General features: G+C 34.8%; 2 protein-coding genes across 5 annotated transcripts; both read right to left on the bottom strand.

Annotated features, from left to right (window-relative positions):
* Nucleotides 1–1,275: 1,275 nt before the first annotated feature.
* On the bottom strand, nt 1,276–33,451 carry LOC309608770 (killer cell lectin-like receptor subfamily B member 1B allele A). Of its 4 annotated transcripts, none has more exons than XM_082349248.1 (7): nt 29,428–33,451; nt 16,021–16,165; nt 12,908–12,994; nt 11,101–11,199; nt 8,657–8,826; nt 2,221–2,333; nt 1,276–1,629 (listed from the first exon to the last, which is right to left on the bottom strand). In XM_082349248.1, the coding sequence occupies exons 1-7, from the start codon at nt 29,554–29,556 to the stop codon at nt 1,512–1,514; spliced, it is 861 nt and encodes a 286-aa protein (XP_082205374.1). In that variant the 5' UTR covers nt 29,557–33,451; the 3' UTR covers nt 1,276–1,511. The 4 variants fall into 4 exon arrangements, with proteins under 4 accessions (XP_082205374.1, XP_082205375.1, XP_082205377.1 ...); XM_082349249.1 differs by lacking the exon at nt 29,428–33,451 and adding an exon at nt 24,844–24,897; XM_082349251.1 differs by lacking the exon at nt 29,428–33,451 and adding an exon at nt 16,299–21,479.
* Nucleotides 33,452–37,230: 3,779 nt separating this feature from the next.
* On the bottom strand, nt 37,231–45,474 carry LOC309608784 (early activation antigen CD69-like). Its single transcript, XM_082349278.1, has 5 exons — nt 45,394–45,474; nt 41,542–41,664; nt 40,248–40,447; nt 39,785–39,888; nt 37,231–38,758 (listed from the first exon to the last, which is right to left on the bottom strand). Exons 1-5 carry the CDS (start codon nt 45,455–45,457, stop codon nt 38,647–38,649), a joined length of 603 nt encoding a protein of 200 aa, XP_082205404.1. The 5' UTR covers nt 45,458–45,474; the 3' UTR covers nt 37,231–38,646.
* Between the last annotated feature and the right edge of the window lie 26,615 nt (nt 45,475–72,089).

Below are 72,089 nucleotides of genomic sequence, written 5' to 3' on the forward strand. Positions count from 1 at the left end.
ATCTGAGTCTTTTTCTTTTGCACCCCATCTCCCTAGCCACGTATCAGCATTTTACTTCTGTGATCTCTTAGAGAAAACTTAATATAATAAATATTTTTTGAGTAGTTGTTATGTAGTAGGTAATTTAAAAGGCACTAGAAATATAAAAACAGATATGGGGTCTTTATGTGATTTACAGTCAAGTGAGGGCAGAGGACATTAATCAAATATTCACTCAAAAGACTGGTATAGGTAAGACCTAAAATGTGGTAAGTGCTGGGGAGGGGAATATAATGTCAGAATATTTGACCTTATCATGGAGCTCAAGGAAAAGCTCTTAAAAACTGAGCAGAGATATAGAGAATATTTGGGAGGTAACCTGATGGAGAAGAGAAGAAGGAGAATTTCAGGTCTAGAGAACAACTTCTGTGAAGGCAATGTGGTGAAATACAGCACGAGTTCCAAAAATTAGTTTAATGGAGTTGTGGTCCTGAGAGTTTGGGTGTTTGGTGTAGGAAGAGACAGAATAAGTAAGGGAAGGTTAAACCTGATAGGGATTTCTAGGCCATGTTATGGAATTTGGTATTATTATAAGGAAGATATTGAGGTATTTTTTAAAGGGAAGATTGCATTGTCAGTATATATTTTTTAAAATATCACAGAATTCAAGGCAGGGAATGATTGAAATGGAAGAAAAGTAAAACAGGAAGATGTTGTTATTGCAGTTATTTAATATTTTAGTACCTTTGTATTAAGATCATGAAAGGGGTGATGGAGAGAGGAGGACAAGTTTGAGAGAGATTTAATAAAAAAATAAATAAAACTTGGTGATATGAGATGGAAAGGGGATAGCAGCCTAGAGGTGTATGTGTGAGAGAGGGTAATAACAAGACCACAGCTGGTTTATAGACGGCATAATTGTCTTGTATGGCATACCCTTTATTGAGATATGGAGTGCTGGAAGATGGTTCCTTTTATGATGAAATTTAATGAATTATTTTTATATGTTGAATTCGGAGTACCTTTGGGATTGTAGATTTGCTGTGTTAAACAGGCAGGACGATATACAGGTCTAGTGATCAGGGAATGATCTGGGCTAGAGATATAACTTTGATAGGCATTGCATTGTATGTGGTAGTTGAAATCATGAGAATGTAGGTGATTAGCTAAGGATATCATAGAGGGAAGATGCAGAAAAGATAAAGACTGAAGTTCCAAAAATACTGGCAAAACAAGACGGATGATTGAATAACTACATTGATCATTCTCATGCAAAAATCTATTCATCATATCTACTCATTTTCTAAAACATTTTATTTTCTCTATTGCCCTTTCCACACTTCTGAGCAATAGTACTATACCCACATGAATCATAAATGGACACACACACACACACACACACACACACACACACACACACACACAACCCTCTAGGACACAGGCAACCCTCTGAACTTTCTTATGATCTGAGCTCAAGCTTCATGTGGTGTCTCTCAGTCAGACAAATAGAGACCAATTTTCTGCCGAGTGGATTACAGTTGACAAATCCACTGATGAAGTCTCTCACAACTTTCTTCAGCTATCTCAGTATAAGACACCAGGACACATTTCATACTCCTGGTCCGTGGCTTATTTTCTTTCTTTGAAAACCTATAGAAAGAAAGCAAATGGTTACCTTTACGTCATCCATGAATATATGCATATGTCAAGAGACTTAAAAGGAAATATTTTTTAATTTTTTGATGAAAATATAATCATTCAAACAATTTAAATACACAACAGTATGATGGGTAAAACAATTCTTCCCACTTTTAGCTTTATTTCTCCAAACCTCTCTCCAGAGAAGTTAATAGTTCATTAGAGATAGCTAAAATATTACCTCTGACTTTTTTATCATTTAAAAATTGATCACTGTAAGAAATAAGCAGAAAGTTATGTTTTGTAAACTAAACATGTGCACTCATAAGAGAGTTTATACTTGCTAATTTACCTTTTAGATAAAAAGACAAAATCAGGCAGTGGGGCAAATCCTGTTTCTCACATAAATCTTCTGAGTGGCTGGAGGGAGATTTCTTTTCGTTCTCAACTTTCTGTGTGAACCATTTTATAGAAATATTTATCAGACTGTAAGAGTCAGGAAATTTATACCTGTTCTATCAGTTCAGGGCCAACAATGTCAAACGTCTCTATCTTGTCACATACAATATGGGATTAAAACCACAAAAAATGCAACAAACTTACAGCTGGGGGTCAAAAGTGCTATCATCCACCCAGGTCCATAATTCCTCTCCAGGAGGGATCCTCAAACCAACCCAAAAGGAGGCTGAAGCATGTAGGTTCTGCCATAGGAAAGTCTAAAGAGAATAGGAAATGTTACATGAAACAAAGTGATTCTGACAGATGCAAGAAAAATATCGCATGTGCACCTTCTATGTGCTTGGCACTGCACTGGAAGCTGGGAATGAACAGGTTAGACATGCTTCATGCTTTCAAATAGAGCACAGTGGAGGGAAAAACTACTGCAACTCGATGGGATGACCGTTAAACAACAATTACGTACAATGTTAGTAGATACCAAAGCTGTGGAGTCCAGCTCCCTGATTTGAGTCTTAGCACTACTATTTACTACTACATATCTTTGCACAGTTATTCAATCTTTTTACTTCTGTATTTTTCCAATCACTAAAATTCAGATTGTAATCGTACTATATCAAAGAGCTATTATGGTTTTGTTAATAAATAATAATATTATTAAACTCTGCCTGGCACATAATAAATGCTCCTTGCATAAATGTTAATGATTACTACTAAATACAAGTATGAAATAATATCTAGAAGCAAGAGAATACACAGGGAAAGTTACAGAAAGAAAGCAATCTCTGAGTTGATGGGACACATACTGTTCATAGGTTTTTTTGTTTGTTTTTGTTTTTTTTTAAGATTTTTTTGGTGTGGACCATTTTAAAATCTTTATTGAATTTGTTACAGTATTGCTTCTGTTTCATGCTTTGGTTTTTTGGCCACAGGGGATGTAGGATCTTAGCTCCCGACCAGGGATCGAACTCACACCCCCTGCATTGGAAGGCGAAGTCTTAACCACTGGACTGCCAGGGAAGGCCCTGTTCATAGGTTTTTAATGTCTCTTTTTGTACAGTGACATAACCCCTGAGCCAAAGTATATGGCCAGCCACAATAAAGGTGATATTTCCCAGCCTCCCTTTTGGCTAAGTGTGACAATGTGACCTAATTTCTGACTAATGGGATAGAATGAACAAATACTGAAATTCTAATTAAGCATTTAAAGAGTAAGTTCATATCCTTCTATTCATCATTTTCTTCTCCCCTGATGGTTAGACTGTGAACTGTGATTGGTTCTAGTGGTGAACCAATCAGAAACAAGTAGACACAGCACCCTACTGATGGGAGCAGAAATCTCACAGCAGTTTAGACCACAATGTGAGTGACATAACTTATTACATATATTCTAAGATAGATCTTTCCCCTATTTTAACACTTTGACTTTGGAAACATTGAACAATCTATGGCTTATGGTAGTTGAATTGGCAGCTTAGTTTTTGCTTTTTAATTGCACTATTTCTTTTAAGGGTACTAATGATACATCTTATAATTGAAAGTGTCTTAGATACTGTGAATAAAGTAAACATCCATTTGTTTCAGCTACAGCAATTCTGGAACTCTGTCACATGCAGCTTAACTCATATGCTAAATGACAAAGCTGTTTGTTGGAAAATAGTCATTAGGCATATAAAAGAGAGAATGATGTTTCTCCACTGAATTATCTTTGCACTATGGTCAAAAGAAATCAGTTGACTATATTTGTGTGGGTCTATTTCTGGCCTCTCTATTCAGTTTTGTTGATCTATAAATCTCTTCTTTGCCAATACTATACTATTTATTAATTTAGCTTTATAGTAAGGCTTGAAATTGAGTAGTGTAAGTCTTCCATTCTCCTGCTTTCTTTGGGTTAGTTTGCTCTTTTCGTAGGGTTTTTTTTTTTTTTTTAAGTAGAAGCTTAGAGTAATGATTCTACATTATCTTCTTTTCAAATATAAGCATTTGATGCTATAAATTTCCCTCTAAACTGCTTAAATTGAAACCCATGAATTTTGACATTATATTGTTATTTTCATTCAACTCAAAATATGTTTTAAAAAAATTTGCCCTGATGCTTCCTCTTTGAACCATACATTATTTAGAAGTGTGATGTTTAACTTTCAAATATGTGGGATATTTCGAAACATCTTTGTGTTTCTAATTTGCAGTTTAATTTTGTTATGGTCTGAGACATAGTCTGTGTGATATCTGTATTTAAAAATTTTTAGATCCCAAAATATGATGTCTTAATGAAAGTTCCTTGGAAAAAAATGTGTATTCTGCTGTTGTTGGATAGCATTCTGTAAAATCAGTTAGGTGTAATTGGTTGATAGTGTTGTTCAGATTTATTTATTTGTTTAATTATTTATTTATTTATTATCTACTTGTTTTGTCAGTTACTCAGAGAAGAGTGTTGACATCTCCAACTATAATTGGGGATTTATCCATTTCCCCTTTCAGTTCTATCAGTGTTTGCCTTGTTGCATTCACCTGTATAATGGATCACTATAATGGGCTTTAAGGGCTAGAGGGTAGAATATTATGGGCTAAATTGTGTCTCTTCAAAATTCATTCATTGAAGCTCTAACCCCCAATACTTCATGTGACTGCATTGGGAGACACAGCCTTTAGAGAGGTGATGAACCTAAAATGTGGCTGTTAAGGCAGATGTTAATCCAATCTGACTGGCATCCTTATAAGAAGAAGAAATTTGGACACACAGAGAGACACAGATGCATGCATACAGAGGAAAAACCATGTGAGCACATAGCAAGAAGGTGGCCATCTACAAGCCAAGGAGAGAGACCTCGTAAGGAACCAAACGTGCCAACACCTTGATCTTGGATTTCTAGCCTTCAGAACTGTGAGAAATAAATTTCTGCTGCTTAAGCCATAAAGTCTGTGGTACTTTGTTTTGTTAACTCTAACAAACTCATACAATCCCTTTATTATTATGCAATACTCCTTTTTGTTCTTGGGAGTGTCTTGTTTTTTCTTATATTTTTATATACCTCATATAGATTGTTGAAAATTGGACATCTGGTCTAGAACAGTAGAGACTGAGTTACATAGTTTTGTGCTTGGAAATGAACACACAGTTCCTCCTCCTAGGTCTTTAATGTGGAGTTTCAGTCAATCATTAAGTGACGGGCTAGATTTCGTATTTGTTGTTGCTATGGTTACCCTCACTGTCCCACAGGTTTCAAAAATCCTGTAATGATATCTGGTGTTTCGCTGGTTCCCAGCCCCCGACTTCCACCCACAGAGCAACGCCTCCTTAACCTTGACCATTTAATTTTTCCCTGTGCGGGTCTATTCTAATTTTTCTACTGTGTCTCAGAAAGGATCTCTGCACATTCTTATTTCTCTCTTGTCCTTTTCCCAGCAGTGTTCTTCTTGACTTCTCATTTGAAAGTTGTTGGCTTGGTAGTAAAATGTGGTGAAGGGAGTGGTCTTTCTTGTTCCGATGATGCTTCGGGTTTAGGTAGGCACTGAATCTCTGTGTCTTCAATGTGTGGCTTTTCCAGTTCTGCTGTCCCTACCCTGGCTGTAGCTGTTGACCCAGTGTGTATTCTTGCCCCTCCCACAGGAGTATTTTTTCCCCTAACCCTCTTTGTCACCTACAATGACATTTCATCAGTTCCCTAAGGACAGCAGTGTTTGTCGCCCTTCTCTCCCCACACACACATTAAATTAAGCTTCTGTTCATAGTGCAGATAGCAGACAGGGAGAAGGGTCTTGGTGGAATTTCTTGCTACTTCGGTATTAACTGCTGTTTTCTTTTACCAGATCTGCACCACAATGAACACTTTCTTATGGTTCTTTCCAATCTTCCTTTGAGAGCCGTTGGGGTCTGTAGAGAAATAGCCTTCAAGAGACTGTAGAATTCCTCGATTTCTGCAGACCTTAGGAGCTTCACACTGTCCTGCCACCCTATACTCCTCCTTAACTCATTTTTTTCAATTATTTTGGCTGAACTCTTCTTTCCCATGTCTGGTGTCTGATTTTTCAATCGCAAGTAAGAGAGGATGTGTTTCCTCTCTCCCACAGGTGCCTGCTGCACCCTAGATTTCGGCTCTGCAACGTCAACTCTCCAATGGATTTGAAAAAAAGCTGGCAATTTAAAGTCAACTTAGCTTTTATTCATTGTAAAAGAGGTAGCAAAATTACTTCCAGATCTTTGCACATGGAGTGAAAGCCATAAATCTCCCTTGCTTTTTTTTTTTTTTTTTAAATGAAAGCTTCTTTATTTATTTTTGGCTGTGTTGGGTCTTCGTTTCTGTGCGAGGGCTTTCTCTAGTTGTGGCAAGCGGGGGCCACTCTTCATCGCGGTGCGCGGGCCTCTCACTATCGTGGCCTCTCTTGTTGCGGAGGACAAGCTCCAGACGCGCAGGCTCAGTAATTGTGGCTCACGGGCCTAGTTGCTCCGCGGCATGTGGGATCTTCCCAGACCAGGGCTCGATCCCGTGTCCCCTGCATTGGCAGGCAAATTCTTAACCACTGCGTCACCAGGGAAGCCCTCCCTTGCTTTTTAAAATACTTTTTCTCACCTCCTCTTGTTCTAACTCTCTCCCGTCCTCCTCCTCTCCTTTCTTTTTTTTTTTGCCATGTGAAGATGCATGTGTATTCTAGATGGACTAATAATTTTTTTGATCACCTTATCTTTAACTTATTTGGGAGCTGGAGAAGTATTTTCTAGAAAATTATTTTCTGTTTCATAGAGTAATTATTCTTCTGTAATAGATATTTTACCTGACTTTGGAGAAATTTCAAATGGAGATACTTATGCAGTAATCCTATGCTGATTCCTTTTGTGTTTGTATTTATCTTTGAAAGGGAACAATTGTGTTTGGCCCATTCATTTGCTTAAGAACGTGAAGAGGTGTAACCTAAATTGGAGGAGGAAAATTCCCATTAAACTATGTTGTCTCAGTCCCACTTTTTTCCAAAATCTGGTTTCTTGATTGCCCAGGAGACATGTTTTTCCTGCATTTCAGCATTTTTGCCTTTGATGGTGAGCAGGAAATAGATAAGGTTTTTATGAAATCTTTCACCTACTCTTTCTCCATGCAGTGATTTATTGCCTATTCCTTTCAGGGCATTCTTCTTTTTTTTTTTTTTTTTAACATCTTTACTGGAGCATAATTGCTTTACAATGGTGTGTTAGTTTCTGCTTTATAACAAAGTGAATCAGTTATACATTTACATATGTTCCCATATCTCTTCCCTCTTGCGCTCCCTCCCTCCCACCTTCCCTCAGGGCATTCTTATCAGATGTTTTCCAGTTGATACCTGCTTCCCCTTTTTTAAAATTGACCTCTAAGAGAAGAAAAAAGTCTCTTCTTAGTTCTTAATCTATTTTTGGATTTGGTTCATAACTGAACCAATTTGGACTGCATGTGACAAAGAGTTTTACAGTTTGATATTTGGGGTTACACTGGTTACACGGAAGATAGTTTACTTCTCTTTTTGTTTTTCTTGTTGTTGTGGATTTCTGTGAAACTCAGGATTTTTTTCTTTCCCCCTCAAAAGTTTCAACAGCTGCCCTGTTGTAAATAACTCCAGATGGCTGTTGTTCAACCAGGATTGTAAAGCACTGCTAGTCATTGAGTTTTCTGAAACTGAGCCTTTGACATAGCTTGTGATTCCAACATACTAATTCTTATGCTGAACCTTTATTTGATGTTTGCCAGTCGTGGTGGCGCAGTGGTTGAGAGTCCGCCTGCCGGTGCGGGAGACATGGGTTCGAGTCCTGGTCCGGGAGGATCCCACATGCCATGGGGCGGCTGGGCCCGTGTGCCACAGTTACTGGGCCTGCGCTCTAGAGCCCACGAGCCACAGCTGCTGAGCCCTCGTGCCGCACCCACTGAAGCTCATGTGTGTAGAGCCCGTGCTCCGCAGCAAGAGAAGCCACCGCAATGAGAGGCCTGTGCGTCGCAAGGAAGAGCAGCCCCTGCTCGCCGCAACTAGAGAAGGCCTGCGTGCAGCAGCGAAGACCCGACGCAGCCAAAAAATAAAAAATAAATAAATAAATTTATAAAAATGAAATCAATACTGGCCTTATTTAGAAGGTTTAGTGTCCAACCTACTTGTAGCAAAATTTCAATCTAAATTAAGCCAGAGCTAGAAAAATACTATTTTTCTTCAACAAAGAGCAAAACCTAATGAGAAGGATTATGCTGTATTTCCTTTCCCCCAACATCATCTTCAATTTCAGCTGCCATGCAATCTGATTACAACCCTTGTGAGCAATGGATTAAACATGGGAGATGAGATAGATATTTTATGTCATACATTTAAAATGAAATCTGGTAAACAGTGGGGATCCCTTGTAGAGAAGAACTTAGGTATATAATACCAAATGAATTCCTCTTATACCTAGCCAAAACAAAAAAAGAAGCCTAAGATAATAATATAGTTCAATGATTCATTCAACCAATAATTGTGTAGTTAATAGCAATGAGGTTTAAAAAATTAATTTCACAGAAATTTTCAAATTTGTAACACAAAGAAGGTATTGCAGTTGCGAAGGATGCTATAATCTCCAAATTTTATATCTCACCATATCAATGATGTCTCGGATCACCATGAGATGTGAATTTTTCATGACACAGTCATTTTTACTTTCATTCCAAGATTTCTCACTTTCAGCAACCCAGTAACATTTCCCCCCATGTAGCTTCCAGTCTTCAGAGGGGCATGATTTACTAGCAGTAGAAGAGTTGAAAGAAACTGGAAGGAAAAAGGATAAGTAATTAAAAGGAACTTGTGACTGTATCCCTAATACTGTGTGCATACTAATTAAAGCTTCTCAAAATGTGTTAAATTATGGCCTAAGCTTTCTTTGACAAAAGTAAGTGCTTTTCTCCAGGTGGATTTGGAAAAAATAAAGATTAACAGAATTGCAACATGTGTATATTGTTTCTTTCTCTCTTTCTTGTTTCTTTTTTCTTTCTCCATTTACTACTGGGCATATACCCTGTAGTGGGATTGCTGGGTCATATGGTAATTCTATTTTTAGTTTTTTAAGGAACCTCCATACTGTTCTCCATAGTGGCTGTATCAATTTACTTTCCCACCAGCAGTGCAAGAGGGTTCCCTTTTCTCCACACCCTCTCCAGCATTTGTTGTTTGTAGATTTTCTGATGATGCCCATTCTAACTGGTGTGAGGTGATACCTCGTTGTAGTTTTGATTTGCATTTCTCTAATAATTAGTGATGTTGAGCAGCTTTTCATGTGCTTCTTGGCCATCTGTATGTCTTCTTTGGAGAAATGTCTATTTAGGTCTTCTGCCCATTTTTTGATTGGGTTGTTTGTTTTTTTAATATTGAGCTGCATGAGCTGTTTATATATTTTGGAGATTAATCCTTTGTCTGTTGATTCATTTGCAAATATTTTCTCCCATTCTGAGGGTCTTTTCGTCTTGTTTGTAGTTTGCTTTGCAAAAGCTTTTAAGTTTCATTAGGTCCCATTTGTTTATTTTTATTTTTATTTCCATTACTCTAAGAGGTGGATCAAAAAAGATCTTGCTGTGATTTATGTCAAAGAGTGTCCTTCCTATGTTTTCCTCTAAGAGTTTTATAGTGTCTGGTCTTACATTTAGGTCTCTAATCCATTCTGAGTTTATTTCTGTGTATGGTGTTAAGGAGTGTTCTAATTTCATTCTTTTACATGTAGCTGTCCAGTTTTCCCAGCACCACTTATTGAAGAGACTGCCTTTTCTCCATTGTATATCCTTGCCTCCTTTGTCATAGATTAGTTGACCATAGGTCAATACAAGCCTACCTCAAGAAACAAGAAAAATCTCAAATAAACAATCTAACCTTACACCTAAAGGAACTAGAGAAAGAAGAACAAACAAAACCCAAAGTTAGTAGAAGGAAAGAAATCATAAAGATCAGAGTGGAAATAAATGAAATAGAAACAAAGAAAACAATAGTGAAGATCAGTAAAACTAAAAGCTGGTTCTTTGAGAAGATAAACAAAATTGATAAACCATTAGCCAGACTCATCAAGAAAAAGAGGGAGAGGACTCAAATCAATAAAATATTATTTTATTAAGATGAAACAAATTTAGAGTTGGTATCCTTTCCTGATGGATTGAAACTAGGATTCTAGGACCTGTTATAGATAGGATTATCTGTAACAATATAAGGATTAGAAAACAAGTTAGACAGAATTTAAAGCTAGAGGTTTATTAAATACCACCATTACCACCTGTATCAAGGGTATAGGAGTACAGTAATATGCTTTTGTTCTGGGGATAATGTCCCACAGAATTTGCCCTCATAGTCTCACTAGTTAAAAAAAATTAAAGTTTTTAGAATGTGGTCAAGGGGGGTTGGGGACATGAAAATCTATTTTAAAGTTTTAATGAATTCCTAGAATTTGAATGTACACTATAACATGGACTGGTAAGTCTTTCTAATAGAATTATATATGGATGTTCAAAAAAAGAAAGGTATATCGTTTTTCAATATAGAATTAAATTAATGGATTAAAAATAATAAAGAAAACAGCTGGAAAGAAAAAGAAAACAGAAAGGACAAATGACTGAGTGTCTTCTTGACTTTAAAAAGTAGGTAAATACATTCAGATGAGAAAGCAAGATAAAGATTACCATTTACATTTTTTTACATGTAATAACATTAAGAATTGACAAAAAGCTACCTGACATGATCATGAATTTTAAGAATGAAAATATTTTGATCACATTCTGCACCCGCACATGTCCCAAAAGAAGTTAAAAACAGAAAATGCAATTATTCCAATATAATACCTCTATATTCATTTACATCTCATTATATAAGCTTATTTTTCTCATTTGTCTTGGATCTTTAAATATTTTTGTCAAGGACTGTAATAGGTCCCTGAAAAACAATGATCTAAACCATCCCTCGCTAGGGGTAGAGGAATCTCCTCTTTATTCAGATATACCCAAGTAAACTCCACACTACTGTCCATACTTGTTTACCCAGGAATTAGGCAATATAAAATAACATTACCTATTGAAGTGCTTGTTTCAGATTTATTTTGCCCAGTACAGTATTTCTCTTTTGATGCATTATTTACTTTAGTATGTCTTGCAGATTTGAACTGGATAACTAATAAAAGAAGAAACATATTTTCTGTATTAAATACAAAGCAGAAAATCATTGGGCTCTAGAGACTCTGAAGTTCATTAATGTGGAAACTCCATAGTAATTTAAATGATTAAAAATTTAGAGGGAAAAACAACATTACTTTTTCCAAGATTTGGATGTTCCTTTGCAAGCATTCTTGTTAATCTTATTAATGTTAACTTTAGGGGAATTGGAAAAATATGATCTGGGACCAGAAAGATACTCACTTGTTTTTTTTCTGGAGTTTTCATATTTATTTTAATAAACACAAAATAACCAGCTCTGGATATAAGCCTCATTTGGATAGTTTGTGCTTTGTGAGTTCTTATTAACTGTATCATGTATCATTTGATTCATGGAAAGGGTTTTATGTGTTTTGATTTCAGTTCATGATTCTGTTCCTTTTGAGATTGTGCATGTAAATCCTACACATAGAAGGGTAGGGTGAGCCCAGAGTATTTTTCTACCATGAAGAAGACTGCTCTCTTTCTGATGGCCACTTAACTGAAATTACTTTTGGTAATTTATAATCTCACAATAGTGTGTATTAGGCAATTAAATCTTTAAAATCTATTGTAGTAACAAACAAATCTGTTTTACTAACAAAAAACTGTTTTGATAACAAACAAATCTATTATCTTATAACAAAAAGAAACATAGCAGAGATAGTTTCTTGTTTTTTGTTTATTGTTTTGGCCCCACTGCCTGGCATGGGGGGATCTTAGTTCCCTGACCAGGGATCAAACCCATGCCCTCTGCAGTGGAAGTGTGGAGTCTTAACCACTGGACCACCAGGGAAGTCCTAGCAGAGATGTTTAATGTTAAGTATTTTTGCTTCCTCCCCTCAATGTTAAAGCCCCAATTCAGCTATTGACTAGTTACATTAAACTAGTCAAACCACTTATCACTCTGGGCTTTGGATTGTTCACCTCAAATGGAGGTTTGACCTTGCTGATTTCTAGAGCCCCATTCAGTTCTAGAATTCTATGACTCTGCCTAATGACCTCGAATTACTAATGACATTCATAATTACCAATATCATTCACAAGGGCAACATAGGTAGACATGGCCTTTGTCTGTTCTAGAGTTTGGTTTAATCTGGAAATCTGAATTCCTTAGAATATATATATCATCTGGGAATTTTTCTCCAAGCATTTATTCAATAAAATATTAAAATAATTGTCACATGAAATTGGGCTATGTTTAGCTATATCCACAGTATATGAGTATAATTTTAAAATCCTTGATTGAATTGATTGATTTTAGACAAATTTCCCATCCATGAATACAAGATTGATGATGATGTCCAGTAGTAACTAATATGAATAAGCTTAAACAGAAATATGCTTTGTTATTTAATTTGCTTTCACTGACCACAGTTTCAGAGAAGATGGTGTGTAACTCACGATCAACTGCATTGGGAAATGCACTGTGCATAAAATGCACTTTATGATTTTGGTCATAAAATATAAATCTAATCTCTTTCCTTTATCAATGAAATGAATCCATAATATGTATTATATCACAAGCTGAAGTTCTATGGAAAATCTCTAATTTTAATTGTGTATCAAATTTCATGCTTTTTGTGAAGTTATAATGTATAGGAACCACTTGAACAGCAAACACAATTACAATAGGTGGTGCTAAAATAATACTTTGGGATAAATAAATGGTATTGATAGTTACTTACCAAGAATGCTCAGCACAATTACTATTACAAGAAGGATGATAATCATTGCACATCCAACTTTCAGGAAAATTCCATGGTGGTGAGAATCTATAAAATTGGATAGATTTCACTAATAAGCCCAGTAAATAATTCCTTAGGTAGTAAGAGGTAGGGAAAGGCTGAATAAACTTTGTCAGTTATGGTCTTGAGTTACTTTCCTTTGAAATATGTAGATCCAGCTTCCTTTTACACACACACACACACACACACACACACACACACACACACACACACATACACACACACACAGCATATTTGGTCCCCTGGTTTGTGAAAAGGGGGACCTAGAAAACTGTGGATAGATGTAACTTTTTCCTTGTTGATTTACCATACGTATTCCTCAATATTAATCTTAATTATGATTTACTCTCTGTATCCCTAAGTTTTTATATAAGACTGTGAAATTCCCCAGTCTCTAATAAGCTTACTGACAACGCTCACTTATTTGGATTGATCTGTTCTTTTATGCCTCCTCCTTTATACAATACACCTATTTCCTGTGACATGTAATTGTAATTTCATAAAATCATACGTTTTAAAATAAAAGTAATTTTAGGGCTAATCTTGTCCAACATTCGCGTGTTAAAAATGGGGATTTCAAGTCCACAATCACACAGTTACTTGATAGCAGAGCTGAGACTGTACCTTGGGTCTCTTGACTACCAAAATTAGTACTGTGTTCACTATCTACTCTGTCTCTTGTACTCGAAAGATAAATAAATCATAAAAAGAAACTGGCATTTTTAGCTTTGGGTTGATAGTTAAAACCAATAGGTTCTTATCCCAAATAGTTACAGTATATCAATTCCACTAGATATGTGATATATACACACACACATACAATATACTGAGAGTGTACTACTATAACTGATGTTGAAATATAACCAATTATAAAACCAAGTGTCGAGACATTAACCTGAGTGTTTATTTAGTGGAATCCTATTATAGAGTGTTTTGTCCACATTATTATTGTTATTAAGTAAAACATCTTTAGTGAGAATTTATTAATTCTCAAAACACTAAAAGAAGTCCATGTATTTTCTTTTATTAGGCAAAACAATGCAAAGTATACCAGTCAAGGCCATCACCAGAAGAATGTGATAATATCCCAATACACATTTCTAGTGTGAAGAACTGGGATTACAGACCTAAAAAGCTGGAGAATAAAGCATCAGAGTTCATGAAAGGACTAATATAAGGGGTACTAGGTCATTCTTTTAGGCCCCTGAAGTAAAGGTTATAAAAGCATGAATTTCTGAATCTTAGCCTGGGATATTCTCAGTGGAATCATATTTTGTTACTGAGTTTTCACTCAGTGTCATGGTGATAGCCCTCTTTGTTTTATATCTTGGAGAACTGATGAACCTACAATATTTAAAGTGTTTAGTATAAATGAGATCCATTTATTTAGTCATCCATTTATTCATCCGCCTACCAAGCATCTATCGATTGCCTGCTTTGTACTTAGTACTGTGTGAGGTGCTGGGTATACAAAGATTAAGAGATTAGGGAGAGGGTTTCAACACACAGGAGGCTCTGAAATGGGAAGGAATATGGTAATTTTAAAGAGGAAGAGAAAGCCAACAACCAGAGCAAAATAAGTGAAATTCACCAAGCTTAGACGAGAAAGGCCAGGGATAATTGTGTACGACTCTGTAGGACATTACAATCCAATGTATCAAATAGTTCTTTCCCTCTTCAATGATATGACACATGAGAACAGAAGTTGCGTTTATCCACAACAGAGACATGCAGTGAAAGAATAATATGATATTTGACTTCTGGTCATAAGCATGACTGCAGGTAGATAATTTAATTTTTATATATTCATATATCTTCATTTTTAAGATTACAATATTGGACTGGACAGAATTAAAGATGTTGTCCCAAAATCTTTAAACCAGGAAAAGAGTAATGTTCTTCCCATAAACAGAAGAAATTAAATCCTGGAATGTAGAATCAAAAATACTGGTTTTGTTGCTTGAACTGAGTTAAAATAACCTCTAGAAAAATGGACCAATTATATGAGATTTTGGGGGAATGGGGGAATAAGAGTACAGTTCTAGTGCATGTTATTTTTCAAACGAAGTTCCATTAACTCATATAAAATGAAAGCTCCCAGTCTATTGAGAAAAGAAAGCAGAAAAGCCTCTATTGCGCAGGTTAGAGAGAGAATATTTAAACACAGGAAATAACAGACTCTTGCAACTGGAGAAAGCAACTCATCAGATCCACTTGAAAACTGCAAACGCATAAATATAGAAGAAAAAATACATTCTTGGGAAATAATAGAAAAGCAAAACATCAGATTCACTCCACAAGGACAAAGCACTATGAGGAGACTTTAAGTTATTCAAACATTTTAATAAACTTTACAATATAAAAATTCTTACCCTAGAGAAGAGAATATAAATGCAACATGAAAATTTCCCTAATGCTTCATGTATAAATACACTGGATTTGAAAATCTATTATTTCTGAGGTGGTTTGTGATTAAGGTTACAATCTTATCTTTAGCTGTGTGCCTATCTACTCATGTTCCAAAAATATTCTATTACTCAGACAGTCATTAATTCTAAACTTCAGGAAATGAAATAGTAACATCATATGTCTCTTTAGTTTAGCTTAACATTTTTATCTTACCAATATGCAAATTCCAAAAGGCTAAATAACAATGTGAATAATTACCAGGGATATTTTTCTCAGTGTAAATGAGTTGATCATATTATTTTAAAAGGGCAGATTTGATTGGCGATGAGTAAAGCTGTAGAGCAGAAAGGGGTTATGAGTTTTGATGTCACCATGGGAGTATAATAAATGTTCACCACAAGAAATATAAGGAATAGAGGGTCTATGAAAACCAAAAGCCAAGTTCTACATATTAAGATTAAAGTTACAATTAACTTTATAACACTTGGTGTCATTAAAAACATTCACTCTTATTCTTGCATTCAGTAAGTTTTGCTTTGAATCCAGTCTCCTATTTCCAATAAGACAAATACAGACACAGGACAGAAATAAGGGAGATTAAAAGCAAAACTTGAATTTTAATAAGAGTTCTAAATCCAACTTACCAGATCTCTGACGTGAAGATGAATGTTCTGAAGATGAATGTTTGATATCAGCATAGACTATATCTCCAGCCATTGCATATATTAAAAAGAGAGAAAAGTCACAAGTAGTAGTCTGCTGAAGGAGTCTCATATTTTTGCAAACTTCCTGTAAGTGAGATAAATTGAGATGGATGATTTCCTTCCCCTCTCCCAAGCTTGGTGGGTTTCCCCAGTGAATAAAAGATAAGAGCAATGTGTTCAGCCTTATCAATCAAGGCAATAGATTTTTGAACACTTGCATGATATAGAAGAAAACTACTATCCATGCAGTATTTTCTTGCTCTTCAGTTAGTTTTCTGCCTACATTTGGAATAATTTTAACGTTTAGTAATACTACAGAAGATATTGCATCACTTTCCTCTATAAACCACTTCCTCTTTTAGCTAAGAAATATTCTCTGGTAGAAGCTCTTTGACCTTCTATCATTTTCTCCAAAGTGGAATAGCAATTTAGAAGGGAGGACAAGAAAAAAAGAGGGTTTTTAATATGAATGTAATAGAAAGAATTGATAGACTCCGCATCTTGAAATGCACTGTAATTACCTAGGTAATACTTTAAAAATACCCTTAAAGCTATTTCTTCTCTTCTATGCTTTATAGTAATAACATCAAAGTAAGTTGAGGCATAGATTATGCAGTGGGTTTCCAAACTGAAAAATAATCTATATGAGATAGAAATAACTCTATGTCAAAATAATTCAAGGTTCTGTCATAAAAGAAAATGAATCTCATTTTTAAATGAGGTTCACAGAAATTTACCATTGAATGCAATGTATTAAGCATAGATTTTAATCTCCCATTTCTTCTAAAACTCCACTAAAATTATATTAAAGGAATAAAAATGTATGAGTTCAAAACAATTAAAAAAATGAACGGCTTCTAACAGATGAAAAAATTCAGCGAATTCCTGGAAAATGGAGAGTAGATGGAGATGTGATAATTGATGGAACAAAGCAAAAGAAAGTGAAGCCTAGAATATTCAGAGGTAAATAACTGAGGAGATAGCCCAGCTACCCATGAAGCCCTCATAACACTCAGAGCTCAGAAATGGCAGGTATGAAAAATGACAGGAGACATTAGCTGATAGCCAGTAGGGTTGATTTCCTCAAGATCCACCCAAATGCACTGCATAGAATTATTTAAACTGTAGTCACCTCTCCAAGACCCCAGTCAAAGTAATTTAACCTACATTAATCAAATAGCTAGAGAACATATCTTGGCTTCTTGACATGTAGGGGGTCTCTCAGTATAAAGACTAACCCCACAAGGCTTCTGACCTTGAAGGTCAGCCTTGAACACCAACCTCTGTCTCCTAACACCACTTTGACACTCCCTCTTTTCTGGGCTGTTATAACACTTTATATGTTGATCTGCATTTTATATACGAAAAACTGACTTTGAGAAGTTACATGCAGATGGTTTGCATAACCATTTTCAGAGTGGGGATTTGAACTCATCACAAACTGAATCCAAAGCCCAGGCCATAATACAATAATGCTTTCTAGATTTTGAGGGTAAGAATCATGTTTTATTATTCTTGCTATTTCCATCATTCAATCTATGCCTGAAACATAATAGACACTTAGTAATTATGTGTTGGATTACCCAATCAGTTAATGCTACACTGAATTTTATTACTGGAGTGTAACATTCCATAATGAGAGCAATTACCTTTGACTAAGAAGTAGACTTCCAATCATATGAAAGGTAGTATTGATGATCTAGCCATATACAACTAAAACAAATACTAGCATGTGGAGAACCTATTATAAGTGATATAATAAATCCTTGGAATTTACAAATTTAATATTAATGATCCCTGTCTCCTCTCTCTGCCCCCAAGTAACAAAGGGTATGCATTATGTAGTAATCTATAAATTCGATGAGATATGGCTTTTAATTGAGTGTCATAATCCCTATAGGTAGGGCTTGCTCGGCCAGAAAGACCATTTATATAAAGTCAACTTGTGGATGAATTACATAATGGAATGTTAAAAGTAGCAATGCCTTGGAATGCATGTTATTAAGTAATCCAAATAAAACACGTCTGGAAACAAAATAAAGCTGTTTAGTTAAATAGTCTAAACTCATCAAATGCTCATCAGCAAAGATGTGAAAGGGTAACAGATATTTAGTTAAGCTGCTGTATTTTAGGTATTATGTGTCCATAGTGATATTCTCAAATTTGGTGACACAACTTTCCTGGGTATAACTTTTTTGAATGTCAAGTTTAAGCATTAGTGATTTAAATATGTGGTGTTATCATTATTGGTAGATACTACTTCTAAATAATGGAGTAATACGTACTTGAAATAAACTTTATCACTGCCCTAACATTAATAATAATTTTGTCAATCACTTTTCTGTGCATGGATTCCAAATCGAATTCTCAATCCTAGCCTATTTCCTGGAGTACAAGTCCTCATTTCCAACTGCTTTTCGGTATGTCAAACTCGAAACAATCAAACAATCAAAAGTAACCCAGACTTTACTGCTCTTTCCACTGTGTCACCTCTTTCTTTTGTTGGCTCCCTTCCTTTGGAGAAACTCGGGCTTAATATCTTTCCTTTGATTCCCGCTTCTTTCACTTTTCGAAGTTACGTGTGGGTGAGTGATGGAGGGTGGCATATAATGTCATTCATTTGAGTTGAAGGAGTCTTCTTCAACTTAGATGAACTTGTGACAAAGAACATGCTCAGAGAAGATAGTGCCATCTGGAATCAGGAAGAACTTAGTGAATGATTGAAAGTTTACCAATCAGAAAAGTAATTCCTCCTGTGCTTGCTGGCAAGAGTGGAAAGCAGAAAGTGTTTTCTCTGAATACTTCTGAGGGGAGAGAAAATTTTATTTTGCAGATAAATATCTACTTTGGAATACAGAGACAGGAAAAGAATTATGTGTCCTATGTTATATTTGTATTCGTGTGTATGTATGTGTATGCATTTTTAGGGTCAACAATATATGATATATGTTTTTTAAAAAGCATATGCTTGTATGCATGCATGAAAAGATTTAATTTTATATAGAAATGACATGTCTTTTGCCTTTTTCAGTAATCTACAACACTGTCAAATATTCTAGGCTAGTGGTTCTCAACCTTGACTGCACATTGAAATTTCCTGGAGAGTTGTGTTTTTTTTTTTTTAAATACAGATATCTGGACTTCACATGAGACTTAAAAAAAAGTTTTCATTTGTCTGCATCAGAATTTTTAAAATCTCTCCTATATGTGATTCTATATATAACCAGAGATGAAAACTGTCAAGCTACCACACATGAGTTTAGAGTGATGTACAGGTTCAGCAATAAGGAGAAGAAAAACTCAGGCAGCTGTAACAGGAGCAGAAATAGCAGCGCTGGTGAATAAGAGACCACGTTTCCTATATGCCAAACCAACAACAATGACAAGGTCCATCATTTTTCCCACACCAGGGGAACTCCTTAGTAGTAGAGGCCAGATCTGAGGGAAAAACATGACTCAAAAGCTGGCTTTGATTTCTTTTTCAAAACAGGATCCACAACTCAATGTGAACTGAAGGAAATGCATCTATGGATTGGTTTTGGTCCATGGGTGCCCAGGTGTCTCCATGACCTAGAGAGTGTGTCTTGGAAATTCAATCTACAGAAATAAAACAACAGAGGCAGTGTGTATAGAAATAACACTTACCTTACACTGGAGGAAAAGTAGATAGATGTTTGAGAATTTTCATTGGTTATTACAGCACATTAATTAATTTGAGAAGTATGATGTTGCATGTTACAGGTCCTAAATCTGGAGATTCTACATTTAGTAGGAGTACAGGATAGTCAGTATTTTCTTATTTCAACCACCAATTTGTGCTCTGTTGTGGCACAGCAATATTTTTGGAAGTAACTGACTATATGTTAACTTAGATGGGCCTTAAGGATCTGTTTACTTAATGTTTACTTAGGGACTTTTAAAGAAAAGATCAAGATGTTTTGGTGTGTTGCTTACTTCTGGAGGAGTTCACTATATCCCTAAACTAATGGAGGTGCTGCAATCTAAGTTAGCATCCTTGAAAGAAAAGAAGAAACAGAAGCCACGTAAGAGATGTGGCTACTAATCCCAGACAGGAAATATTTACCAATGGTGATTTAAAACAGTGAAAAAAGTTCTTCTGAGAGGAAAAATAATAGTACAGTCAGTTGCATTATATTTATGTAACATGTTCATACTGATATAATTCACATGATGTGTGTATTCTGGATATTTCATATAAATGGAGTCATACAATATGTAGCCTTTTGTGTCTGGCTGTTTCATTTAATGTTTTCAAGGTTCATCCAGATTGTAATATGTATCAGTACTTCATTCTTTTTTATAGCAGAATACTATTCCATTGTATGGATATACCACATTTTGTTTATACATTCATCAGTTGATAGACATTTGATTTATTTCCACTTTTGGCTTTCATTAATAATGCTGCTATGAGTTTTTGTGTGAACAAGTCTTCAGTTCTTTTAGATATATACTTAGAAGTGGAATTGTTGGGTCATTTTGTGAACTCTATGTTTAAACTTTTGAAAAATTGCCAAATAGTTTTCTGCTGAGGCTGCACCATTATACACTGTCATCATCAATGTATGAGTATTTCATTTCCTTCACTTCCTCATCAACACTTGTTATTTTTCACCTTTTCAACTATAGCTGTCCTACTGGGTGTGAAGTGGTTTTGATTTACATTCCCCTAATCCTTTGGAGCACCTTTTCAGGTACTTATTGGCCCTTTGTATATATATCTTCTTGAAAGAAATGTCTTTTCAAATTTTTGTCCACTTTTTAATGCGGTTATTTGTCTTTTTGTTTTCAAATTGTAAGAGTTCTTTGTGTATTCGATTCAGATGAATGATTTGCATATATTTTCTTTAATTTCTTCAATTTTTTATTTTCGCTTTCTTAATAGTGTCCTTTGATGCTATCTTATAAAATTAGGATAAGCATGTTAATTTCTGCAAAAAGACAAGGTTTTGATAGGGATTACATTGTATCTGCAGATCAATTTGGGGGGTTATTGCAATCTTAATAATATTATGTTTTCCAATACACCTACACAGAGTCTTTCCTTTATTTAGATCTTCTTTAATCTATTTCAATGATGTTTTGCATTGTCCAGGGTAAAACTCTTGAACTTCTATTAAATTTATTCTTCTGATGCTATTGTAAATAAAAAAAATTAAAATTTAATTTCTGGATCATTCATTGTTAGTGTACAGAAATAGAATTGATTTTTGTATATTGATTTAGCATTCTGTAATTTTGCTGAACTTATCAACTCTAACCATTGTTGTGTTTTTGTGGATTCCATAGGATTTTCTTTATACAAGATCATCTCAACTGCAAATAGAGATCTTTTTACTTTTAGCTGGGTATATATCTTTTCTTTTCTTTTCTTTTCTTTTCTTTTCTTTTCTTTTCTTTTCTTTTTTTTTTTTGCATCATTGCCCTGGCAAGAACCCCCTGCACAATATTGAATAGAAACCAGGTTGAATTATTATTAAAGATTTGCTTTCCAACATTGGGGCAAGGAGTTCTTGTTACATATAACAGAGACTTAGTCTCTAGATTGGAAACCACTAAAGTTTGTTTACATAGTTCTTTTAGATAAGAGTTTTTGCCAAGGTTATCTTATTTCATTTCTTCTCTGGGTTAGAGGTGCTTAAGTTTTCATCTAAACATACATTGATGGGCCATAAATCTGACTTAGAGACATGTACACACTTCTGAGATCCTGGAGGTGAAGAGAAATACAACAACTGTGTGGAACTATGTTTCCCTTAATCAGGGGAGGGGGACTGCATGCTTTATGATGTATACATTTTCAGTTATGGTTTCTGTAGTTACGTTTTTGGAAGGGAAGGTTTTTATAGTTAGTATGAAAAGGAGAATGTGCTCATATGGCCCAAACATTTAACATCTTTGTATGCTAGCTGCATCATTTCTATCATTTCAGGGACTGTTTTCATTTACACAGTTACTTCGCATTGTTCACATTTCCTGCTTTTTGGCATGTTAGGTAATCTCTGATTAGATGCTGGATATTGTGATTTTATGTTTAGAGTTGCCTGATTTTGTGCTCTTCATTTAAAGAATGTTAGTTTTGTTGTCTTCATTTGAAGAATATCAGGCAGTTGAATTACCTGCAGATAAGTTTAACAATTTTGAAACCTGGTTTTAATTTTTGCTAGGTACTGGCTAATGTAGCCTTCCCTTCAGGGATAGTTTATTCCTATTACTAAAGTCTGATGCTTCTATACCGAATAGCCCTGATGATCACTGATGACTCTCCATTTTGGCTGTTACGAGCATGAATGTCTCCCCATCCTGTCTGAGCTCTGAGAATTGGTCTGCAGATAACTAATTCATTGTTATGTATCCAGCTTTGTGCATTTTCATTCTATGTATAAGCATAGCAGTATTCAGCAGAATCAGGAAGGATTTTTTTGGGGGGGGTGGGGGGATGGGGGGAGGGGGGGGATGGGGGGGAGGGGGGGGAACTCTCCCAACAACTTACAGCTGCCTCAGGCTCCCAAAGCCCTTATCTTTGCCTCCTCTTTCATTGAGGCTGCTAGCTCTCTTTGGATGGTCCTTCCTGCTTCCATGTTATAGAAAATTACCCCCAGTGAAATCTGGGGTCATGTTAGTGTTCATCTTTTTTGTTTCCCTTTTCTGAAGGAACACAGTCTCGACCTCTCCATTGTATAATGTCTGAGAGCATTTTTGCATGTATTTGCTAAATTTTCTAATTGATTATAAGTCTGATTCTTGTTAATCCATTGTGGCTGACGGTGCTATACATTTTAAACACATTTTCTTTCATATTACATTCTATAAACAAGTGTTTTTTAAAAGTGTATATTACATGGGTAAATTGTTTTGTTTCATTTTTTCTATATTATTTGGTTACAAGTTTCCAACACAGTCCATTGCAAGCATGCTGGATTTGGGATTTTAAAAGCCTGGGCCTGAGTCTTGACTTCAAAATGTAGTAGCTAAACAACTCTGGACAAATTTATCTCTTTAATGCCGAAGTTGTAATCTACAACAGATATAATAATATGAAAGTACTATTGTATGATATAGAACACTATAACATGTAATAAACTATATAAATATTGCTATTTTCCTCTTACACACCACTGGCTTCCTTTGACATTTACCCTACTATTTCTCTAACTTCTTCCTTACCCTTTTATGGTGCTTTATTTTATTTTTCCCCTTCCATTAATCTGGTGTTCTAAAATAGGCATTTTTGTGTTTAGAAAAAGAGACTAAAAATAATAATGCTTAAGGAAGAATGGTTATTTAATAATAACTTGTATGCATTTTTAAGAATTTGGAAAAGTCCCTTTTTTCTACCAGTTATTAAAGTTCAATGAAGGAAAATAGGATACAACAGCACAATAAAAGATGAATGTCAATAATGGTAAATGTCAAAGACACAGAACAGATAATATAGTGTGTTAAGTAATTAACCACATTTCGGGGAGTAACTAAGAAAAGGAAGTTGCGCAAATCAGGAATGTCAGACAGTCACAAAAAGAAGAAATACGTTCTAAAATAAAGAGCAAAATTTTACCTTAAAAGAAACCATTGAATCATCAATTTCAAGTACACACAGAGAGATTGAGTTTTAAGCAAAAGTGGAGGGACGACCAGTAGTTTCAACAAGTAAGTAATGTCAAAAATACCTGAGACATTCATTTAGTTATCAGCACAGAAATTTGATCAAAATAAGGTCAAGACAGTTTTGTCAACAAAGACAACATACGTATCAGAGAGAGAGAAATTACAGTTTTCAGTAATTTGTCTGAATGTGTTTTTTTTTTACACATGTGAACTTGAAATATAGTTTGACTGAATATAATTAGATTGGTATCACATTTCCTCTGAATTTGAGTGGCACTTTCTGTCAGATGACATACTGTTATTAAAAAATACAATATCTTTCCAATTTCTGATCCTATTCCTGGATTTATATGTATGTTGAAGGTACGTATCTATTTGCAGATAGATAGACAGATATCTCCAAATATTTTCTGCTCAGGGAAACATTGGGTGTATTTCTATTAGTAGATTAATTTTCATGAAATGTTATATAAAGTTTTTAAAATTTTAACAAGTTTATGGTAAAGATATTTACATAAATACAGTAACCTCCATTTACATTAAATCTGTAAATATATTCTGGTAATTGTATCAGCTAAAAGCTAACATTTATTTAGATGATTTTGTGTTTCAGACATTAGCTCATTTAAACCTCATAGCATTGCAACAAATATAAAAGCTAGGTGATTTTATTATCCCTATTTATTGACGAGAAAGCAAAGTAACTTACCTAACATCACACAGAAGGATAGGAGCTGAGCAGAAATTTGAAACATTATTTGACACCAGTGCATGTGAACTCAATGGCTAAACTCACGGGCTTCTCCTAGAACTGGAAGCTGAGATTTTAGTGAGTTAGACACCCATTTACTAACATTTAATATGTGAAACAAAAAATTATCCAACAGAGCATGCACGAGGTTCTATTGCAGCCTGGAAGTGAGTCCGAGAGAAAGTGAAACTTGCAATGAGATGTGAACATTGAAGAAAAAAGAGCACTTAGTTTTATTAAGAAATAAACCTGATGAATAAGTGGACTAACCACATGGAAATGTGCCATAAAGAAGTGCTTTCAGGATATGCAACAATTTGTGTTAGGCTGGTTTCCCTTGTCATTCCAAGCTTTCAAAAAGTTTCCAAAAGATAGAATCGTACCGTTTGTAGTCTTTTATGTCTAGCTTCTCCCCTCATCAGATTTTCGATACTTATTTGTGCTGTCGCAGGTGTGATGAGTTCAGAGCTCCATGGTGCAGCCGCACCACGATTTATCTGTTTTACAGTGGATAGACATCTCCGTTGTTTCCAGTTCGGGGCTGTGATGAATAAAACTGCTATGAAGTTTTTGCACCTTTCTTTGGACGCATATCACATTTATTTTTGTTAGCAGATAAGTGGAATTTCTGGATGAGGCATCTATATGTTCAATTTTAGTAGAGACTGCCAAACCAAGGAAGTAGTCATCAATTTACACTCCCTCCAGAAGTTTTCTTTTCCAACTGATGTAAATTCTCACTGGCATTTAGTATTCTCAGTTTTTGTTTTTGTTCATTTCTTTTTATAAAAAAAAATTGATGTTGTAGTAGGTGTGCAGTCACTCCTTTTAGCTTTGATTTCCATTCCTCTGATGACAAACTTGAGGGTTTTGAAAAGCTGATGTGCCATTTTGATGTCCTTTTTTATGCAATGCCCTTTCAAGTTTTTTGCCCCTTTAAAAATTAGTGCTGTCTGTCATTTTCTTATTGATTTCTCAGTTTTTTTAAGGTATAAATCCCACAGTCTTTGCTAAGGGAACCTGGGTGGCTATTGAGACACAGCTTCAGCACTCAGGCACACAGTTAAAATTTTTCGTTAGCCTTCACTTCCTATTGCTACAGTCTCAAGGTCAGTCAGAGGTGAGACCTTTGGGCCTTTTCAAATCATTCCTGGACATGCACACGTTACATGTGTATGACATTCCAGATTCCCAGGAATAGGTTCAAAGCCCACTTTTCAAAATCCACATGCAACAACACAAATAAGTATCAAAAATCTACTGATGAGCAAAGTGTTTCCTTTTAAATGTTGGTCAGCTTTTTGTCTCCACTGTTACTATTGCTGCTTTAGAAAGTGAAGCAATAGTCACTGATGTTTTTGACAAAACTTATAGGAATTAGGGAAAGAGTAGATGGTTTTAAAAGCATCTCATCTGAAGATGAACAGGCAAGCTTTAGCAACAGGGTGGAAGCTGAAGGAAAAAAAATGTCATGTCGGTAGGGGGCGCTGTGTGACTGCGGTTGCCATAAACAGTAACAGCAATGAAATCTGATATATTCAATTTTAAATATTCTATATTTTTATGTGCCTAAATAAGCCATATTTTCTCAGTGTCGAATTGTCTGGGTATGAGTCCTAGATCTGAAATGTAAAGGCTTTGGGCAAAATACTTCGTTTCCTTATGACTTGGTTTCCTTGCATATAAAATGAGATCTCAATTAACACCTAAATCCTAGGGTTGTTGTGAAGATTAAGTAAATTGATCATATATAAAGTATTTAGTCCCTGACATATAGAAGCACCGAATAATGTTGGTTATAACCATAGCTATATTTTTATTATGTTTATTGGAACAATATCATCATTCGATGCAAACTTGTGTTACTTTTATATTTTTGGCGCTTTGGATAACACAGGGAGCAAATGTCCTCAAACTTAGCAAAGCAGTGTGAGTTGAAGACTGCACCACATGGAATCAGGTATAATTCAGCAAAATGTAACTAATGGAAAGCCTGGAACAACAGTTAAGAGTGAGAGATATTAAGCAACAAACAAGTTTTTAAGCACTCCCCAAGAACTTTGGTAATTATTCAGAAGAGATTTCTTAAAGGCAGCAGGAGAGTTCAAGTAGTCTTATTTGGTTATTCATAAAACGCATGGATAATCATTCACTAGGTGATACCAACCCTGTCCCCACTGAGAGCAACCTGTAAAGTAGGTAAAATATTTTAAACCATATTAAAGGTATCAGTGAGATAGAAAGTAGTGAAGAATAACATAATGCAAGTCCAAGAGAAAGTTGAAACCTGAAAAGAAGAGCTGCTTTTCCTATAGAAGATTTTCAAAGACAGACAAAGAAGCCGAGTTCCTGAACAGGGCTTTGGGGTCTTAGAAGCAAGGGTAACTCTGTCTTCAAGCAGGGGTAAGGGACTGAAAAATCAGTATATCTCGCTGGGTTGGTTCACCAAAATCTATACCCAAGGACAAGATTTTCCAACCTTGGAACTATTGACAATTTGAGTCAGATTATTCTTTGCTGTTGGGGGGTGTCCTGTGCGTTGTATGACGTTTAGAAGCATCCCTTCATCCCTTACTTCTACCTTCTAGATGCCAGTAGCAAGCTTCCCTCCACCTTTACTCCATACCATGTTGAAGAACCAAAAATATCTCTAGACATTGCTAAATATCCTTTGAGGGACAAAATCCTCCCAGGTTGAAAAACACCACCCTAGGAGTAAGGTTGATTTGAGAGTAGACTGGTCTTTGAAGGAGGAGGAGCTCAACTTCAAATTCCTTCAGTCTCTAAAGAGTTAAAGGAAGTGATCCCAGATTGTTAGTGACCGCGATGATTTGCTGGAAGCAAATTTAACTTCTGCAAGATATCAAAGAAAAATTGTACTGAATAAGTTGAACAGGAGAGGAAGACTTTATTCAAGACTATTGCAATAAGTGAAGAAATTGAGGTCAATTCTGTTGAAACAAACGGCAAGAAGATTTTCAAGTGCTGGGGTCAGAAGGTGCTGAATGATGTTAGGGGAGCTGGTCAATGTGCTTAGGCCATTTGTATTTGCTAATTGGTGCTCATTTGCTCATTGGTATTTTGCTCTTAGTTTAGGTCACTACCCTCCTGCAGAGACTGGAAGGTAGGGGTGCTCTCTCCTTGGTGATTACATTTCGAAGGGATGGCTCACAAGTCCTTGAGAAAAACATTTCTGGGCCGTCAAACTGGCAAGAGGCCAGAAGAAGATTTACATCTCAAAGGGACAGGGAAAGAATTTTCAATTACAAGTTTTTTCAAGTAAATGCTCTAAGAAAAGGGAGGTCAGGAGCCTGTAGTCAGGAAGAAACCTAAGATTTAGTTACAGTGAGAGGAACATTAAGTCCAACTTGGTCAAATAATATAACCTTATTTCAGTTCTCAGACAGTTATTACCATGTTTCACAAACAAGATCTAGCCCTCAACAACAACGACAAAAAAATGGGTATTTGAGTAAATAAGGCAACATGAAAAATAACACATAGAAATAATAGACAGCTGTTAAAGACCTTCAAGGGCTCCCAAAAGTGCAAAGTGAGACACAGACTTTGACATAAGAACGTTCAAATATAATTTAAAGAAAATTAGATTTATATATATATAATTTCTAAAATATACATTTTTTATATTTTAAAACTAAATATAAATATTTTGAAATAATAACTTATTTAAAATGAGCTCAAGGAAATAAAATACATATATTAGAATTTAGGCTGAAACTTGGAAATTATTAAAAAAAGATGAAAATGGAAATTCTAGAACTAAAGACTATAACAATTAAAATTAAGATCTCAGAAGAAATAGAAGAGATTTTTCTTAATATGATAATATGTATCCCCACCACCACCAAAAAAAAAAAAAAAGAAAAAAGAACAAAACAAGCAAAGAAAACTACAGTAAACATTATGTTAAAGGTAAAATGTTGAAAACTTTCCCTCTGAGATCGAGAACCAGACAAAATGTTCATGATCATCACGTCTATTTAACATCATTACTGGTGGCCTTAGCAAATACAAAGTTATAAAGATTTGAAAGGAAAAATCATAGCACATATCAGCCGTAGATACAATTCTGCTTATAGAAAATCCAAGGGAATCTACTGATAAATTATTAAAATTAATAAGTGAGTTGAGAAGGCCCCTGGAAGCAAAATCAATATAAAAAATCAATTGTATTTTTATTCAGCAGAAACTAGCTGAAAATGAAAATTTAAAAATACTTTGTATTAGTTTTCTCTTGGTGTCATAACAAATTACTACAAATCCGTCATCTTAAAACAGCACATATTTCTTATCTTGCTGTTTCTGTAGCTCAGAAGTTCAGGCTCAGTGTGACTCGGTTAGTTCTCTGCTTAGGGTCTATGAGGGCAAAAATCAAGGTTTCAGCAGGGCCTCCTTTCCTTGTGGAGGACCTCGGAAAGAATCACTTCTAAGCTTGTGCAAGTCGTTGGAAATGCCAGTTTCTCTGGCTGAAGTGTCTGAGTCCTCACTTACTGGCTGTCAGTCTCTCTCATCTTCTTAAGGCTAACAGCCTTCTTTATCCTGCTGCCTGCTCCATCTTCAAGCCAGCAAAAATGCTTCTAATTTCTTTGACCTCTTTTTCGGTAACTCTAGCTAGAGAAATTTCTCTGATTTTAAAGGCTCATATATAGGCAAACCTCAGAGATATTGCAGGTCCTTATTCCGGTGGCCTCGGCCTGCAGCGGCTTGAAGCAGGGTTTCTGTTCCCAGCCAGAGATTGAAGTCAGTCCTCGGCAGTGAGAGTGCTGAAACCCTAGCCACAAGACCACCAGGGACCAGTGGCCAATGCCAAGGCCCTGTACTGTCTGCTGTGTAGAAATGAATTTCCACATAGCGATGCAAAGTAGTGAAACAAGTAAAGTGTTTATTAGGAAGAAAAAGAGTACGTGTGGATAGACACACGGGTGGGCTCAGAGAGAGATTCGTACCCTCGTGGTAGTTTGAATCACTTTTATGGGGCATTTCTTCTGGGTTTCCTTTGGCCAATCATCTTGCTTCACCTGGTTCTGGGTCCGTATTTGGTTTGTCTCAGGGTCCTCCCGTATGTGTGCACACATCTCTTAGCCAAGATGGATTCTAGTGAAGAGGCCTTACTAGGAGGTGGCGCCCCCTCCCTTTTTGATCTTCAAGGGGCCTTTCTGCGCATGTGTAGTCAGGAAGGTCTCCTTGACTTTGCGCATGAGGAATATGTGGTCTTTTATCTCTTATCTGGGCAGGGCTCAGCTTCTCCTCGCTCCTGCTCTTTTGGAGTATCTGTCGACAGGGGACGGACTCCGGTTGTTCAGCCTGGGGCCCATCTACCTCCTGCCTCAGTTTGGTTCCAGACCACCACAATAAAGGGAATATCACAATAAAGTGAGTCACAGATTTTTTGTTTCCTAGTGCATATAAAATATATGTTTAGACTATACTGTAGTCTATTAAGTGAGCAATGGAAATGATGTCTAAGAAATCAACAAACATACCTTAATTTAAAAATACTTTATTGCTAAAAAATGCTAACCATCATCTTGTTGCAGCAGGCAGGTAGCTAGATGTGAGCAGAGAAATGGGGCAGGGGGCAGGTGGCAGGAAATCACGCATCTTGTAAACAGCGGGGGTCCATGTGTAGACAAAGAAAAGCAAGAACCTCCAGACTGAAAGGAAGCCACACATTCTGGGTGGTAAGTGTCCTGGAAGCAGACAAAGAAAGGTGAGAAAAGTGGGAATCTCCTGCATCCGAATGTAACCTGTTGCTCATTTGCTCTCATTACAATAGAATTAGCCTTGCAGATAAGAAGTACCCATCATGCACTGACGTCATGACACTTCTGGTCTAAGCTAAAGAAGGACAAAAATCCCTCCTGCCCTCAGGAAGAAGGACCTGGGATGAAAATCAGGGAATAAGACCCCCAAACTCCTCCTTCCGCAGTGAATATTCCGCTCCTTCATTTGTAAGCCCCTCATGACTGGCTTGCCAAAGAGACCCAGGGTAGCAGCTTCTCACCTGTCTGCTCCCTCTCCCAGTGAGAGCGTATTCCTGCGTAAGTAAATAATCACTTTACTTTCTTAACCTCCCTGCTTTGTCTCCGAATTCTTTCATGACAAGGCAAGAATCTTAAATTCACCGGGAACGATCTGAGGCATCAATGAGTCATAATCTTTTTGCAGTAGTAACACCAGAGATCACTGATCCCAGGTCACCATAATATAATGAAATATTTCGAGAATTACCAAAAAGTGATAACAAAGATGCGAAGCAAGAAAATGCTGTTGGAAAAATGGCACCGATAGGTTTGTTTGATGCAGGGTTGCCACAAACCCTCAATTTGTGAAAAATGCAATAAAGCAAGGCACAGTAAAACTTCAAGGTATGTTTTGTAATTAGTTTGGGACTACCTGGAAAATTTAGGAGAATCTATCTGAAAGTTGGTAACATTAATTCCATCTGAATTTCTTTCCATGTAATGTTACATATTCACATTTTCCAAGTCGTGAATCTTTTGGGGCGACTATCTTGTCTATGTGGGGGAGGAAAAATAATTTTCCCTCTACCCTTCTAGGTTCTTGGCTGAGACACCTCCTGTAATAAAAGGCAGATTAATGGGAGAAAAGCAAGCAGAAGTTTAATAACATGCATACCTCCTGTGTATGTGGGAGAGAATCAGGAAAACCAAGTAACTCCTCAAAGTGATCCAAACCATAACCTTAAATAATATTTCCAGGTAAAGACAAAAGAAGATGTTGGGGAGGGAGAGGGCGGCCAGGTATGGAGACCACCAGGAAAAGCACAGTAAACAAGGGTAAGGTTGTTACACAAATTTAAGTTGTTGCCTTCTCCACTAAGATTTTCTAGACATTTAGGGTCCCTTCTCTTCCTGTACAGAAAGGGAGACACTTTTACAAATGGAGATTTCTCTTATAAATGTAAATGTCTCTTACAAAAGGGTAACTTCTATTCAGTTTTCAGAGCTTTACCTGTGAATGCTGTTTTTTATTTATTTTTAAATAATCAGCATAATATGATCCTTAAGCCAAAGAGACATATTTTGAGGTGACAAATCCTGCTCCCCTTCACCTACCAGACACCATTTGCAATGGTAATAGACACATGTAATATATACATGTATATATACATACGTAATATACCTAGGAATAAGTTTAAAGAGATATATAGGAGTTCTATACAAAAATCTATAACATATAGAAAGAAATTAAAGATAGAAATTAAACAAGACTAAAACTAAAGAATTTAATGGAGAATTAAATCATGGCATGGAGTAAAAGACTTAATAAAGATGTCAATTTTTGCCAACTTTGTTTGTCAATTCATTGAATCTCACTTAAAATCTCAATAGGTTTGTTGTGAAAATTGTGAAAACAAGTTTAAAATTTATATGGAAAAACAAAGAATCAAGAATAATCAAGACACCCATAAAGGACAACAGAGTGGGAAAAGTGGCTCCACTAACTATCAAGGTTCATTATAAAGTGATGGTAATTAAGACAATGTGGTTTGGCAGAATAGACAAATACATCAATGAAACAGAATAGAAAACAACCACGCACACAGAAAAACTTGATTTTTGACTAGAGTGGCTCTAGAGCACTGGAGAAAGGACAATGTGTCAAATTATACTGGCACAACTAGATATTCATTTGAGAAAAAGTAGAACTTGACTCATACCTCACACCACACACACACAAAAGTAATTCCAGATGGATTATACATGCAAATGTAAATTAGTCCTGAAACAATAAGGCTTCTAGAAGATAACAGGAAAACACATAACCTCAGGGTAGGAAAACATTTCTTTAAAAAGATAAAAGTACAAAAATAAACAAAAATGCATAAACTGCATTTCCTTACAATCAGAGACTTGTGTTCCTCAAAAGAAACTGTTAACAGAATGACAAGGCAAGTTATAGAGTGGAAGACATTGTAACACATGTAATTGATAAAGGGATCTATTTGTCTCTATCTATCTATCTATCCATCTATCATCTATATCTATCTATCTGTCATCTATATCTATCCATCTAGCATCTATATTGATCCATCTATCATCTATATCTATCTGAAAATCTCCTCAATAATAATGTCAATAATAATGTCAATAATAATAAAGTCAGTAATAATAAGCCTGAAAGAAAAATATTCAAGAGATTTGAAAAGGCACAACACAAAATATAATATGAATAATACACCTGTGAAAAATGTTCAAAGGAAATGCAAAGGTAAAGGAAATGCAAATGGTTTAAACTATTTAATACAATTAGATACATTTATCCACACACTAAAACAGCTAAAAAGTAAAAGACTGTACTACCACATTTTGGCAAGGTGTATGGAGCTACAGGAAATGATATACCATCAACGGGAATGCAAATTGATAAAACTCCTTTGGAAATCTATTTAGAATTATCTATTATAATTGAACATGCCCACACTACATGATGCAGATATATAGTCAACAGAAATTAGTACTTACATATATCTAAAGAAAAAGTACAAGAATATCAATAGTAACATTATTTGAAATAGTCAAACAGGAACAACCCAAATATCTATCAATATGCCCTATTCACACAAGAAAACACTATATAGTCAAGAAAAGTAACTAACTACAGCTACACATATGAAAGTCACCCACATAATGTTGACCTGGAGTTTGAATTTAAGATATTATGTTGAAGGAAACTAGACACAGAGGAATGCATACAACATGATTCCACTCACAGAGGGTTCAAGAGCAAACCTCAAATGTCAATTTTAGAGATCAGGAAAATAAGAATCTCTGTATTTGTGGGGGAGATGAAAATGATAGAGATTGAGAAAGGACAGGAGGGTATCTTCTTTGGTGCTAGCAACTTTCTGCTTCTTCTTTGGGTAGAGGTTTCATAGATGTTTGCTTTGTAAAAATGACCCTACATTTATATTTTGTGCATTCTGTATATGTTGGTGGCAATTTTACATATATATATATATAACACACATATATATGTATATATATATGTATATGAAGTATTTTATTCTTTTTGGTGCTATTGTAAATGGGATTGTTTCCTTAATTTCCTTTTTGGATAGTTTGTTGTTGGTGTATAGAAATATAACTGATTTTTGTATGTTGATTTTGTATTCTGAAACTTTACTGAATTCATTGAGGTTAGATTTCATGTGTGTTCTTTTTTTACATGTTGTGTTCTTGAAACACAACACAAACAAATAAAAAAACCTCCCAAAACCCAAGGAAATTTTGGAGGTGACGGGTATGCTTACTATCCGGATTGTGGTGACGGTAACACGAGTGTATACGTGTGACCAAACCCACCGAATTGTATACATTAATTAGGTGCAGTTTTTTTTGTATAAAAATTATACCTTAGTAAAGCTGGAAAACAAACCAAAGCAGAACAAAAATACATGTTAGGAATTACTATCTGTGGTGCAAATCATTTGCTTGGTCTGTGTGTTGGGCAAAAACTAGATGCAATGTCTCTATAATGAAACACAGAAACCTGATTATATTACTCATAAACTTTAAACTGTGTTTTAATAGAAAAAAAAAAAAGGAGCTACAATTGTCCCCAGGTTAAATATATCTTCTAGACCAAGAAACAACAAAACAGACAAAACCAGACCAAACCAAAACTGCAGTGATTTTATCCAGCCACTAGATGACACTGCAGCTTTTACATGGCCACACCGTGTTTGGGGAACAAGACAATTCAGCATAGGGGAGATTCTGGAAGCAAACTTACCTTTAATATTTGTAATTGTGTTACAGAGCAAGAGCTTGTGTGCCAATGGCAGGCAAAGAAAGCCAAACTCTGACCGGGGGTGTTTGCAGCAAAGTAAAGGTTTATTTGCAGGGCACCAAGTAAAGAGAACAGGCAGCTAATGCTCAAAAAGACCCGAAGTTCTTTACGCTTTCAGGCAAGGGTTTTTGAAAACAGTGTTAGGGGAGAGGGTTTGGGATGTGTGGTCAGCTCATGGACCTTCTGATTGCTTGGTGGTGAGGTAACAGGGTAATGTTTCTGGAATCTCAACCTTATGGTTCCAACCAGTCTGGGGTCTATGTGCTTGTGGTCAGCATGTGGTCACCATCCTCTACCTGGGTGGAGGTCTTAGTTTCTGCAGAACAACTCAAAGACATGCATCAGATTATCTATATCCCTTCAGGAGGAACTAGGGGTCCTGTGACTCTATTGTCCTAATCGTTAACTGCTTGAGTCTGCTCTTTGGAACTTGGGGAAGGCCTTGGAGACTAAAGCCATTTTTTCTACAAACAACAAATGGGGGACATGGAGGGAATTTTGTACCTGGGAGGACCCCACAGGATCCTGCTTGCTTTCAGTGCCCCCTTTTCTCTGGTACTCCTCAATCCTGAGGGGAGTAGGGGCAATGAAAAGAACAGGAACAAAGTTTTGGATAGAGAGGTTAATCATAAACTCAGCAGGGGAACTCTGTTTTAATTGGTCACCAGAAAGTAGAGTTGTAGTTTAAATAATGAAATTATTTCCTTAATGCTACAATATTTAGGCTTATTTAAAATAAAGGGTTTTTTAAACTTAGGAGTAAAATAGCTATTCATTATCAAATATTTTGAAACTATAGAGAAACATGGAGATGAAAATAAATATTATCCATACTCCTACTACACAGGGGAAAACCATTGTGCTTACCTTTATAGTTTTTCTGTCAGCATAGAGAAACATGAAACATAAATATTCAATATTTAACAGGATGAAATCTTATTGGATATATTAAGTATTTTAACTGACTTAGCAATAATACTTTGTATATTTTCTCATATCCATAAACATTCTTCTTAGTTATTATTTTTCAAAGGTAGCATATTATTTCATAGTGCAGTAAATTAATTTAATTCTCAGTTTTGGACCATTAAGTGGCTTCTGATTTATCACTACTAAAAATGGCCCTTTGATAAACATATTTGTGGTTATGTCTTGAACAGCCAAGATTATTTCTTTAAAGTTCCACCCCCCCAAAAAAAATGTTCACATCAAAGGAAAGACATAAATATTTTTAAGGCTTTTTATAAGTATTTTCAACTGTTTTCCAAAGGTTGAACTAAACCAATTTATATGATCACTAACAGTCTTTTTGGTCATCTATTTTCCAATATTTTCTCTAGAAATTTTATTAGCATTTTAATCTCATTTATGATAGATTTTCATGTGTGAAAATCTAGTCGAAATTTTGAAAATTGAAAACAAGCTTAGAAAGATCATGTCTCTATTAGTATTATAAAAACTTTGAATCAATTGAATACTGACTATAGGATCTGACATTTCAATGGCTTTTATCCTTTTAAAAATACTTTTAAACTTATTGAATCCCTATAATCATCTGAGATAAGCAGGTAAACTATTATTCCCCTTTCCAGAGGAAGAAATTGAAATTATGTTGGAAAAACCAAATAAAACACAGAAAAGCGATAGTTAAAAGTTTGAATACAGGACCAAATAAAGTAGGATATCTGTGATATATTTCCACAGCATCCTGCATATTCTCTGCTATAAGGCTCCATCACCACCATAATATAACCCTTTACTTTACTGTTTGTTTTACAAATAGACCATAAATTCCCCAAGACTAGTTTTCATGCCAAATTTGCTTAGTGTTTTAACTTTACTGTCCACCACAGTGTTGCTTAATAATCACTCACTGAATAATTAAAAAAAAAAAAAAACCCTCAAAAAATGCTACGTAGAAATAGACACATCATGTAGAAATGCTGCTTTTTGCTAATACTTACTTTGAGGGCATGGCGTTCCCATTTATAATGATCACCACTAAAATTTAATACATCTTTGGGGTTCACTGTGAGCCACATGCTCTTCTAAGTCTATTTTCATGTATTAACTAGCTTAATTTCTAGCTAATTTTAATGAAATTTCTACCTAATTCTAACTAAAACAGCTGGTCAACTAGAGAGAGGCAGAAATGAAACTTGGACAGTATTTCTCTTTCACTCCAGCTCTCAACATCTACACTTTCCCGTACACATTTCATAGTGCATGGATCCAAGACATTGCTTTCTAACATGACCCAGGAGTAGATTGTTGTTATTAATGATAGGATATCAGAGTTTGGAGCCTGTAGGAACTGAAGGACACTGAGATTAAGAAACTCTATATTATTTATCGCTAAGCAGTGTCTGGAATCCAGATTTCTTTTCAATATGCCATACTAGTGACAACAGTTTAAAGATACTACATATAGCATACATTTCCAACTTTCAGAGAAGGAGAATATTGTGAAATACATTCATAAAACAATTTTGAAGGTAGTATTATTTTTCCTGATTGAAATATCTCATGAAGATTATGTAGTGCCTTATTTCTATTGAATGAATTATTTTATGTAAATAGCTACAAATATAGCATTTCAGAAATGAACAAGATGGACTGGAGGATATGGGGAGGGGGTGGGGTGAGATGTGACAGGGTAAGAGAGTGTCATGGACATATATACACTACCAAATGTAAAATAGATAACTAGTGGGAAGCAGCCGCATAGCACAGGGAGATCAGCTCGGTGCTTTGTGACCACCTAGAGGGGTGGGATGGGGAGGGTGGGAGGGAGGGAGATGCAAGAGGGAAGAGAAATGGGAACATATTGTATATGTATAACTGATTCACTTTGGTATAAAGCAGAAGCTAACACACCATTGTAAGGCAATTATACTTCAATAAAGATGTTTTAAAAAAAAAAAAAAAGAAATGAACAAGATGCTTTCAGAACATCAGTTATGAGGATGAATTATCCTCTCTTTTGGAGAGAGGACGAGCTTATAAATAAATCCTTTCAAAGTGACTTTAGACGTCTCCAAATTTCTCTGTGCCTCTTCAGGGTGATAAACAATAAAAGAAAGAAAGTGATAGAGTCAAATATTTTTAAATGACATAAATTCCTCTAAAGTCAATTAGAATATTTACTGACCTTTGGCTGTTTACAGAAAAGTAGATACAGCCCTTTGAAAACACACATGGAAACAACTTACAAATTACAAACCATGTTATAAATCTAAGGTTTTACAATAGAAATGTCTTTGAAAAAATGTTACAGTATTCTGTTTCTTCCTTTCTAGCATGAGATATGTTTTAATATATTTTGAAGGAATGACCACTTTTTAGAAACCATTTTGTTTATTCTACTTTTATTTTAACATACATAAAAGCAGGTTATAATTGCACTGGATACAAAAGACAAACAAACACACATATTGCACTTAGAAAATACTTCACATGAAGTATTGCACATGATAGAATAGATCAGGAAAGGAGAATAGATCAGGAAAGGCACAAGGTTATAATCAGATAAGACTAGTATTATTCCAGATTTGAACAATACAGACTTTTTCCTGATAGAGATTTGCCACGTCACATATTGCACATTTTCCAACACTTTTATCTGTTTTACAAATATTCCTCATATTCTTTGTTTTTGTCCTTATCTCTGTAAAACACTGTGTATAAGGCAATAAATTATGTACCATTGAAAAAGACAAGTCTATGCTGAAGAAGTGAAAAAAAAAATACGATCACCCCATTCTTTGGGGGGCAAATGACAAAGTAACTTGACAAACTTCTTTAAAAAGAGAGAAACATTACAAAGCTTCATTTCATAAGCATTTGCCCATTTATATATGTCCTCTGAGTTCAAAAAAAATGCATTTAGACTAAATATCTCTGTTGCCAGTTAAAATTTCCTTTGTTTACATTCAGTTTTTAATACTACTATCTAATTCCTTCATACAGTGCAAATGCGTGAAGGGCACACATCGTTCACAGTCATTCAACAATAAATAATAACTCTAAACTTAGTTACCTTATTATTTCTGAATTAAAAAATTATAAAGTGCATTCAAAAGCTTTGAAGTCATTTTTCTCATGCTTGGACAAAATTATCAGTCAACCTGTAACATTTTCAGCTCTTGGAAGTATTCCACGGTGCAGATATTCCTGGAAATTTTCTCCCTTTTTTCCACAGTCTTGTTTGGAAGAAAGTTTCCAAAATAGTAAAAAGTTTTTTTCACAAAGTCTTTATGGGAAACTTCTAACCATAGAGCGCCATTTCATCAACACACATTTCCTTGAGTTCCATGATAGAATAGTATATCAGCAAATATGATTCCTCTTTATTTGGAGGGTTTGCTACATATCCAGTGTAAATTCTTTTCACATTCTGTGCTGCTGACCTCTGTGCTGTTCAGAAATGCACAATAGTTCTCAGATCCTGTAAGGTTGAACCTGTCAACAATAAAGAAACCAGAATTATTTTCAGTTTATCATTTCCGTTCAGTTACAGGAGAATCAACTTTGTGGTGGTGGAGGTGGTGGTTTCTGCTTTTTTGTTTTTTCTTAGTAGGAATGCACGAGGCAAGTGTGCCAGTCAAATGATCACAGAGTAATCTGCAGAGACAGTAGACAAAGATCCAAAAGAATAGTATGTGGAGAGAAGATCCAAAATTAAGAGTAGAGGGCTCCACTTGTTTGGTTGCTGTATCACCACAGGAGTGACTCGTTCATTTCTGAGTTCACAAACCATTCCCAGAAAGTATAAACATTCAACAATCATGTATACTAGCACATACAGTTTTAGAGGGTAACAGTCACTGGTGCCCATTTGTGGGTGTGATACATACCAAGGATTCCTTTTCTAGAGATTTAAACTAATTTTCTGTATCTTTAATTTTCATAAAACTATTTAGGGAGCTAGAAATTCAAGTCTGAGTTTTCAGATGACAAAGATTAACACTAAACTTATACAATGTCCTTCAAACTTTAAAATGTACAGTTAATGGAAATAAAGTCAGCATCTTTAATTCTGGGGCAGGTTTTCTCTCAGATCCATAGAAGCCTCTAATTAGGTATTGAAAATATTGTTCTTTATCCCTGTGGAGATGAGAACTGGGAAAGCAAAAAGGGAATTACTAGCTTGTCAATAAAATATAAATATGAGATTGGAAATGTTGGATTATTTTCCCATCATTATATTTATACCTGGAATATTTCTGAGTCTTATTCCACTCGAATTTGCTGAGATCAAATTACTAGAAGCATTTATCGTATGAATTCCAAGCAGATAAAAAGAAAAAAATGATAATATTAAAGCCCTTCTTTAAAGAAGTCTGTATAGCATACAAAAGAGATTGTTAAAGTTCTGCTTATAAAGAGCTCAACCTTCATATAGAACAGTACTTCTAAAGGAAAAAAGGAAAGTGGTTCCCTTGAACTGCCATCCTGGGGAGGATAAAGAGATATCTTGAAACTCACCAGTTATTAAATTTTTTGCCATTTGACCATTTCCACATCTGGTCGGCTTCATTTTTCAGCCCAATCCAGTGTTCAGTTCTACCCACATGTTGTTTTAAAAAGATCTTGAAGAAAGCACAAAGGAACTGTATGTTAAACCACCCCTCCTGATAAGTATGAATAAATCTTGTTTCTCAAATCTGCAACTCGTAGGCATGATAGCTAAGCTGATTATTTACTAGTTCTACATAGGTTCAGCTCATGTGGATTTCTGGCCTTTGAGGCTAAACAAATCACATTTAAAGACTAAATTGAACTCTCATTTTGACCTCAGACTGATCATGTGGCTTTCTGTGACTAAATTTTCCTGGGTGGGAGACAGATACAATGTCTTCCCTTAGAAGGAAACAAAAGGAAACCACAGATTAGCTATATAAAATAGAATAGCAATATCTTATGGAATTGTTTTTGAATACTATCTTACCATGTCCTCTTCAGAATCAATGACAGCAAGAGTGGCACCATGTTTGGAGCAAAAGTTTTGGGCCAAGGTCCAGTTCCTTGTTTTCTTGGAAATAAGGTAGCATTTCCCCTGGTACACTATCCAATCATCTGAGCATGAAGAAACATGGGTGTTTGGTGACACCGAGGACATATATTGGCCTGGACAGTTGTACTGGCCCACTGTGAACAGGAAAAGGGTTTGTTTTAGTAGCACAAGAAACCAAATACCCACAGTGTGCAAAACTAGTTCAGGGGATGCTGTGCTGTGCTAGGTGATAAATGAAGAGAGGAAAGAAGGTGAATTCTTTTTTTTTTTAAAGAATTCTTTTAAAAAAAAAATTTTATTGAAGTATAGTTGACGTACGATGTTATATTAGTTTCAGGTGTACAACATGGTGATTCAAAATTTTTATAGATTATACTCCATTTAAAATTATAAAAAAGGAAGGTGAATTCTGGAAAGAGTAAGAAGAAGGCAGTTTCTCACTTTATCTGATCTCTCATTGTGCCTAATCATCATTGTACTCGGTATAAGAAATAAGAGGGAGTCACTTTGGTCAGAAAGTGGAGGGTAAATTTAAAAATCTTGAAAATAGTCTTTGGACTAGAAAGGCTAAAATACATTAAAATTCCAAGTAAGGTTTTGCATCTGAATGCAGATGGGGAAGAATTTGAAGATGTAGTATATACAGACCTATATTGGAAGGTAGAGGAGAGAATACTTTGTAGAGGAGCAATTCAGAATACAGGAAAATTTATGGCTGGGGATGTATCATAAAACTGTAAAATTTCATGTTTGTATAAAACACAAATGTATCTTGGTATAGCTGTATGTTTCGAATACCATAACACAACTGACTCTCTGGGAGCTTCTAGATATATTCTATATCTATATATATATTCTGTGGCTTTTGAGATAAGAGACTGACCAATTCCTGATTAATCTATGGCTTAGATATTATTTTTTTCATCAACAATGAATGTGCAGCCCACATTTTTCCAGTTAAACGTCTATATATTTAGACTCTAAATTGGCCCCTTTTATTCCAGATTTAAACATCTGCTCACATGTAATTTTCTCCCACAGTATTGTATAAATCATAAGCACTTTTAATATTTCTAAAGCACTAGAAAACTAAAAAAAAGTATTGCATCAATTATTCAAGGAATGTGGAATCATATTTAGCATTTCCTAGGAAATTGGCCATGTATGAAAAATGAGATTGTCCTAAATTAATCAGAACTTTTGATGAATTCATAAAGTGCAGACCCACCTGATAAAGCAACGAGAGCTATGATTAGAGTGGTGATGAAGACCACGTTCACTACAGCACATGGGATGGGAACTTGAATGGACCCTTCATGATATGCCGCAAAATGAGGCCTGGTGGCATTATCTGAAGAGAGAAAGTAGATGATGAATTCAAGAAGGCTATAGAAGTAAGAAAGAGACATTTGATTTTCTCTTGAGGCATTTAAAATAAAAAAATAGCTATATGTCTCCCCATCTTCTTATATGAAATTTATAAGTTAATTTCCTTCAAGTGTTGAGTGAATTTGGATAGTTTATTTTTGGCTAGAAAGAAAACAATCCAGTCACAATAATGATATCATAAAATATCTCCCCCCAAATATGTACTCAGTAGCTATGAAAATTCTAAATATATCATAATTGTATTGTTTTAATCACAATAAGAACATTTAGTAAATACCTGATTACCCTAGAGGACATATAAAAAGAACATCCTATGTACAATCCCTTAACTTCTCTGTAGTTACTGTTTAAGGGAGATGGTATAAATGTGGGTGATATAATAAAAAATGTTGAATTGATATAAAAATATATACAACTGGAATGACTACAAATTTAAAAAAAGGATGGATGGTACATTTTTGTGAATTTGGTAGATGTGAAGCATTGAAATTTCCATATATTACTGAATGGGAGAATAGAATGGAAAAAAATACTTTGGAAAACTATTTCTTACATAATTAAATATACACTTATCCTATGATCCAGAAATTCTACTCCTATTATTTTCTCAAGAAAAATGAAAATACATCTTCAAAATGTTTTATATAAGAATGTTCAGAGCAACTATATTCTTAACAGCCAAATCCTAGGAATAAACCAAGTATCCATCAACAGGAAAATGGATAAACAAATTATGGTATACCCATACAAGAAATTCTACTCAGAAATTTAAAAAATGGAACAACTGATGCATGCAACAAAATGGATGAATTGCAAAAAAAATGTTGAGCGCAAAAAATCCAGCCACAATTATATACTGTATATATTCATTTATATGACATTCAGGAATAGCTGAACTAAACTTGATGATAGAAATGAGAAAAGTGATTGCTTTTATGTGTTGGAAAATTAATTTGACTGGAAAGGAACACAGGGAAACTTTCTGGGGTGATGGAAAATGTCAAATGTTGATTGGAGTTGTAGGTATATCTCATTAAACTGTATATGTATGATCTGTGCATACACTGTATGTCAATTTTACCTCATTTAAAAATAATAGGTGAGTGAAAAATAAGATGTTTGCTTGAATTTTCCAAGAGAAGTTAAAATAATAGAGGAAATTTAACAGTACTGTAGACTAAATATTGGGTGGAAATCAGTTTTTTCATTTATCCTTTGTATAATGCTAAAACCAAGTAAAAGTTTCATTTCATCAATGAGAAATATTTTTGTGGAAGGATTTAGAATATGAATATGATGTGAATGATGATTCTTAGTTACCAAAAAAAACCCTCCACCACCAACAACAAAGCTAGAAGGATATCTGTTCTAGATTAGAAATAAATAATTGAGAAAGGAGAGAGGGGAATTTTGTGACTCAGAGTTTGAATTTGATTTTTGCTAGGATGAGCTATCAGGAATTTTAAAAATTCGGCCTCACAAGAAATATACAGATTCCTATTATGCTCTCAAAAACTGAAATGTAAAATAACTACTTGAATGATATTAAAACTTACCATGAAAAATAGTCTCAATATGCAAAAATATCCTATTTTTCAGTATGGGTGGCTTTCATAATTAAAAGGATGTCTATACAGACACACCTTGAAATTCACGTATTTTTTTTCCTTAAAGCATTTCTTTAATGTTAAACTAGGCAAAGAGATGCTGCTTTCTTTCACAGTAATTTTGCTATGTAATGGATGTCAGCATCAACTGTTGCTTCTTCTGAGGATTGTTTTTCCCAGCATAGATCTGCATTCAGGTTTTGCAAGAGAAGACTTTACTTCACTCCTATCTGGTTCTATTTCTCTCAGCTTCTTAAAGCAAACCTTCCTTTTTTCACCAGCATGCAACTGTCACCGGAAGTAGCCTTTTGTAGCTAGGGTAGCAAGTTCAGAACTCTCTGTGTAGTTTCACTTCTTACCATGTGAGACTCAATCATGGGGTTCAAACTCAATGCAGGGACAGCTCTGGCTCCTCAGCAAGTACCAACACATCCAAATAACTCATGCATGCCAGAGCCCATTGGCTCATCCAGTGGACTCACTCTATTGGCTTATCCAGTGGGTAAGCTATGGAGATGATTCTCAGACTGTACTTTATATCCATTAGTGAGGGCTATTGTTACTCACAGTTTGACTTATCACCTAGGTAACAAAACACTCCCTTAAAAGCATACTTCCGCTCTGATTACAAGCCCTGCCCATTAATGGAGAAATTGAAAAGAAATCCACTAGTACATATTGAATCACCAAGGGTGGTGCTCAATGATTGTTTATACTAACAAAGCAAGTACAAATAGCAGCGTAGTCTAAACATTCATAAATTAACTATTCAACAGAAAATTGGAATGATCTCAGGAATAGTTAAGAATTACTACAATGGTTCCTTCTTCTTTCAACTATGCTGTTTATTGAGTGGTTTTATTCTTAAATATATTTTTTCTTTTGGGCAGCTCAGCTGAGCCATCAGGTTATGGCTATCTGGTTACCAAAAAATTTGTGTGGCTTGTACTTGCTATCCACACTTGATTTTGTGTCCTTAAGTGAAAGATGGGTTTATCAGAGGTAATGAATGCTTTTCTAAAGCAAACCACTCTAGTAGACCCATACTCAGAAAACAATCCCTTCCTCTAGATGTTTTTAGCTCTGCTGTTCATAACACATTCTTTGGTACTGGTTAGATTTGCTTACAAGTAAACTCTAGTTCCTACATGCTAGTGTTTTGGGCACCTCATTAATTAGAGAGGAAGAGAGAGATAAATGAAACAAATCAAGAAAACCTCACCAAAACAAATTTTTGTAAAACAATGGGAAAATCCTGGTAATAGAAAATAGAAAGGTCTGAGGACAGAATAGACAAATAGAAAAGAAGAAAAAGTACATAGCAAAGATGATCATATTTTGAAGAAAAATAAAAGAAAGGAAGAAAAATATCTGATTCATGTAGAATTTGAAGCCCACGATTAGAAGGGTGAAATAGAAGAGCGAAATGGAGGAAAAGAGTCCCATAAAGAATATAGATGATTTCATTTTCAAGAATTCTTTCATGACTTTCTCCTAATAAATTACCATTGGACACTGTAAATGTTCAGATGTTTATATGGATATTCTCTCAAAAATTAGAAACCTGTGTTCCCAGCAACTGGAAGATGCTGTCTTGAGAACACAAGATAAGGCACACACAGAAAGCACAAAATGGTACAAGGTAAAGGCAATCAAGAATGTAATTGTTTATGTGGAAAACAGAGTTTTCCATAAAGAGAGGCAGTGTTTCCTAGAGGATGGATATGGGAAAATGATGGACAGTTCACTGGGCTAGGGCAGTGAGATTTCTAATTAAATCTGAAAAATTGAGATGATATAAACTAAAACAAAGAAACAAACCTTTAGAGAGCTTCTGAAATTCACCCTTGTGATTTCCTCTCAAGTTTCTATTTTGTCTTCTCATAGAAAAAGAAATATTTACTTCTTCCCCATTTTCTCCTTTATCCCAACTGAAATAGAATGTAACCAAGTTCTTCAAAAGACAAGCTTCATTTCCCCCCTAACTACCATTATATACCATAGATAGATAGGTAGGTAGATAGAAATAAATATAGATATATTGATAGATGCTACCAGTATATAAGGAGTAAGACCTGACTTACTTTGTTGTCTTCTTTTCAGATGCAAGGAGCTGGTCTCTGTTGCAGAACAATCTTCAGAATTCATCTTTATCCTCGTCACGATCCCTTGGTTAATCCCAGGTCAAGCCAGTCTGTAGTGCAAGTCTTTGCTGGAGCTCTTGTTCAGTCTCTGAGTCTCTGAGATATCTCAGCCTTTATATTCAGTTACGTTGTCTCCACCCGCTTCCTCTCACCTCCGGATCGTTCAGCTACTCCTGTCCTCTTTAATTCATGGTCTAGTGGCCCAAACAGTTTACAATGTGGTGTTGTGGTGAGCTACGGGTTTTCCCTGCTGTCTGAAATGTGCTTTCTCACAACTGTAGGTGCAGCCTGAAGAGACAAGCGAGACTTTCCCAGAATCTGAGCTATCCTTTCTTAAATTTGTAGAAAACAAATAATTTAGGAAACAGAATATCTAAGCAAAGAATTAAAAGTTAGGGATTCCTATCTTTGAGATGGAAATAATGTGGGGAGTAATATTTCCCTGGAATCCCATTCATTCATATAATCATATACTTAACAACTATTATTTTATTGAACATCTACTATGAACCTGACACCGTTTGGGGTTAGAGGATTTATTGTTGAATAAGAAAGTTACCATCTCTATTCTCATGGATCTTTCTCCAGTCTGGAAGAGTTTAACTTAGCAAGCTATAAACCGGCTTTCAGAAATGTGTCATTCGATTCTTCCCTGGGGACTAGTTTTTCAAGGTATCATTTAGTAAGTAGCTGGTTTAATGGAGGAAATAGAAACCTTGTGGCTAGAACTTCCTTTCTGTGTTCTAAAGTTGTTTATCTTAAATGATCTGTTTCATTTATCTCCTGTTAATTTTCATGTCATATTTTACTGTCATTTAGACTGCCCTATTTTTCCCCTCAGTAATATCTTATTCTAATTTTCTCCAATCTGCTAGATTATTATTTTCATATATCTCTGACACTTTGGATATTTGAGAATGATTGTTATAAAAATATATTGCCATAGTATCAGTATCATCCAGATAAGTTATTAAGGTCAACACAAAATGAATGCAGAATATCTGTGTCTAGTGATTTAAGGAGGGGATAAAAATATCACTCTGGTTAATAATCTTAGTGCCCTCAAATTTTATCATTAATATGACTTTAGAGTACAGATATTCTGTTTTCAGAATAAAGCCTTTGTGAAAATGTTATGGTTAAGAGGGTAGAAAATTACCATCTACTGTAAGCTAGTCAGACCATCATATTTATTTGTTTACCTAAGACATGAAGAGGTACACGTTGGTCCTAAAACTCTCTATGTTCTTCTTTATTTTTCACTCAGTTCCTAGTATGTTTTCCACATAGCAGCTAGAGGGGTTGTTCTATAATTAAGTAATATCATTTTGGTAAGAAGTTCACTTCTTCACTTCTCCCACTCGACACAGCTTCTTATCAAAATTACCGTACAATCCAAAGACCTTCTTGTGTATTTGAGAAGACTTTGCTTTATCCATGATCTGGCCCCTGACTACCTCTCCTACCATAGCCACTGCCCTCTCCGATAGTCACGGCTTTGCTGTTCCACAAAAATGTCAAGCATCCTCCCACTACAGGTTCATGCATTTTCTCTAAAAGTTTCTTCCTCCATCTAGTTGCATGTTTTGCCCTCCATTTAATTCAGTTCACTCACTGTTCAACTATCATTTACCCAGAGAGGTCTTCACTTGCCTTCTCTATGTAAAATAGAACCTCCTACTCTATGACTCCACATGACTTTATCTTTCTCTATGTCACTTGTCAAGATCTGACATTACATTATTGTTTATCATCCACTTTCTTTACCAGACTGTAAGCTGCTTGGGGGTAAAGACTTTTTCTGACTTGTCCCTTCTGTGACTCTAACATCTGACATAGTAACTGGAACCTAGTATGTACTCAGTACATACTTGTTGAATTTGTGAATAAATAAATATGAGTTAATGAAAGAGTATGTATAAAAAACATGAAAGTTCCAAAATATAGAGAGCTGCTCAGGGAGGTTAGTGGGATAGTAGTGTTGAGAAATGAATGCCTTTACATTGCCAGTGGGTTGCAAGGGCATACTTGAGTACTGCTGATGAATGACAAAGGGGAAGTGAAGTTTGGTACTTAAGGGAATAGCTGATGTTTTTACTAATTTCTTTGGGTTAAAGAAACTTCAATTGTTTAAATGTTTATTTCATCTCCTAGAGTTGGGAATCTGGGTTAATGTCCACACTTTGACACTAATTACACACAGCGCGTTGTGACGAATGCATGAGATTATATATATATATATATATATATATATATATATATATATATATATATATATATAAATCTGCAATCTTCCAAGTCCATGGGATATAAAGAGAAGGAAAGAATACATACTTACCCACACTGATAACTTTTGCTATGTGTCTCTTCCAGTGCAAAGCAGGGTGTTTCAACAGCTTATTGGACTGACATAAAAACCATGGTCCAGTTATACCATTTTCCAATGTACGTTTTCCCCTCTGATGATTCCCATATAAGTGTGAAACTCTAATTTTCTTAGCTGGACACGGACTCCCTGCGAAGTTTGAATGTTTCAGAACAATTAGCAGGCTAACAGGCACGCAAAATAGTGTAGTTTTTACAGATAGTTAGTTATCTCCCACAATGTTCCCTCTTACTTCTTATAGGCCAGCTATGTTGACTTTCACTCTGTTCCTCGAAAAAGCTGAGCTTATTTTCATTTTATAAGCTGTGCTCTTGCTCTTATTCCCTCTGATCTCAGATTTTTCATGGCTAAGTCTTTCTTCTCATTTATATCTACCTTACATGTTACCTACTCAATAAGACCTTCCATGACCACCTGCACAAATTATCTCCCATTAGTCATGACTTATTACCTCACTCTTTTATTTTATAGAACATAATATCATCTGAGACTTTGTAGTTCATTTGTATATAAATATATATATAGTTTTTAAGGTAATAATTATTAATATTTACTTCCCTTACTGGAAAGTAAGGTCTTTAAGAGCACGGACATGGCTGTCTTATACAACAATGAATAACTTGTACTTATAATAAGGCTTAGAACATAGAAGGAGTTCAACGAATATTTGTTGGATATATACATGAAATAATGTATGTGAATATCAACTCAAGCATTTGTTAGCTATGCAGATTTGGGAAAGTTATACAATTTCACTGGATTTTGGCTTCGTTATGTGTACAGTGAAAGTATCAGCATCCAACTTATAAAGTTTTCGTGAAGAAAACATCATAAGTGAGAAAATTAATTTTCTACCACAGTGTTTGTGTAGATTAGGTATTTAACAATAAGTAAAGGAATAACAGTTTGATTCAGGTCACGAGAAAGAAAAGTTCCTCATTTCATGTAAGATGTTAACAGATAATAACTGAGCAGTCTCAGCATAACTGCTGATATGATGTAATGGGACTCTTGTCTGTCTAGGGTACAGACAGACAGAGGAAGCTGCAGTCTCCTACAACCAACTTTAACAGCTTTCGTGACACTAAAACACTTGTTTATGTGTTCAAGTTTTCTTGCTTCCACAGCCATAATCAGGTGAATGGATATTATATATATATATATTTACATATGTCTATATATACAAACACATACATATATATTTATATATTAATGTATAATATATGTAATAATAAATGTATAATATATGCAATATATGTTATATATGCCATTATGTAATATATGTAATTGATGTTATATATAACATATATATGTATAATATATGTAATATTTGTTTTATATGCCATTGGACACAGGAAAGTGATGTCTAGAGATCTTACTTGATGAAAATAAATATTTTTAAACATTATGCCATTGATCAAAATCTATTATTTTTGTTCTGAAATCGTTTTTCTCTACTTGTTTTTATGAGAGCAGCCAAAGTATTTTGTTGAAATCAGCACTTATACAGGTGGCAGTAAGCAGACTTTGAAAACATAAAAACCAGTCAGATTACCAAGAACATATGCTATCAGTGGGCTTTGTAGGTATCCACTGGCCCTCATGCTATTCAAGTCCTCCACAACAACTTGAACTTTATTGCAAAATTAATTATTTTCTTATTACTCCTCCATCCCCTTTCACAATCAATTTTTTAAGTGCAAGAAATCTGCCTGAGATCTGAGAAAGCAGTCAACTTAAATCTATGCAGAGGCATGAACAATGAATAGGGGTTGTCCAGCACAGTACTGGTTGATACCTGTTGTCCTGATGTGATTATTAAAAGCATGTTACTTCACTTGCAAGACGGTCTTCCTATGTATATATAATGAATTACATGTTTATATTACTAATTAGTATTTGTTAAATCAAAGGAAGGTATCTCACCTGTGAAATTACACTAAATAGGACAAAGCAAAGTGTAGAGGGTCAGGATGCAGTGTGGTAGAGATTTTGGGGTCAGAAGGTTTTTCGGTTGCTCCTTATTTATCTAAATGTGAAAGCCAACTTCCTGTGTGGTCAGCCCTGATGGCTGCAATTCTCTAAAGCAAAGAAACACATCAAGAAACCTAAAGAAAGAAAACTTGTGCAAATAAACTCTTTAAAATCTCCTTACAAAACACACACGGTCATAATACATAACTTTCAAATTTTTCGGAGATATTTTCTATGTTTTATTTCATAAAGAATACATCAAAACATTAAGGGATATCCACAGGGCAAAGATGATCATTACGATCTCATAGTTCAGTTGAGAAAGCTGAGATTTAGAGAGAAATTAGTGCCTGGACAAATTTGGAAGAAGTCACCCAGGACACCAGAACTCAACGCAGGTCTCTTTCATGTTTGACCATATATGAAGAATCCGGGGAAAGGTTCCAGAAAGGAAATGAAGTAATGTGAGCTGCATGCAAAGTGACACAAAGAAGACAGGATATACAGTCCTTATCAGGCAGCAGCTCAGCAGGATGTTCTGGTGGCCCATGTTCACAGAGACAGCAAACTTCAGACCTGATAGAATTTCCAGAGGCAACCTCTTCATCTTTTTTTTAATTTCTTTTTTTCTTTCAATGGGTGAATTAGGTTTCTGAACGGCTTTTAATCTCCTTGGGAATCAAAGCTGCCATTTCTAATGTCTCACCTACTGAATTATACAAATTATGTAAGTTGGTAAAATTTATTTTTAAATCACAGATGTGTGTGTGCTCTCCCACTGGTTATCGTAAAGGGTCAGAAGAGGGAACCATGAGTAAGTAAGTGGGGAATTTCCACTTCTAACCACTTTCCAACCTTCTCTCCTCTTTGAACTCACCCTTTGAACTTTCTAATTTTCCTCATTGGTGGAACATCTCCTAAAACATAGAAATGAGTTGGTTTGGAAAGTGTGAGCTGGTATGTTTCTTCTTCCTAACTTGACATAGTGAAGGTAAAATACAATGTTCATGAATACATAAACTTGGACTCTGAAAAATCTATTTTTCAAAGTAAAAGGCATAAAAGAACTATACCAAAGATGAGATATATCTTTATGTAAATTAATTCCAGGCTTCTTACATGTAGGAAATATTTTGGGGGAGTATTCTCAAAGACAATAGTGTTGAAATGGCAAATATAACACATAGAAATTTTAGGTAGGTAAGGGCCTGTGTCACTAAGTGATGAAAAAAATATATCCATTTGTATCTGAATCTTGATAGATACACAATGAATTTGAGCAGACCTGCTTCTCCCACCTCCTGTGGATATGTTTGTACCTACTTACATAGAGAAAAATCTCCAAGTAGAAGACATTCAGGGGTTATTACCACTCTTTTCCCCAATAAATTTGAAGTTTGAATGTATGTATTAAAATATTTCTTGATAGATTGAATTGGCCTTTACTGAGGCAAGATGTTAGGAAAGGAAAATGAAACCCATGGAAGGGAATTTGCCAGAAAGTGGGAGAAGTCAAGGCAGACATGAAAAGTCATAATAGTTTATTATGTATCATTTTAAGCTAACATACACGACAATTTAAGTAAAATGGACACAGCCTAGATAAACACCTCTTGCAAAACTGAAACAAGAAGAATTTTTAAAAATCTTAATTGTTTTATAAATTTTTAAATAAATTGAACCCATAATTAAATACATCCTCCTTGGGAAATAAATAAAACATGAAAACATAAGTAAAAAACACCATGCCCAGATAATTTTATGTTCCCACCTACCAAACATTTAAGGAAGAAATAAGAAATTTCAGATTCTTCTAGAGAATATAAAAAGATCAAGTCAGAAAAACACTGCATTCAGTTCAATGTCCTTTTAATTTTTCTTCAGATTTCCCATTTGATCCATGAATGATTTAGAAATGTGTTGTTTCATTTGCAAATATTTGTACAACCTAACACCACCGGGCATTGGTAAAAGTCCTCCTCTGACACCAACTGCTGGGTAGGGGAAGAAGTCTAGTTTTTGCACAGAGTTGCCAGTGACTCCCTTGGGAAGGAGGGCATTCATTACTGCCCAGTGAGAATGAATGTCTTGGGTCCTTAGGTGGCTATCTCTAACACCATCCCATTAGGAGTGGGGGCAGTTGGAGTGTCTTGTTACAGATTGGCAAGTGTGGAAATTCAGGTTTGCACCTTGGAGTTTGCTGCTGTGCATGACAGTGGGACCATGTTTTTTTTCTGTGGTGCTTGGCTGGAGTAGAGTAGTTATTAGCTAAAAGTTTTCTGTTTTGCTAGGCTGCCCTTTTCCTGGATTTTTGGTGGAGAGCAGGGTTTTGTGGTGTGGATGTTTTTCTGGCTTCACTGGTTGGCATTTCTGGCTTGCTGGCTTCTTCAGCTCCGTGTCAGGGATAAATGAGACAAAAAGAAAACCCATGGCACTCACCACCGCGCCATTTTTCTAGTCCTGAATTCTCCAGTCGGCCTTATCCTCACCATCTTTCACTCTTCTTATGGTTATTTCATATGTAATATCCAAAGATTTTGTTGTACTTAGTGGGGAGAATAGGGAAAATACTTCATATCTTCTCAGAAGTAGATTCATAAATTTTAGTTTTCACAGTTGATATTATTGAGTACATAAGAAACCCCAATGAATCTATAAACTGTTAAATAAACTATTAGAATATTTAAGACAGTTTAGCTAATTTTCTTGATAGAGAAATAAATGTATATATAATTGAATTTATATAAACGAATAAGAAATATAAGATAAATTTTTTAAAAGAGACATTCTCAACTGTATCAAAAAATCAAATATTAAGGAATATGTCTAGCAAAAGACATTTAACAAAACTATGAAATATTGACGCAAATAATAGACATATCCTGTTTAAGGATTAGAGAACTTAATATTGTAAGCTTGATCATTCTTCTCAAATTGATTTTTAAATTCATTGTAATCCCACTCAAAAATCTTAACAAATTTTTAAATGAAAGTTGACAAACTGGTACTAAGTTTAGTTAATTCTTCAAAAGTCTGTAAGTGATCCAAGCTCTCCTAACAGAGAACAAGATTGCAAGACTTGCTTTACCAGTCATCAATAGTTATAAACTTACAGTAATTTAGAGAGTGTGTGTCATGGTACAGATAGAGAAGTTGATGTACAGAGCAGAGTAGAGATACCCATTCGTACGTAAAGACTATTTTATGATACAAGTGATATGGCAAGGTATTGACTAGGTGATGCCCTTTCCAATAAATGTGCTGGGACATTGGATGTCCATGTGAGAAAAAACTAACTTGATCCCTATGACACACACACAAATTAATTCCTCATGGATTGTAGACCTAAATATGAAAAGCAAACTGACAAAGATTTAGTATTATTGTAATATTTATCCAACCTAACTTTGTGTTTATGATAAAAGAAGGATGTTATAGTTCAATATGATATATTTACAGAAGCATAAGCTAAAAGTCCCTGCTGTGAGAATAATCAACCTCTCCTGTTTCTCCTACAATATTTTTCTATACCAAACACACAATTACACACACATATAATCATTTTGAAAGTGAATATATCTGGTAACTATAATTCATGGATATAGCGTTTCTCGCTATATTCAGTTTGAACTTTATTTGACTGCTTTCTAAAAGCCACCTCAGAACTAATTATCCTTTATTGCCAAGCCCATAATTTTTATTTCTTGTCTACTGACGCTACTGCTTAACTTCTGATTCTCTTTTCTTCTTCTATCTCCTATGGTTTTTCATAACAAATCCATCTTCCCCACTCCTATGAATGGTTTAATCTTCCTAATTCTTTTGCGTAATATCTTTTCTTCTAAACATCTTACAGTATCTATTGCTAGAGAAATAGTTCAATTATATGACATAAATCTATATCTAAGAATAGTTTCTATAATAAAGAGGTAACTGTAAGGGGACAAAGAACAGTGAAAGGGAAAATATGAGAAATATTAAAAAAAACACAAGCTACTTTTAAATAATCACATTTAATTCAATATTTCAGAATTCATTCAGCCAGTTCTATTTATATTGTGAACACTGCACAGAAACAAACGCAACAGGTTTTTTTTTTTTTTTTTACCTCAAATAAATAAATAGCTTGCTCATTAGAAGTACATTTTACTAAACAACCTGACTTTTGAACCCATGTTTTCAACTGTTGTTTCACATACTGCTTTTGTCTGGGTGGCCGTCATTGTTGCTGCATTTCCATACTGCAAGATTACTGCCCTCAAGTTAGGGAACTAGAAATTTATTAGGTAATCAAATTATTTAAGGAGTATAAATACAAACTTTATAGTAGATTTTTAAACCAAGAATTTATTTAAGATCAAGAATTATTTTAAAAACGCTAATGTTTTAAGCTGGTGATCTATAAAATATGAATGATGGCCAAAAGATGGACCATTAGAGCCATGAACTAGTTAAAACAGAAGTGAGAGAGAAGGAGATTTTAATGACAAACTCCAAATGGCTAATAATTGGCTACTTTGTTAAGACAAATACAACAAAGACTGTTAGAGAGGCAATACAAATGTGACTTGCATCAATGCAAGTGAAATCTCTTTTTCTTGGACTATATTTTCAAGATTAAAACTCTTCTGGAACAAAAACTCTATGACAAATATGTAGGGTGCTTGGGGCAAGCTGAAGAAAAAGGCACATTAGCTTCCATAGGTGAAGTAATTGTCCAGTAGTAATAGAACAAATACACCAGAAGCAGCACTTCATAAAATTGGCGTTTATAACTATTTCTTTTGTCTGTGTAAACCTATGGCGGTAGGAAATTTATTATGGGAAACAGAACTATATTGAATTTTCCCCTATCTATAGAGAACAATGTTTCGATTGTATTAAACGCTAATATGCCAGTAATTAATAAACTAATCCTTGAACAAATACTTTTTATTGTTTACAAGTTCCAAGCTCTGTAGTGATGTACTGTAGAGGAAACAGAGAAATCTGTAACCTAGTTATAGTCTTCTAAGACCTGACAACATAGACAGGAGAAATAAGCCCACAAATCTAAATACAATAAAGATTGAAAAAGCATGTAAGACAATAATATAAATATGTGATAATGTCATACTAGATCATATGCTAAATGAATGGTTTAGTTTAAAAATCCTATAGGAAAAAATAAATCATTTCAGGTTACAGCAGTGGTAGACATTTCTCAGAGGAGTAGGCGGAAGTGGGTAGAAACTGAAGGTAGAAATAAGTTAATTATGTCTTTACAATATCCTATATGTGAGATGATTAATAGGACATGAAGAAGAATATGTATGTGAAAAGAGCTAGTAAGAAGAGCTGATAACTTAGAAAATGTAAACTGTCGTAGAGAAGAAATAAAGATGACTAAAGTACTCAATTTAGTAGTACCCTTTATCTAGCTAATAATCTCATAGATTATATTAGCCAAAATAAGTTTACGCTTCCTGGTTATTCCAAACGTAAGATATAAAACATCTACAAGCATAAATTGTAACCACATCTTAATCATCTTTTAACTAAATGCATTTCATATACCTATTATTCTTGTCTCCATGCCAATACTATAGATTCCCTTCTGGTCATCTGTCAGAATTCTTCTCACCTGCTGCAAATGTGCCAGTATAAATTTTCCTATTTTTCGATTAAAAGGAGCCTAGTACATGCTTCCTCATAGTCTTCTCTCTGACCAATATTCCTCAAAAATCTTCCACTTATAATCAAGGATTTGGCTGGTCTTATAATACGAGTTTGGTAGTGTTTCCAAATCCACTATTTTTCTGAAAAAGTTTATGTTTGCACTTATTATTTCTTTGAGTGTTTAAAAGAGTTGACCTATGAAATCATCTGGGCCTGGAGGATTTTTGTTGTTTGTTTTGTTTTTTAAGGGAAGATTTTTGATGACTACTTCAATTTCTTTAATAGATATAAGGCCATTTTCTGTTTCTTCTTGCATCATTTTAAGTTGGAATTTCAAGGATTTTGGTCATTTCATTTAAGTCATTGAATTTGTTGGTTCATTATATGCTTTTATTATCCTTTTCATGTCTACAAGATAGGCAGTAATAGTTACTCTTCAGTTCCTGATACTGCAGACACAAGAGCAACCAGTGAAAAAGAGGAATATATATATATACAAATATATATATTATATTCTCTAATATCTAATCTTTCACTTCTGCTGAGATGAAGTGTAAGTGATCTGTCCGTGGGAATTTGCTAGAACCTTGTAAGCATTTCTGTTTTCTCCAGCCTGATCAAATTCTCACAACGTTCAGGCCATTGTTATTGCCATATCCTTTGAAATAAGCTTCTTTTCTCTGTCTTCCTACTTCCTATGCTTCTTCCTGCCTGGAGATAACTCACATTCTAGTTATTAGAGTATTTTTTCTCAGGTTCTTCACACATGGACCAGAATCTTAGTAATTTCAGTGTTCTAGCCCATATGCTGCATATCTCTGAGAAAGTCTATTGCTGATAATCTATGCAATTCCTCTTTATCAGGGGATATCAAGTCTAGAGTAATTAAATTCTTGTTATTTTAATTGGCCCTAAATTTTATTAACTTTACAGTGAAAATAATATTTGTACTTATCATATAAGGTAGTTACAAAAAATAACTTAATACATGTAAAACCCTTAAAACAGTGCATGGCTTAAAGTTGGTGCTCAACAAGTGTTAGCTGTTATACCTCACTTGTCTTTATAATCTGACTGCTGGCAAAGAATTGATATCACTTTAATTATGGAGACCAGTTAGGATTTATTTTCTGAGTTAAAGAATGGTATCTACTGCCTCCTGAAATACCAGGGCTACATGCAAAAGCCTGAATAGATTCTAATTTCTATTAGGAAGGATGAAAAGAAGAATTGTCTACTGGGTAGGAAACCATAACAACCTGCAACAATTATTGCAAAAGATTTACCAAAAAGAAATCTTTGTTGCTGATCTTCATATTCAAGCTCTGGAACTTTATATCCCTAGTTTACATTTATCTTAGTCTCCTAACAGGAAATTTTAAAACCACATCAGGTAACTAAAAAAAAATTTTAAGTGCTATTGTCCAAACACCATAGAGGTTTTCTATGGTAGAGAAGTTAAAGAAATGGGTGGGGAGTAGCAAGATCAGATAAAAAGGAAAAAAATAAAACTAGTTTATATCACTAGTCAAAGCCAGAAATAGAGAGGTTTAACATGCCTTGTGATGCAAATGGTAGAGCCTTAAGTAGGATATCATAAATGGATGCAATTTGAAGATTAGCTGCCATTAATGGATGAACTTAGAGAAGCTCTTCTATTTAACTGAATTGTGCTCATTCATTTTACAAATATTTAATGGGTACCTACTTTGTGGAAAACATTGAAATAGGTACTGGAGATACAGAACTGGCAAAACAGTCATGATATCTATGTTTTTACAAGTGTTCAGTCTATCAAGTAAGCCAAACAATTGGTAATTTAGTCTTTTCTCTTTTTCTCTTGGTCATTATAGCCAAAGTTTTAATATGTTGTTGATTAAAAAAAAAAAACCTTCTGGTATCACTGATTTTTCTGTATTGCTTTTCTATTCTCCATTTTCTCTCACATTTCATTATTTCCTTCCATTTTCTTGCTTTAGGTTGAGTTGACTCTTCTATTTCTAGTTTTTTCTGGGAGAAGTCTAGCTTATTGATTTGGATCTCTCTTCTTTTTTACTCCAGGTGTTTATGGCAATACATTTTCCTCTAAGCACTGCTTTTGTTGCATGCCATAAGGGTTTTTTTGGGGGGAGGGTATGTTGTATGTTTATTTTCATACATCTCAAAGTATTTTCTAATTTCTCATGTGATTTCTTCTTTGACCCACTGTTATTTAGGAGTGTGTTGTTTAATTTCTATGTATTTGTGAATTCCCCAAATTTCTTTCTGCTATTAATTTCTAATTTCATTCCTTGGTAATCAGAGGACATAACTTATATGATGTCAGTTATTTTAAGTTGATTAAGACTTGTTTTAACTTATTTTGACTTAACATATGGTCGATATGGAGAATGTTTCATGTCCACTTGAAAATAATTCTTCTGTTGTTAAGTGTTCTATGGATGTCTGATAAGTCTAGTTGGTTGTATTGATAGTAGTTCTATTCTTACTTTTTTTAGGATTTTCCATACTGTTTCCTATGGTGGCTGCACAAATTTACAGTTCTGCCAACAGTGTACAAAGGTTCCCTTTTCTCCACATCCTCTCTAAAGTTTGTTATTTTTTGTCTTTTTGATGATAGCCTATTCTAACGGGTGTGAGGTGATATCTCATGGTGGTTTTCATTTGATTTTGCATTTGATTTGCATCATGAATAATTAGTGATGCTGAACATCTTTTCATGTGCCTGTGGCCATCTATATGTCTTCTTTAAAAAAAAATGTCTATTCAGGTCTTTTGCCCATTTTTAATACATTTTTAAAATTCTAATGTTGGATTCAGTTTTCTATTTCCAAACAAACATATTTTACAAAGCCAGCATTATCCTGATGCCAAAACCAGACAAGGACACCACAAAAAAACAGAATTACAGGCCAATACTACTGATGAACATAAATGTAAAAATTCTCAACAAAATAATGGAAAACAGAATTCAACAGTACATTAAAAAGATTGTACATCATGATCAAATGAGATTTAGTTCATGGACCCAAGAATGATACAATATCCACAAATGGATCAACATGGTACTCCATATTAACAAAATGTAAGGTAAAAATCATATTTCAATAGATGCAGAGAAAACATTTGATGGAGTTCAACATCCATTTATGACAAAAACTCTCAACAAAGTGGGCATAGAAAGACGTGCCTTAACATGATAAAGGTCATATATGACAAACCCACAGCTAACATTATACTCAATGGTGAATGCTGAAAGCTTTTCCTCTAAGGTCAGGAACAAGGCAAGGATGTCCACTATCACTACTTTTACTCAACATATTATTGGAAGTCCTACTTACAAGAAATTAGACAAGAAAAAGAAATAAGCATCCAGACTTGAAGGGAAGAAGTAAAACTGGCACTATTTACAGATGACATGATACTATATATAGAAAACCCTAACAACTCCACCCAAAAAAAACTTGCTAGAAGTAGTAAATGAATTTGGCAAAGTCACAGGATTCAAAATCAATATACAGAATTCTGTGGCATTTCTACACACTAATAACAAACTATCAGAGAATATAAGTCCCATTTTCAATTTCCCAGAAAGAATAAAATACCTAAGAATAAATTTAACAAAGTAGGTAAAAGATTTGCACTCTGAAAACTATAAGATACTGATGAAAGAAATTGAAGAAGACACAAATAAGTGGAAAGATATCCTGTGCTCATGTATTGGGAACTAATATTGTTAAAATGTCTGTCCTACCCCAAACAGTCTACAGATTCAATGCAATGCCTATCAAAATACCCATGACATTTTTCACAGAACTAGAACAAATAATCCTAGAGTTTGTATGGAACTACAAGAGACCACAAATAGCCAAAGCAATCTTGAGAAAGAAAAACAGCACTGGAAATATTACTCTCCCTGATGTTGAGCCATACTGCAAAGCTATAGGAAACAAATATATATACTATGGTACTAACACAAAGACAGACACAGAGGTCAGTGGAATAAAATTAAGAGCCCAGAAATAAACCTGCATTATTATGGACAATAGATTTATGACAAAGGAGCCAAGAACATACAATGGAGAAAAGATAGACTCTTTACTAAAATGATATTGTGAAAACTGGACAGCTATATGCAAAAGAATGAAACTAGACTACTATCTTATATCATACACACAAAAAAACTCAAAGTGGATTAAAGACTTAAATGTAAGACACGAAGCCACAAAATTCCCAGAAGATAACATAGGCAGTACACCCCTTGACATAAGTCTTAATGGTGTTTTTGTGGATCTGACTCCAAAAGCAAGGGAAACAAAAGCAAAGATAAACAAATGGGAGTATATTAAGCTAAAAAGCTTATGCAAATGTACCACAATGTTCATTGCAGCTCTATTTACAATAGCCAGGACATGGAACCAACCTAAGTGTCCATCGACAGATGAATGGATAAAGAAGATGTGGCACATATATACCATGGAATATTACTCAGCCATAAAAAGAAATGATATTGAGTTATTTGTAGTGAGGTGGATGGACCTAGAGTCTGTCATACAGAGTGAAGTATGTCAGAAAGAGATAAATACCGTATGCTAACACATATATATGGAATCTTAAAAAAAAAAAAAGGGTTATGAAGGACCTAGGGGCAGGACAGAAATAAAGATGCAGACATAGAGGATGGGCTTCAGGACACAGGGAGGGGGAAGGGTAAGCTGGGACGAAGTGAGAGAGTGGCATGGACATATATACATTACCAAATGTAAAACAGATAGCTAGTGGGAAGCAGCCGCATAGCACAGGGAGATCAGCTCGGTGCTTTATGACCACCTAGAGGGGTGGGATAGGGAGGGTGGGAGGGAGATGCAAGAGTGAGGAGATATGGGGATATATGTATATGTATAGCTGATTCAGCTTGTTATACAGTAGAAACTAACACAACATTGTAAAGCAATTATACTCCAATAAAGATGTTAAAAAAAAAAAAAAAGCTTATGCAAAGCAAAGGAAACCATTGTCAAAACAAAAAAGGTAACCTACTGAATAGTACAAGATATTTGCAAATCACATATCCAACAAGAGATTAATACCTAAAATATATAAACAACTCATACAACTCAAAAAAACAAAAACAAAAAAACCCCAAACAACCCAACTTAAAAATGAGCAGAAGATCTGAATAGACATTTTTTCAAGGAAGACATATAGATGGCCACAGGCACATAAAAAGACGTTCAGCATCACTAATTATTCATGATGCAAATCAAATGCAAAATCAAATGAAAACCACCATGGGATATCACCTCACACCCGTTAGAATAGGCTATCATCAAAAAGACAAAAAATAACGAATGTTAGAGAGAATGTGGAGAAAAGGGAACCTTTGTACACTGTTGGCGGAACTGTAAATTGGTGCAACTACTATGGAAAACAGTATGGAGAGTCCTCAAAAAATTATGATTACAACTACCATAAGAGCCAGCTATTCCACTTCTGGGTATTTATTTGAAGACTAATTTGAAAAGATATATGCATCCCTATGTTCATTGTATCATTAGTTACAATAGCAAAGATATGGAAACAACACAGTGTGCATCAATGAATCAAAGGATAAGGAAGCTGTGATATATATACACAATGGAATATTATTCAGCCATGAAAAATAATGAAATCCTGCCATTTCCAACAATATGGATGGAACTTGAAGGTATTATGCTAAGTGAAATAAATCAGAGGAAGAAAGACAAATACCATATGATTTCACTTATACGTGGAATCAAAAAAACAAAACAAAATGAACAAAAAAAACCAAACAAAAACAAACTGATAGGTAAAGAGGTCAGATTATTGGTTACCAGAGGAGAAGGGGGTTGGTGGGGTGGGTGAAATGGTTGAAGAAGTTCAACTGTAAAATGATGGTTGGTATTTAGTGATCACTTTGTAGTGTACACAGACATTGAATTATAATGCTGTACACCTGAAACTTATATACTTATAATTAAACAAATTTTCTACTCCTTTCCATCCCTCCTCTCCTCTGGGACTCCTATATACCGAGACTGATATGCTTGTTAGGGTTCCACATCTGTCTGAGGCTCAATTCATTTTTCTTCATTCTTTTTTTTTTTCTTCTGTTTCCCAGACTTGAAAATCTCAATCAATTCACCTTCAAGTTCACCGATTCTTTCTTTAGCCAAAACTGCTGTTGAGCCCTTCTAGTCAATTTTTAATTTCACTTCTTGTCATTTTCAACTCTAGAAATTCTATTTGTTTCTTTTTTGTGATTTCTATATCTTTACTGAGATTTTCTACTTGCTGAGACATTATTCTCATACATGGTTGAGAACATGGTGGCTTTAGTCCTTTGAAAATATTTAAAATAGCTGATTGAAAAGCTCTGTCTTAACCTCTGCTTGTACAGAGCCTTAAGGTCAGTCAGAAGTGAGAATTTAGTGCCTTCTCAGGTCTTCCTTGAGCACGTTCACAGCCTTACACATGCACGTAGCATTCCATATTTCTAGCAATATGTTAAGTTTTTCAAAGCCCTCTATGAACATCTTATCCCCAAGTTTCTCTCTTAAGTTTTTTTATCAGCCTTTTCTTTGCCCCAACACTTATGGCTACCTCAGGAAGCTATAATGTTCAGCAATTGGTACAGATTGTTTTTGACAAATGCCCCTGGGGAAAACACTGTTTGCACTGAGCAAGTTCTGTTTGACTCTCTCAGGTCAAGACAAAACATGCCCTACAGATGGGAATTTCCAGGGAATGCCAGCTAGTTCAAACAATGACTATTCTGAGAATCACTTTTTGAGGACTTCCTAATTCTTTCTGTCCCCTCCAGTTCCTGTTCTGCTGCTGGTTTTCACAGCTACTGTAGTTGCAAGACTGTTGGTTTTCAAGGCTGCTATGAAGCTGAGAAGAAGGGGATGGGAACAGAGCAAGTGAAAACTCCACAACAGTCACTGTTCTTAATGAAATGCAGCCGTTTTCTTGAATAACTTATAGTATATTTTTGCAAGTCTTTGGTGAATTTCCAGCATTCTGAGAAAGTTGATTTTGACATTTTTTGTCAATGTTCTTATTGACTTTATAAAGGGATAGCTTTTCGTAGGTCATTATTCCATTCCTGCTGATGTTTGGCTAGACAATTTTATGTGTAATTATGATGAAGTATGTTTATTATTTTGATAATAAAAATAAAGAGAGCTATAGAAACATATTGGGGGAATTTCTCAAGTATGAGGATAGTTTTATGTAAAAAGTAGTATTTAATATGAGGAGTAAATTTGAACATAGATTTTCCAGGTATATAAGACAGAAGAAGAGCTTTTAGACAGGGACAAATAGTACAAATCTCAAATATGGGAGGAGGAATAGCCAATTAGAGGGACTGAAAGAAATCCAAGAAGCTGGAATGAAGTGAGACTAGAGAGTGAAGCAGAGGACAGAGTTAAATTACAAAGAACCAAAATAAATGCTGTTAAATGGTTTAGAATTATTCTAAGTACAGTGATAAATCTCTAAAGTGTTCTAACTGGGATCAGATATTCATTTTTAGAGGGATCACTCAGGCTGAGTAATATAGGATGTACTGGGATCAACTGTTGCCATAAAAAGGTGATTGTATTCAAGGCAAGCGTGTGGCAGTAGAGATGAAGGAAAGTTGTCGAGTTAAAGACATGATTAGTAAAACAGTGTATGATTAACTGGATAAGGGAATTCAAGGAGAGGAGATGCAGAAATAGAAAGTCAGATATGGTCCTCGTGTTTTGATACAGACAATGTGGGCAGTATTCCTTAAATAATATAGAGAATAAAGATTGGACTTAGGGGAGAATCAAAATGATGAGGTCAGTTTCTGGACTCTGGGGGATTCACCAATGTGTATTTTTAATAGACATTTAGATATATGATTCTAGCCCTAAGCAAAGGATTCTAATCAAGAAAATTATATATATGTGTGTGTGTGTGTGTGTGTGTATATATATATGTGTGTGTGTGTGTATGTATATATATATATATACATACACACATATATATATGTATATATGTTCCGACTTCTCTATCTTTTGATTTAAAAAGTAATTTTCTATCTGCAGTGGACGCAGTGTCATGGCCCCATTCTCGACTGAAGAATTCACTCCCTCAGTTGATAGGAGTTGGCATCTCACAGTTTTCAGCTGAAGCTCTATGGTATGGCTTTTTGCCAAAAGATACCACCTTCTCAAAGTCACTCTCTCCCTCAGGAACAACTGCATCAAATGACTATTTCATGTGAGACTGTAAACACCTAGACCTCTCGCCTTATATCAGGACAAATTTAAAGGACCACTCAGTTTCTGAGCTCCCTGTAGTGGCAACTAAAGCTTTTGTTGGAACTGAATCACAGTTCAAAGTTTCCCTCTACCCAAACAGAAGTTTCTCTTTCTCATACACAGGTGTTGATTTTGAGGTACCTCCCTAATTAACATCCTGTATGCAAACCTCCATCTGAGTGTCTGTTTCCTGAGGAAGCTGACCTGCAACACAGTCTGAAGAAATACTGGGGGCAAAGATTAGCAAGAAAAGTGGAGTTTCATCCTTGCTCTATTTATTTTTTGGATGATTCATGTAATCTTTTCTTTTTGGGAGCAATACTACAAAGGAATGAGAAAATGTAGAATTTTTCTGCAGCCTGTATCTTGACAATAGCTGCTTCTCCAACTCTCTTGCATCTGACATTTTGCAGGACACTTACAATGAATGTTTGGACTCTCCAATAAACACATGGAAATGCATATTTTTGCATGAAACACCCCACATTTGTAGAAAACATAAAAATGACTCATACAGAAGAAAAGCAAACATGGTTCTATTTACTGAGGTCAGAATATATAGATCCATATTTTTCCTTATCAGCAGCTTCATCCATCCTTTTTCGTTGAGATATAATTGACATAAAACACTGTATAAGTTTAAGGTATACAATACAATGATTTGACCTATATACATCATGAAATGATTCCAACAATGGGTTGACTGAACATTGATCATCTCATATAGATACAACATTAAAGAAATAGAAAAAGAATATTTTTTTATTGTGATGAGATCTCTTAGGATTTACTTTCTTAACAACTTTCACATGTAATGTACAGCAGTGTTAATTATCTTTATCATGTAGTACACTACATTCCTAGTACTTATTTATCTTATAACTGGAGGTTTGTAACTTTTGATCATAGTCATCCAATTTCCTTTCCCCCCGCCCCCCAACTCTGGTAGCCACTAATCTGATCTTTTTTTCTATGAGTTTGTTTGTTTTTGAAGTATGGTTGACCTACAACCCTATGGTAATTCCTGGTACACAACATGGTGATTCAATATTCCTATAAATTTCAAAATGATCACCATGATAAATCTAGTTTTCATCTGTCACCATACAAAGATATTACATAATTATTGACTATATTGTCCACACTGTGTATTTCATAACTGCGACTCATTTATTTTGCAACTGAAAGTTTGTATCTTTTTTAAATTAATTTTTTTTATTGGAGTACAGTTTATTTACAGTGTAGTGTTACTTTCTGCTGTACACCAAAGTGAGGAAAGTTTGTATCTTTTAATCTTCCTTACCAATTTCACTCCCCCCCATGCCCCTCCCCTCTGGTAACTGTTTGTTCTCTGTATCTATTACTCTGTTTCTGTTCAGTTATGTTTGTTCATTATTCTTTTAGATTCCATGTATAAGTGAAATGATACAGTATTTGTCTTTGTGTGATTTATTTCACTTAGCATAATACCCTCCAGGTCCATCCATGTTGTTGCAGATGGTAAGATTTCATTCTTTTTTGCGGCTGACTAATATTCTATTTCATCTTCTTTATCCATCCATCTATCTATGGGCATTTAGGTTGCTTCCATATCTTGGCTATTGTAAATAATGCTGTTGTGAGCATAGGGGTGCATACATCTTTTCAAGTTAACTTTTTCATTTGCTTCAGATAAAATGGAATTGCTGGATCATATGGCTCTATTTTTAATTTTTGGAGGACTCTCCATACTGTTTTCCACAATGGCTGCACCAATTTACATTCCCACCAACAGTGCACCAGGGTTCTCTTTTTTCCATATCCTCACTACACTTGTTATTTGTTGTCTTTTTGATAACTATTCTGACAGGTGTGAGGTGATATCTCATTGTGGTTTTGATTTACATTTCCCTGATGATTAGTTGTGTTGAGCATCTTTTCATGTACCCACTGGTCATCTGCCCTTTTTTAAGAAATCACTTTAACCAGGAGTATGGTATAGTCTGGCTGACAACCTTCCAAGGCCAAATTATGTGTGCAGATGATTTTCCCAAAGAAATAGGAAGAAAAATGCTGGGAAAACAAAATTTATATTTATAATTATCATAGCTGAGGCTACATATCTATATAAATTTTTTTCATTGACCAAGTGACTAATTGGTTTGAATGATAGGTGTACTGAATTGAATATGATTGAATGGTAAAGTCAATAAGCATCTAATATCCAAAAATACAGCAGAACATATCCAATATTAAATTGATGAATAAAATAGGAAATATCTTTATTTATCCAGATTTTCAACTGTAAAGCACTAGTGTCCCATGCTTCTCAAAAAATATCAGAAAAATAAGAACGATGAAAAGTAGATGAATACCATGGTCCCTGCCCTGGACATGTATAGTCCAATTTAAGATATAAACCTTATAAATAAATCATTTTACCTGCAAAAGTATAATTTTAAAATGACATAATTACCCAAGTTGGTAAAAAGAAGAGATTTAATAATAAGCCTTGCTAAGGGGCTGTATAATAAACTAGTTGTAGACAATATAGGTAACAATCTTGCTTTCAATGTTGGAACAACTTTTCAAGTTGCCAGGTTTTAGGAAAACTCACCTTTCATTTTTCATTAAAGTCTCAGAATTTATTTGCACTCAAATAAGGATATAACTCCTACACTTCCGTTTCCTTTACATGTTTCTCTTGATTTCACCACAAAAGCTACGTAACTTATAGGAAGTTAATTGAACTTTTCTTAGAAACAGGAAGTTACACATTTAAAGGGTATTTTTTTAGGGGTACTGGAAGTTTACAATTTCATTCAAATCTCAAGATAAAGAAGTAACTAAGGTCATAGTTTGTAACTCTAATTATAACTTATTATAATAAGTTACAGTTTGTAACACTATTATAATAAAACCCTAATACAAAACATAGGTCAAAATAGCAAATAACTGAATTAATTGAAAGGATAATAAAATGAGAGTGATAATAAGGAGTATAAATATAGAACTCAATGGACCTTAAAATCCAGTGAAGCAAAAAAAAAAAAAACTTTTTTCTTAAATGTTTGTATCTGTATGAGCACAAACTGGGATTGTAAATTTCTTTTAGTAACAACAGAATCACCTTTGCATACCTCTTGTCACAGCTAGGTGACTTAACCAATATAATTTGGTTATTCCTCTGTAATTTTATCCACTTTTGTGCCTACATTTTACCTGTGCCTGAATAGATCTATCTAGCTGGGGAATAACACAAAACCACATTGGAATGTCTCTTTTTAGAAGTATATACAACTCTAGATTTCTTTATCTCTCTTTCCATCCCTCCTTCTCTCTCCCTCGCTCTCTCTCACTCTCTCTCTCTATTTGACTTGCATGAAACTCTCTCTCCTTCTAAGTTACTGGGTACTTCTTCTGTCAGCAGAATCCTTTCTTTCCTCTTTTGTTTTCTTTTAATACTCATCAGCTTCTTAGATGAGCCCATTCAGCCTAAATGCTACCTACATTCTCATTCCATACCTCTCTGTCAACTGCTTGCCCAACCTCTCTACTTCAGTCAAATAGGCATCTTGTACTTAAAATGTTCAAAACTAATCTTCACATCTTGCCTTTCATACAGGGTTATTTTCCAGTTATTGACATCTCAATTAATGGTATTTTCATCCCAGTAACTCAGGCCAAAAACTCCTGAAGCATCAATGTCTCCTCTCTTTGTCTTCAATACTACATCTAACCCATCTGTGAGTTCTTCCTTTATACACACAGAGTCTCCAGCTCCAGTGTTACCACTGTGTTTCAACCAACTCTTGCCTGTCATTGTAACAGATTTTTAATTGTGATCTTTCAACTTCTGCCCTTGCAGAAACTGCAAACCGACTGCCCTTTTTTATGCTGGGACCTTGCTTTATTTTCCTTCAAGGCATTTCCTCATCAACTGAATTTTATAGTTTTTTGTTTGTTTGGTTGGTTTGTTGGTTTATTGCTTATTTCCCTCCATATGCGTGTAAGCAGCAGGAGATCATCAGTTTTGTTGTATTCAATGCTCTATCCCTGGTACGTAGAACATTGCCAGGGAATAGATGTTCACTAATTATTTTTTGAATTAATTAATAAATCAATGTGTGCATATGATAACAACAAAGTGAGTAGATTGAGGGTGGTCATATTAGAAAAGGTGACTTCTCTGAATCATTCAGATTTCTTCTAGGCTTCAGATTTGTGGCTATGGTAGTGCCCAGGAAAGAATCAGACACTGGAGAAACAATGTGCGATACCAAGTCCAAGAATAAGACACAGAAGCCTTTTAACTTTGGGGTGCCATGTACTTTTTCACTTCTACCTTGCTTTGAAAGATGCCACGACTCTGTAGCTCCCAAACAACCTCATTACCAATGGTTCATTATATACCCAGCTTGAGCCTGTGGAAAAATCTCCTGCTCTTTTTTTTTTCTGGACAGAAGATACTGGTGGATTTGCAGGGGATCTAGTCTGAGTAATCAAAGATTTTCATACGGTTTGTATTGCACTGATTTCTCTTCTTGTGTCAGTTAACCACCAAACGTTTATTGTAATTTAAGTTTCTATCCTCAAGACTTTTCATATCTTTGCCATAGGAGAATGATAGAAATTCAAGGAACAGTGGTATGTAGACTGCTGACATACTGTGTGATGAACAGGTTGGCCTTTGCATGAGTTTTTGGCAGATCTACTTGATTGACATCTAGTCTTCACAACCAGTCTGACTATTCAAAAATTAAAAATTGAGCTGAGACCTATATGGTGATCGTTTTTAAGTTTGGGAAGATATTAACATTATTGCTGTTGTTATCAGTGTTGTTATTATTATCATTTAATATCTGATAGTTGAAGATACTACAATGTTATTTCTTCAGGGGGAAAGTAATCTTGGCTTTTCTGCTGTCTTCTTCTGGATAAATCTTAAAATCATTTTTCCAATATTGTCATGGTCATTATTGACCTATTGCTGTATTCTATATTCGGTACTCAATTTTCTTCTTAATGGACTTCTCAGAAGAATTTGATATGATGATCTTATCCTTTCCTTTATAAACTTTCTTTGTTTGCTAGAGAAGTAGGACTAATAATATCATTAATATCAAGATTCCCATCTTCACTACCTCTAGCACGCCCTCTGACTCCACCACTATCATTTTTCTCATGTGAAGTATGCATAAAGGTTATTCTTTGTCCCATATTAACTTTCTTGGATGTTTTATTTATTTATTATTATATTTAAATTAGTCATATTTGTAACTGTAATATGTAGCCTTCTATGTGATCTGAAATGACAGTGGAGGATTTATGTAGAATGTTATTTTCATGAGTCTGCATTGAAATTTCATACTCACTGGTGAGATTTTTGTTAATTTTCTCCCATAAGTATATATATATATATATATTTGTATGTATGTGTATATATATATGTGTGTGTGTGTGTGTGTGTGTATATATATATCCATTGCCAGAATTATGTCTCCAATTCTCCATTTACTGGGATAGTCCTAATTTTTATTTCTTTTTAAATGAAAAATGAGATAAAAATTTCAAATTCTAAGATTCTGAATAAATTAGAGCTAGACATAGATTTGTTTTCTTTTTTCACTGTTTTGATTTCAATTCAAAAGAATATTAAACCTTCAGATATTATTTGGGCTGGAACATGTTCCACTTTGTTTTCTCAGTAGGATATGAAACAGGGAGTCAGCGTCATTTAGGACAATGACTTCTCAGAAAAAAGAAAACATCACATATTTTCATTTGTCACAATTTTTGAAATGTAACTTTTTAGCAAAGGTTTACATAGATCTTACTGTGGCCTACTTTGACTCAATACCTAACACATAATTCATTAATTCCATTTTTTACTCCTTAAAGAGAGAAAGAAAATTTATTAATTTTACAATAATGTTAGAGTCTTCAGGCCTGTTGAAGGGTATTTGGCATAGGGTCTCCAAAACAGATTGGCACTGAGAATATTTCAAATTAAGTTTTGTAAGTTATTTTTTTAAAGTTTTTTGGTAAGTTTATTTTTGTAAGTAGCATTCTGAAGAGGAAACATGTTAATAAAGCAATAAATTTGTTTATTTGTGGCATATATATTTTTCAAACAATAAAACTGAAAAAAAGAAACTGATTTGATTAGTGATTTCAGGGGAGCTGACTTTAGTACAATGGAATTACTAAATCAATAACATAGATATTGATTATTTTCAGCCATAAACTTGAAATGCATATTCAGTTAACTCATGTTGTATTAAATAATACAGAAAAATTCTAAATCTAAGTTACTTTAGTTCATTTTATTTTAATAATTTTAATTTTTTGGTAGGGAAGGTAGTCCTAAAAACTAAATTTTAAAAGATTGATCCATTGTTCCTGCCTAATAGACTTGGAGAATGAAAGCAGATATTAATAAATAGTATGTAACAGTACTGAGCCCAATGACCAGATCAGTATAGATGATTATTCAATATGAAACAAACATAACTAGATTGTTTTTGCATGCCTCAAGAAAAGAATTAGATTAATTAATAGATGCGAGGGAGTCAGTGAGTTAAGGCACACTTCTTGGTGATTTTGTGTTTCAAATTACTACCTAGGAGTAAATGAAATCAGCAGGCTGATTTTCTGACAATGCTGTCTTCAGCCTTCTTTTTCTCTGTTCCAGCAAGGACTCTCCCTGGCTGACCTCAGTTCCGCTTGTGAACTGGTGCTCTCTAGTGGTAATGGGAGGGCTTAAAGAAAGAGCCTGCTACCGTGTGATTGTGAGATAAACACATCTGGGTGGAGAATGAAGCGAAGATTCTCATGTTGCTCTCCCTGAAAACACCTTCTTTCGCCCAACAGAATACTTTTTGCCAAATCCTACCTTCCCGTCCAGTCATTCTTCATTTGTGAGTTTTGGAAGATTGTATCTTTCAAAGACTTGGCCCATCTCACTTAGGTAATCAAATTTGTTAGCGTAGAGTTGTTCATAATATTCTTGTATCATCCTTTTGATGTCCATGGAATTTGTAGTGATATCCCCTGCTCCATTTCTGATATTAGTAATTTGTGTCTTCTCTCTTTTTTCTTAGTTAGCCGGGCCAGAGGCTTATCAATTTTATTGATATTTCCAAAGAACCCACTCTTGGTTTCATTGTCTTTCTATATTCACATTCTGTTTTCAATTTCATTGATTTTTTGCTCTAATTCTTATTATTTCTTTTCTTCTGCTTACCTTGAGTTTAATTTTCTCTTTTATTTCCTAGTTTGCTAGGGTGGAAACTTAGATTATTTATTTTAAATTTCTCTTCTTTTCTAATATATGCACTCAATTCTATAAATTTCCTTCTAAGGACTGCTTTTGCTGCATCCCACCAATTTTGATAAGTTCTGTTTTATTTTCATTTAGTTCAAATATTTTTAATTTCTCTTGAGATTTCTTCTTTGATCCATGTGTTATTTAGAAGTGTGTTGTTTAGAGAAAAGGGAACCCTCCTACACTGTTGATGGGGAATGTAAATGGGTACAGCCACTATGGAGAAGAGTACAGAGGTTCCTTAAAAAACTAAAAACAGAGCTACCTATGATCCAGCAATCCCACTCCAAGGGATATATCTGGAGAAAACCATAATCTGAAAGGATACATGCACCCCAATGTTCATTGCAGCATTATTTACTATAGCCAAGACATGAAAGCAATCTAAATGTCCACTGACAGGGGAATGGATAAAGAAGATGTAGTGTATATATATTACTCAGCCATGAAAAAAGAAGAAAATAATGCCATTTGCAGCAACAGGGATGGGCCTAGAGATTATCATACTAAGTGAAGTAAGTCAGACAGAGAAAGACAAAGATATCACTCATATGTGGAAGCTAATTTTTTAAAAAATGAAACAAATGAACTTATTTACGAAACATAATCAGACTTACAGATATTGAAAACAAACTTATGGTTACCAAAGGGGAAACATGGTGCGGAGAGATGTTGGGATGAACATACACATACCACTGTATATAAGATAGTTAACCAACAAGGACCTACTGTATAGCACAGGGAATTCTACTCAATATTCTGGGATAACCTATATGAGAAAAGAATCTAAAAAAGAATGAATATATGTATATGTATAACTGAACCACTTTGCTGTACACTTGAAACTAACACAACATTGTAAATCAACTATACTCCAATAAAATTTTAAAAAAAGAAGTGTGTTGTTTAATCTCCATGTAGTTGGGATTTTCTAGTTATCTTTCTTAATGATATCTAGTTTAATTCCATTGCAACCTGAGAGCAGACATTGAAT

Source organism: Balaenoptera borealis (genome assembly GCF_965194805.1).
Source record: "Balaenoptera borealis genome assembly, chromosome: 13".
Classification (NCBI taxonomy): Eukaryota; Metazoa; Chordata; class Mammalia; order Artiodactyla; family Balaenopteridae; genus Balaenoptera; species Balaenoptera borealis.

Excerpts from the sequence above, each read along its gene's own strand:
- LOC309608770 (XM_082349248.1), bottom strand. The coding sequence starts at position 29,556 with ATGTGTGCACACATACGGGAGGACCCTGAGACAAACCAAATACGGACC. Across the intron at positions 12,995-16,020 it reads ATCTTCACGTCAGAGATCTG|ATTCTCACCACCATGGAATT; the intron begins GTAAGTTGGATT and ends CCAATTTTATAG. Across the intron at positions 8,827-11,100 it reads TGAAACAAGCACTTCAATAG|TTTCTTTCAACTCTTCTACT; the intron begins GTAATGTTATTT and ends TTTTCCTTCCAG.
- LOC309608784 (XM_082349278.1), bottom strand. The coding sequence starts at position 45,457 with ATGAATTCTGAAGATTGTTCTGCAACAGAGACCAGCTCCTTGCATCTG. Across the intron at positions 40,448-41,541 it reads AGCTCTCGTTGCTTTATCAG|TGGGCCAGTACAACTGTCCA; the intron begins GTGGGTCTGCAC and ends TCCTGTTCACAG. Across the intron at positions 39,889-40,247 it reads TTGATTCTGAAGAGGACATG|ATCTTTTTAAAACAACATGT; the intron begins GTAAGATAGTAT and ends GCTTTCTTCAAG.